Source organism: Spea bombifrons, chromosome 2 (genome assembly GCF_027358695.1).
Source record: "Spea bombifrons isolate aSpeBom1 chromosome 2, aSpeBom1.2.pri, whole genome shotgun sequence".
Taxonomy (NCBI): domain Eukaryota; kingdom Metazoa; phylum Chordata; class Amphibia; order Anura; family Pelobatidae; genus Spea; species Spea bombifrons.
The window spans coordinates 122477570-122549658 of NC_071088.1; the positions used below are offsets into that span (position 1 = coordinate 122477570).

The 72089-nt window shown below is 39.0% G+C and overlaps 4 protein-coding genes across 4 annotated transcripts in view; 3 read left to right on the forward strand and 1 right to left on the reverse strand.

Annotated features, from left to right (window-relative positions):
• Positions 1–2220: 2220 nt before the first annotated feature.
• SUPT20H (SPT20 homolog, SAGA complex component) lies at positions 2221–36710 on the forward strand. Its single transcript, XM_053456341.1, has 24 exons — positions 2221–2330; positions 8846–8937; positions 9046–9081; positions 10014–10072; positions 11624–11690; positions 12591–12717; positions 13116–13219; positions 14850–14966; positions 15406–15459; positions 16268–16407; positions 19271–19430; positions 19530–19586; positions 20024–20095; positions 20792–20949; positions 21188–21220; positions 22550–22667; positions 24174–24279; positions 25872–26027; positions 27463–27775; positions 29623–29777; positions 30708–30763; positions 31798–31935; positions 33841–33946; positions 35785–36710. Exons 2-24 carry the CDS (start codon positions 8935–8937, stop codon positions 35883–35885), a joined length of 2436 nt encoding a protein of 811 aa, XP_053312316.1. The 5' UTR covers positions 2221–2330; positions 8846–8934; the 3' UTR covers positions 35886–36710.
• EXOSC8 (exosome component 8) lies at positions 36155–43476 on the reverse strand. Its single transcript, XM_053456342.1, has 11 exons — positions 43374–43476; positions 42703–42739; positions 41772–41835; positions 40720–40793; positions 40046–40091; positions 39124–39229; positions 39000–39045; positions 38298–38394; positions 38015–38135; positions 36992–37098; positions 36155–36363 (listed from the first exon to the last, which is right to left on the reverse strand). The coding sequence occupies exons 1-11, from the start codon at positions 43388–43390 to the stop codon at positions 36245–36247; spliced, it is 834 nt and encodes a 277-aa protein (XP_053312317.1). The 5' UTR covers positions 43391–43476; the 3' UTR covers positions 36155–36244.
• A 745-nt stretch (positions 43477–44221) lies between these two features.
• Positions 44222–55206, forward strand: ALG5 (ALG5 dolichyl-phosphate beta-glucosyltransferase). Its single transcript, XM_053456343.1, has 10 exons — positions 44222–44427; positions 46144–46315; positions 46825–46871; positions 47295–47363; positions 47664–47756; positions 48230–48343; positions 49135–49194; positions 49514–49665; positions 52747–52832; positions 54976–55206. The coding sequence occupies exons 1-10, from the start codon at positions 44362–44364 to the stop codon at positions 55089–55091; spliced, it is 975 nt and encodes a 324-aa protein (XP_053312318.1). The 5' UTR covers positions 44222–44361; the 3' UTR covers positions 55092–55206.
• Positions 55207–68138: 12932 nt separating this feature from the next.
• The window catches only part of SMAD9 (SMAD family member 9), a 6356-nt gene continuing 2405 nt past the window's right edge, over positions 68139–72089 (forward strand). The window contains exons 1-4 of the mRNA XM_053457777.1: positions 68139–68617; positions 71271–71528; positions 71704–71808; positions 72064–72089. The exon at positions 72064–72089 is cut by the window's right edge and continues 196 nt beyond it. Of these exons, the coding sequence (XP_053313752.1) occupies positions 68206–68617; positions 71271–71528; positions 71704–71808; positions 72064–72089 (801 nt within the window). The 5' untranslated portion in view covers positions 68139–68205. The remainder of the gene's footprint in view (positions 68618–71270; positions 71529–71703; positions 71809–72063) is intronic.

The following is a 72089-nucleotide window of genomic DNA, read 5'->3' on the forward strand; positions in this document are numbered from 1 at the left end:
TCTGTGCAGAAAGCTTCCTGACTTCCTCTACAGTATCAATTAGGAACTTGGTAGATAACTTTCAATTTTTTTCAAAGGCTTTATCTGCATCTTCCTAAATACTCTACCAGCTTCTGGATCGATAGACCCTGTGCTCTGGCTACGGTTGCACCAGCTGACACAGCTTTGTACTGAAACCTGGATGCTTGAAAAATTCTTCTACGGGCCATTTCAGCTCTTTTGTCCATGGCGTCCTTGAGTCCAGCCACTTCTCCTATAGGAAGGGTAGTTCTCTTAGATAGTTGTTCTATTTGCACGTTACCCTTAGGAAGACCTTCCCATTTAACATCATCCTGCAATCTGAATATTTGCTTGAAATGTTTAGAAATAAATGCTCGCTTGCCCGGATATTCCACTCTCGCTGCACCAATTCAGTCACCTTTGGAAGGATAGGAAAACCTTCCTTTTCGGTTCAGGATCCAGTTGCAGCAAGTGGTTAACTTCCCTGATAAACTTGCCGAGTTCTTGAGACGAAACACGGCCTCATCCACTAAATAAGTACTTGAGGAATCGAGCAAGGAATTTTCTTATCCTGCAAAGATGGTTTTGCTGCATCTTTAAAGCCTGAAAGGTCTGAGCAAGGTTATCCTGGAACCAACACAAAAAAGATTGCATGTCTTTTTGTGTTTCTTTTGCCATGTTGTCTGAAATATGTTTGCCATATATATATGAAAGTTTAAAGCCATGAGGGGAGGTGACATAGAAACCTGTCCTGACACTCACTCTTGTGGCCAGACAGGCTTGCACAGCTTAAATAGGCAGTCAAATTCAAATTTGGGTGAAATAAATGATCTGTTCTGTGCATGCGTAATCACGCATCATCAGTGGAACGCATAGCCGCCCGGATGGATGAGTTTGGTGTGAAAGAACTTGACTGGCCACGCAAGTGCCCTGGCCTCAGGCCTTTTCGTCCAACATCAATATCTGACCTCACAAATGCTCTACTGGATGAATGGGCAAAAATTCCCACAAAAACACTCCAAAATGTTGTGGAAAGCCTTCCCAGAATGTGGAAGCTGTTGTAGGGGTGGAAGGGGGCAACTACTTTATTTAGAATGCAATGTCATAACACACAGAGACTAGGTAAAATAAATATATATATATATATTTTTAAATTAGGTCTCATAGGTTGAGTAGTTATGGCACAGCAACAGATATATGAATATTGAAGGTGTACAGTCCTGGAGTACTGTTAATATGAACATACACAGGGTAAGCGGAACGGAGCAGCGTGGTCTACAGGTGTGGGCTCTTACAGCAATGTGTGAAACCAATCTTGACCAGGAAAGAGTTTCAATCATCACTGGGCCAGACGATAAACAGCTTCTACTGACTGCTCAAATTTATTAAAGTCCGTACATGTACCACCAGTGAATTGCTAAAAAGCTAACAATGTTCGGAAAGCAGCAGCTAGATCCAAAATACATTATTACAGGAAGGTTTCCGGAGCAAGTTCTTCCTGGGTTAGGGGGCCTGGTACTTGGCCAGTCTGCAGAGGTTATTCTGTGGATATTCAACCATCATTTCTCGCTTCTGTGGTTGGTGTTCCCTACATAAATCATTGCGCCATGCAAAACACTGCTGGATGAATCCAAAATACAGCCAAAAGCCTATGAAGCAGGGTGTTGCTGCGCTACAGAATACCCAGACTTCACTGGCAGATTATTAAAAATAAAAAAGTATACAAGTGGATGCCTCTGGCAGAACAAAGAAATATATATATATATATATATATATATATATATATATATATATATATATATATATATATATATATATATATAGGACCAATCTACACAGCTCACACACAAAATATTAGTAATAACACTGGTATATGCTTATTAATATTAAGTTTCAAAAATCTATATTAAAAAAAAATCATAATAGGAAAACTCCAGGGACAGCTCTGATATAACAGCTCTGTACTAGAACTTGAAAAATTTGAGGAAAAACATCCGGGAAGTGAAGAGTTCTAACGATGAACAATGTAATTATAGCTATTAAAATATGTTTTATTATTAGGAAGCTCCTGAGTCACAAACTCGCTCTAGCTGTTAAACCGGCAACTCACACAAAGTCCCTAACTTTGTGTTTAAGCCTTCAACCATATTCAACCACGTATTCAACAACCACTAGCGTCACTGAAGCCCGGAGGGAGAGAAGGTGGCGCTCGCGCAGTTTTGTGACGTCACGTCATGCGACAGCGGCGACGCAGGACAACAGCAACCGGAGGTCTGATTTCCTGCAGGAAAACGCCGAATACCGGCGTTTTTAAAGCGGTGAACCGGCGGGTAAGCCTGCTGTGGGGCTGATAGGAGCGCGGGGTCCGCGGCGAGCGCTCCGGTTTACAGTATCCCGTTAATCCTTTTATTAACATGATTACACAAAGGTTTATCATCCGCCGGTATTGTTTTGATTAGCAATCATACTTCAGTCTTTATGTTGGGTCGGACTGTTATAACTTATCCTTCAGAGCTGTGTGATCGTGAGAGCGCAGAAACACTAACCGGATTTTATCTATCCTAATAACGAGAAGGCAAAATTATGTATATCCAATACTGCCATGATATTTACTAATGAAAGACATGGTGTATATCACTGTAAGCCGCGATGATTTGTATCTTAGAAACGTGAGTCTTGTGCTTTATAGTAACTGAACAAAATTTGGGGTTGTTATGGTTTATTGTCACCTGAGGCACTGTCATTATTATTATTGTTATTATAACCTTATTATAACATTAAGCGCCAACAGATTACACAGCGCTGGACAGTTAATGCACGTAAAAAATAGACGTTAATACATACAGACACATCAGGAGATGAGACCCTGTGAGCTGCCATCTAGCCTTATGGTACTTTATACAGAGTTCCTGGCAGGAATGCTGGGCTTATGAAGGCTCGGTGTGTGAGCTTACAATCTAAAGGCGTACTATAGGTCATCAAAACAAAAGGAGACAATAGATGCAGGTTAGTTGTCTCTCAGAGAATCCGATTTGTCTTGGGTATAAGTAACCTACCATTTAAAAACAAAAAAAAAAAGGTTCTGTTTATGATATGATGACACAAACACCCACTAATTGGATTTAAAGGGAAAATATATTAAGCAGTCATCAGTATCAGTTATTTACCCCAATTACTGTTATCAAGACAAGCCCTCTGCTAGAAATAGATATTGTGGATGCTCTCTTTTTCTGTAAAATCAAATAATATTTTTTCTCACTTTGTGGATTTTAGATAGATTTTGGAGACCTGATATATATTATTGTGTTTTTTTGTTGGGAAATTGTAGACTGTTAGCAAACATAAAAAGTGTTTGAGCAAAATTGACGAGCCCTACTCTTTTATGTGTTATTCACAGAGTAACAGAGCCATGTTTCCTTTCTGTCTTTTTTAAAATTATTTTCATTCTGAAACTGCTCCAAAGCTACTTGGATATATTATAGTGTATATAGTGTATTATAAGCATATCCAAACACGGAATATGCAGATAGTTCTCTCAAGAAGTCGGGTCCCCTGTACATTGTTTGTAGGTGGGCTGTATGTTGGACGCGTTTTATGTATCATATAATACATTTATTAGCACACACACAATTATCCAGTATGCTATTTGTTATATTTACACACAAATAAAATCTAGAATAACTCACTCCCTAACTTTATATGTAACAAGGTCCCGTTATTTAGGGATTCTATGGTGGAGGATCACAAACTCTAAATCGCTGAGTACCCGGCGTAATGTGAATTGTTTTTCAGGGAAAATAATTTAAAGTGAGTAACTGCAGGATACTAAATTTTGTCATAATAGGTAAATAAACCTTTATGAATAAAACTGCTATACAGAGATTTCCCACATTTAGGATCTGATATTGATGTAAATAAAACAGTATACATTTGCTGTTGAATATAGTGTTATGCTTTATGTAAATCGTGTAGATAATATATGTGCCATGAAGTCCAGCCCAGTATTGACTGAATATAGTGTAATGCTTTATGCAGATCCAGTAGAGACTGAATTTAGGCTGTTTGTTCATATAAGGTATTTAGCACTTTACAGTATTGTATGTGGATTATCTATTTACTATACACTAGAAGAGACTATGTATTGTTTGGAGCTGGAGCTTCTATTGGTTAATTCATGTGTCAGTGGTTGCTAGGTTTCTGTTCTGCCTCTTGACACACCCACTTTGTAACTAAGGAACACACACTTCCTTCTGTGCAGTTCTTCACTCTACATACATGAAGAGATGCACTTGGAATGATCACATTTTCAGTAGCCATGTTGGTTTGATAAAGGTTTATTTATTTGGACCAATCCCGTTAAACGCTTCCTTTTTTCCTTTATTATATAGTCATTGTAGAACTCTGAATATGAACGTTTGAGTAGAAGGTTGCTAGCGTTCTGGCTTACCTACTATTTGTTCAGCTTTATGGTGATCTCTGTGCATTAATCCTTCCTATCTTAAAATGATTTCTCTTGATTCTAAATTCTGCATACGTTTGTCATGTAGTTGTGAGAATCATCAGGAACGATGCTTTAATATCACACAATAATCTGCCACATTTTCTTAGTTGGCAGTGATGTCTTTGAGTAAACACACATTTGTTTAGGGTATTTTGCCTTGTCCTTTTTCCTTTTCTTGTTTTTTTTTTCCCCCCTGATCTTTTCATTGTGTATAAAAGTCTCTAAAGGGTAGCTCATTCTGCTTTGTCAGTACACAGTTGCATCCTGTGCCTTTAAGAGTTAGGGCTTTATGTAGCTAATGCAACAAACTCTTAGAAAGTGATAAGATTAAAAATAACAATTTAAACTTTGCAATTGTGAGCTTCTGGGGGTAGCCTTCAGAGACAACACAATACAAACACAAGACGTTTCTGTGAAGTTTCCCTTTCACCCCTGTTGGGATCCCTGCATCTGGGACACATGGCTAGAAGGTCCCGTGTAGTGGTTACGTGGCTTATTAATTAGTATCAATGCGTTTTCCAGTTTACAAGAACCAATACTCATTGTAAAATGTATACACATTAAACTAAAATGAAAACGAGTAGTGCGCAAACAAAAAATTATATAAACAATATGAAACAAAATTGTATGAACAAAAAACACGTAAAAAGTAAATGTGAATATGCTGCTGGTGCACCTTAGAACAAAACCCCACTTTGTTAAAGGAAGCAGGGCCGGGCCCTACAATGGAGCAGAGTGGGGCAATTGCCCCAGGCGGCACTTTTGAAGAGGCGGCACTTTGCCACCCCAAGCGCTTTTTTTTTTAGCGGAGGAGAGAGAGGGGCGCCGAGTGGTTTTCGCTTACCAAGTTGTCAGTGCCCGCTCGGCGCCCCTCTAGTCTGACAGTAGTGGTCGCAAACAATACGCGATCAGGCAGCTTTTGTTTATGATACAGCCCCAATGACAGAGCTGTCATGCAGCTACACATATTAATCAGACGGCTCCCCATAGAATTATCTTGATTGCTGTACAGGAGAACCCGATTGGTGATGTCATCGATTACATCACAGGCACGTGCCAATATAGATTCGCTATACAATATCCCAAAGTGGATATCTGTACATTGTGTACTGTTTTCTTATCTGAGCATTGTAAAAGAATAAAAAGTCATATCTATCCCTAATTTTTTTTAAAGAAAAGAAAATCCCCTGCCCATCCTCCTACAGCTTTCCTCGCTTACCCAAAAAGTTTTTAAAAATAAATCAATAAAAACACACTGGACTCTAGACTGTTTTAAAAACAAAATATGGAGATGTGTCGAATTGGGAGGCAGCTACACAAACTTAGGGGATACTGCTGAATGTAAAGTAGGGGTTTTTCTGGGCAAAAAACAAAAAGCAACATTGCAATTTGTAAAAATTGCAAAAACACAATGTTGCCACAAATTATAGGAAATATTAGTGATGCATTGAAAGTGTCAGTTACCCTATATGAATACTTTGGCTTGTCTAGTATTCCTAAACATATAGTTAAGTAGTCGTAATTTGAGTTACCACAAACTGTAGAAGAGATTGGTGATGAAATGACCCTAGTGAAATACCCTGCTTTGTTAACTGTTCAGTAACCTATAGTTTAATGGGATGTTTCGAGGGCTGTGACCACTTAGATTTAGAAGTTGGAGTTTTAAAAAAGTGCTGCAACATAAAGTTGTTATTGCCCTATAATAGACACAATAGAGGCAGATCCTAGGCATATAGAGATGGCTTTCAAATCTGGGCAAGTTAAAGGATATAGTTTGGGTATTTTTCTCCAACTGTCACAAACAATGTCTTGCATATATGAACGCCGGTAGACTACTTGGGGAAGATGAAGAAGTCAAAAACACATAGTAAAAAGAGTGATTTATTAATGTTTTTCATGTATTTTTAGAGACTTACACCATGCAATCTGCTGAGACTCTATAAATAAAACGTAATAAGAAAGGTAGTTAAAGAGGTCTTTATAGTTTAAAAATGATGGGAACCTCAGCCCTTGAAATCTGGTGTTGTGCCTCAGCAGGAACACATAGTCCAAAGAAACATAGTGAAACCATCAAAATAATGATCCAAAATAGCTCTTTCGCCTGTTGATGCATCGTGACCTTAGGATACATCTCAAATTTCCTCAGAGGTTGTAAAGTTGAACTAAATTATTAGTAAAATTGATGTTATAACCTGGAATTATGCTTGGTGTACTGAGTTCTACTAATGTAAGTGATGCGAAAATAAATGTGTAAACATACCAGGAAAATAATACTTTAAAAACAAATCAATGCTCCTTACTTGTATTACATGACATCCCTGAGTTGACTTCTAAATGCCCTTTAAATATTCCCTTCCAAGAAAAATCTACATTTAAAATAAATAACATTTAACAGGTTGGTAGATAAAGGTGATTACTTAAGACAGGGGTGTCCAAGTTTTTTCTGCAGTGGGCCACTTCATCAGAATTGTATACATGCGCGGGTATACGTTTCACTGTGACAAAAAATATGGCCTTTAATAAAATATGCAGATTAAAATAAAGTAAAATGACACAAAACCTTTACTCTTCCTCTCACTGATTTCTGGGCCTAGAAAGTTTTGCGACTACAAATTCAGGATTCCCTAGATTTATTCTAGGGATGAACTAAAATTAAAATTCTGGACCAAAACATTCAGGGTTCACTTAGCCAAAACCGAAAATGACCCCCACCTTTAAAAATAATAATAAAAACTCACATTTTTAATAAAAGTAGGTAACACACAATTGGACAAAATTAGCAATATGACTTGGCATGATAGGGGTGTGATTGCTAACAGCAATCACACTCCTATCATACCCAGGCAACCAGTAAATGCTGGTACCTAGGCATGATGGGACTGTGCTCGCTGTGATTGCTGTTAGCAATCACACTCCTATCATGCCAAGTCAGCCAGTACATGCTGGTACAGGGTGGCTGTAAGTGATGTGCAGACCCCATACTGCTGGCAGCATCACTACACAAGGGGGGCAGCTAGCTAGGTTTCAGCATGTACTGGCTGACTTGGCATGATAGGAGTGTGATTGCTAACAGCAATCACAGTCCCATAATGCCTAGGTTCCAGCATTTACTGGATGGATGTGTAAGTGCTGGAACCTAGGCACGAAGGGACTGTGATTGCTGTTAGCAATCACACTCCTATCATGCCAAGTCAGCCAATACACACTGGTACAGGGTGGCTGTAAGTGATGTGCAGACCCCATACTGCTGGCAGCCTCAATACACAAGGGGGGCAGCTAGCCAGGTTTCAGCATGTACTGGCTGACTTGGCATGATAGGAGTGTGATTGCTAACAGCAATCACAGTCCCATCATGCCTAGGTTCCAGCACTTACACATCCATCCAGTAAATGCTGGAACCTAGGCATTATGGGACTGTGATTGCTGTTAGCAATCACACTCCTATCATGCCAAGTCAGCCAGTACATGCTGGTACAGGGTGGCTGTAAGTGCGGACCCCATACTGCTGGCAGCATCAATACACAAGGGGGGCAGCTGGCCAGGTTTCAGCATGTACTGGCTGACTTGGCATGATAGGAGTGTGATTGCTAACAGCAATCACAGTCCCATCATGCCTAGGTTCCAGCACTTACACATCCATGCTATCACACACACACACTCATTTATTCATATAATCATTCATTCACAGATTCATTCCCTCAATCACACACACTCATTCAAACACCCTCCCCACCCCCTTACCTGCACTGCAGCTCCTCGATGCCGCTCACAGACTTCAGCAGGGGGCGCGGCCTCCCTCTGCCTTCTCTGCTAAAGCACAGAGGAAGTAGGATGTCACGTGAACTCCGCTTCCTCTGTGCAGTCCAGAAGACCCTCCCACAAGTAAGTAGCAGGGCTTGAGGTGCGGCTCGCGTAAGATCGGTTGCCCTGGCTGCCGATCTTACGCAGGCCGCACCTCGAGGTCTCGCGGGCCGCATTTGGCCCGCGGGCCGCATGTTGGACGCCCCTGACTTAAGAGATAACGGAAAGGCAATTCTGGAATTGTGTCAAAAGAAAAAGCTAAATTTATTCCAGAATAATACGGTAGTAGCTTCAACTGCATCATTTGACTATTTTGTCAGAGAAGACTTTGAGGGGGACAACTGGTTTAACTATGCATTATACAGGGCCAGCCAAGCTCTTGCAACAGAAGCTTGCCGATGTGTTTATACCAGTCTAAAACCAATAAAAGCAAAAGTTTTAATAAAGAAATATATTAATGCTAAAAGCTCTGAATGTTGCAGCCATGCTTTATGATGGACCAATCTTTTTTTTATGTCTAATGTTCTCTTGTTCTACTTCCAGCTCATTAAGCCTTACCAAACAATCATGGCCGCTAGTCAGCTATAATCAACTTCTGGCTTACTGCCTTTAAGAGATCAGCTGCTGCAACGATGGTAAGACGTTTGATGCAGCGGTTGCTTTTATTTATTTTTTTTTATGTTTTTTTTTAAAAAAGCTGTATCCTCAGCTTCTTTGAAACTGTATTCTTTTTTTCTTTACAGCAACAAACTTTAGAATTGGCGTTGGACCGAGCAGAGGTAAGATTTGCGATAGCAAAAACACCTACGCTTTGCTGCGTTGAAACTGTCAGGGTTACCCTTATAGGCCTGTGTCCTTATTCCGTCCAATTTACAGCAAGAACGTATACCTAAATTGAGTGAATGCCTAGCCATTCTAGTCTGCCACAAACTTTACCAGTCTGGAGAAAGTCTTACTAGTCCGCAGAGTGTAAGATGTATGCAACATGCTGTTGGAACCAGCTTTGCTGAGAGTAAAACAGTCCTTTTTAGAACACCTCTCTAAAACCATCAAAACCAGATTGAGAGAGAATACAAGCTAAAAGTAGTTCTAATAGAATAATTTAATATTGCTGTAATGTATAGTTAATGTTAAGCCAGAGGATGCCTCTGTTGCCCTCTTTGTTTTGGAACGAAGTATGTTAGAGCGCAACCTGATATGCGCTACTACCCCGGCAGCCCCGACGGCTTGTTCGTAAAAAGGAAGGCGATTTCCGGTTTTGTGTGGATATCACAGCTGCTGGATCTCTGACGTTTTCGACGCGGAATGGTTCTGTATCTCATTCTCAGAAAAACAGCTGTGTGAAAGTCTGAATTCCAGAGGCTGATTGTTGCACACGCACAAAAACATTATTAAAATGCATTATTATTATTTAAAGCTTATAGCTTTTTTATTCACTAAAAATCCCCTTTGACAGAGTCTCTTGTTAAATTCTGTGAAATGTTCAGTAATTTCAGGATCTGTAGATTTTCAGTGTATACACATCATGTCGAGAATTTTTTTTTTGTATTTAGACCAGCCGAGCGATCTATAGGAGAGAAGAAAAAAAAGTTTTTTTTATTACTGCTTTACATACATTCTGCATACAGCTGTTTATATTCACATAGTAACCGCAGGAAATACCCTAATACTACAAGCTTTGCCCTAGAATTCTTTTGGTTTTTTTTTCCAGTATGTCATTGAGAGCGCCAGGCAGAGGCCTCCAAAACGCAAACACTCGTCTGGAGGAAGGTAAACAATCTCTTTCTTCACCCATAGGTCCGATTCAAAATGTTGTATTCTAGAAAAGTTTTTTTTTTCCACGACACAACATTTATATCTTAGAAAATAAGTTAAGATTGCTTTATATTGCATTATTTTTATTTAAGTAGCATATGTTCCAAATAATTTGCTATAGATGCCCTACATCTGATTTAGGGCTGAAACAACGAATCGATAAAATCGATAATAATCGATAACGGAAATCGTTGTCGACGATTTCCGTTATCGATTAATCGAGTGATCGATTCGTTGTTGGAGCACTCGGCTCCTTTTACTTACCTCCGCGAGCGTTTCCCGCTTCTGCTACACGCTCTGCAGTCTCCGCCTTCTTTTAGCTACGTGACGGATGTGACGCGTTCCGGAGGTAAGTATTCTTCATGTCTATGTGCACAGATCGCACAGAGCGGTTCGCTCTGTGCGAGTGGCTCCATTCGCACAGAGCGGTTCGCTCTGTGCGAGTGGCTCCATTCGCACAGAGCGGTTCGCTCTGTGCGAGTGGCTCCATTCGCACAGAGCGGTTCGCTCTGTGCGAGTGGCTCCATTCGCACAGAGCGGTTCGCGGGGGTGGGGGTCCACGGCGGGGTGGAGGTGGGGTTTCAGGGGATGCAGGGTGTGAGTGTGGGTGCAGGGCAGAGTGGGGGTGGGGGGTGCAGGGCAGGAGACTGGGTGCAGGGCAGAGTGGGGGTGGGGATGCAGGGTGTGAGTGTGGGTGCAGGGCAGAGTGGGAGACTGGGTGCAGGGCAGAGTGGGGGTGGGGATGCAGGGCAGGGTGTGAGTGTGGGTGCAGGGCAGAGTGGGTGCAGGGCAGAGTGGGTGCAGGGCAGAGTGGGTGCAGGGCAGAGTGTGAGTGTGGGGGCAGGGCAGAGTGTGGGGGCAGGGCAGAATGTGGGGGCAGGGCAGAATGTGGGGGCAGGGCTGGGTGCAGGGCAGAGTTGGAGACTGGGTGCAGGGACACAGTGCAAAGTGCTGGGTGCAAAGTGCCAGTGCTGGGTGCAAAGTGCCAGGGCTGGTGCAAAGTGCCAGGGCTGGGGCAAAGTGCTGGGTGCAAAGTGCTGAGTGCTGGGTACAAAGTGCTGGGTGCAAAGTGCCAGGGCTGGGTGCAAAGTGCTGGTGCAAAGTGCTGGGTGCAAAGTGCCAGTGCTGGGTGCAAAGTGCTGGGGCAAAGTGCTGGGTGCAAAGTGCCAGGGCTGGGGCAAAGTTTCTTGAACAGTAATAGTCCACCTCTTTTCAGAATGTTTGGGGTTATTTTGTTTCATAAATATTGTGTTTGGGTTCTTGTACTTTGAAAATATTGTTTTTTATTACATCATAACAAAATAAGAATGTTAATGTAAATTTTAAGTTGTTTTTTAACATCCAGTTCATTAAATTATTTTAAATAAACGAAAAATTTGCATATTGTTTTTTTTTATCCGATTAATCGATTAATCGAAAAAATAATCGGCCAACTAATCGATTATTAAAATAATCGTTAGTTGCAGCCCTAATCTGATTATAAAAAGTTATTTTTTCCCCCCAAAGGAAATCTGTATTTCATAAGCTGTACGACCTGTATATAGAAGAATGTGAAAAAGAACCAGAGATAAAGGTGAGTTAAAATACTGTTGTGAGTTTAAGGGCCTTCCAGCTCTTGCCCACTCCCTGGTGTTTGAATACGAATAAAAGTGAATGGTATTGTGGATGTGGTTGGGTTCAGATCTCACCATACATTCATGTCCACGCTTTTATATCCTTTCCGCATTGTTACTGACCATCTTGGTTTTTGATTAAACCTCTGTTTATGTAGCTGAGAGATTTTATAATCTGTTTTTTTTTTTTTCTTCTCTTTTTTTTCCTTGAACTCTGAAATGGAAACTGTTGCCGTATAATATCACTCTTCCATCAAATATGATTTCACCACTTTACAATGTCTGCATTAACCTTCAAAATCATACATATACATTCCCCATGCATGGAAACTATTACCCCCGCTGCTTTCCCGTATTTATTTAGTATTTTATGCACATGTTATATTTGCTTCCAGGTATTGCTGGTGTGTTCAGTCTCACATTCATATGGAACAGTTTAATGGCACATGTAGACATTGTGTGACATCATGGCTCTAGGTAGCTACGGGTGGGCATTCCCTGTATTTTTATGATTACTCATTTCTGCCTATATAGGTAGTGAAATCTTCAGTAAAGCTCAACTGCACACATTTCTCTTCATTTGGAGCTGTGATTGAACACTCTTACAGCTTCTCGATCAAGTCAGCGCCAGGATTACCGGAATACATTTATTTTACAGTTTAAATATTTTAAAATGTGTTGGTTTTTTTTAAATATACTCGGGGTATAGAAATGATGATATCAGATGATATATGACATAATCATACTAAGTACAAAAAAGCCTTTTAAAATCTGCGTTTCTTGAATTGTAAGTACGGTTATGTAAATAAAATTGTTACTCGCTTTGTAGACATTTTATACTTAGTTTGTTTTATTTTCAGATGTTAAGGAGAAATGTGAATTTGCTGGAGAAGTTAGTGATGCAGGAGACTCTCTCCTGTTTGGTGGTGAACCTGTATCCTGGAAATGAAGGCTACTCCCTCATGCTGCGGGGCAAAAATGGGTCAGGTATTGATGAATCATTCATCTTAAAAACAATAAACATCCAAAAAAAAGTCAAGTCAACAATTTCAAAAAAAGCAATAAGCCTTCTTCTCAAAATCTATAGTTGGGTTTATCACAAAACCATGGGTTAGGGACATCAATGTCTCCACACGGTATAGAGTAATGCCTCCTCATAGTGAAGTTGCAGAGGTCAAATTTGTCACCTAACCAAAATATATAACAATATTCCGGTTGTTTTCTAAGTACCACAAGACTATATGTATGGTTACCCTTTTCCACGCGGTATTATAGCCTTTCAAATGCTTTTAAGCTAAAGTGGGATATTAATGTTTACTTATCTTTGTTTGGACCTCATATTATGTGGCCAATTTATAATTAATGATTCTCCTTCTTCCTCTCAGATTCTGAAACCATCAGGCTTCCCTATGAAGAGGGGGAGCTTTTGGATTATCTGGATGCAGAAGAGCTTCCACCAATTTTAGTTGATCTTCTTGAAAAATCTCAGGTTTGAAATGTTTTAAATGCGTTCTTTCATAATTTTCTTTCACTTTTTCTAGCACACTGACAAAAGATTATGGTTACAACTACTTTATTAACCTAACTATAAGTTGCCACATCCTTAAATTTTGAAGTGCTTGGAAAGGAAAATACGAGTTACAGGTTTGGCATGTTTCTATTATAGGCAGCTGGGGTGGTTTTATGAAGCTTAGAGGAGACGAGAGAAACATTTAAATCCATAATGGGATTTCATTATTTCAGTGGAAGAGAATTGTTAGAACAGGAGATCATAGTTTTACTTTGCAGCGGATGCCACAGTAAGGGAATATAAACAAGCATGGAATGTGCCTATGGCAGTCCTGAATCTAAACAGCAGGCAAAGGACTGATTAAGGTTTGGGTTTTTAAAACAGATAACAGACTAGATGGGCCAAACGGTTCTTATCTGCCGTCAAATATGTGATTCTGTGGACCATTGGTTTAGGAAAAGCAAGTCTTGCGTATCAACCAATACAGTATTAAACCAGGGGGTCCCCAATTTTGTTTGGATCTAGGAGCCAGCCAGGAAAGGAACCAGCTTTTTTCTTTCCCAATCATGTTTTTATTTTTCTGGCACCCTTGGTTTGTCCAGCCTTGCCATACACCAACATACATTTACACACTCTAACACCATACAGTAACAGAACCAGGCTAACATTTTATGCTCACAAACACTCATACCTTACAGTAACACACACACACGCTAATATTCTACGCTCACGTATACACATGCTAACACCAAACGCTAATACACACACTCTAAAACTCTCTTTTGACATACACACTCATGCTACTCACATGTTGTGTGACCCCGCTGGGAGCCTCACATTGCCCCCTACAGCTCACCCCCCGCAGGATTCGTGATGGCAGCCCTGCAAAACCCTAAGTGGTTTCTAGTTGCCATGGTGACCTATTATGTATTAAACAGATTCTAGTATTAAACACTTGAACTTCGGTTAAATCACATTATTTGATTTTTGTGGCTCTTGGCAGTGTTTTTTATAGTGAAATGTGAATGCAAAATTGTACTGTGTCTTAAATATTTATGCGAGAGATCCTGTCCAATAGCAAAAGTGCTATTCCCAGGGTTTAAACAGATTTACCTACACAGCTGAAAGGAGTACTGGTCTAGAATCATATGGAGGTCATGGATATTCTGCCCTGATGTAGACATAATTTTGTAAATCAATTTAATACATTGGGACTGCAATGTATCTAAAGTAGTACAAGCTTTTTTTGAGTGAAAGGTTGCCAAATGCAAATGTAAGCAACATTTTCTAAGTGCATCCATCAAGAAGATAATCTGATAGCACTTTATTCAGTCCATTTGCTAGCCACTTTCAGCTGTTTCTCTGTGTTGGCCTGCATTTATGGTATGGATATAAAAAGTACAAATATAGCCAACAGGTTTTCAGCTCTCACCTACCATCCTCAAAAGCCCAATACTCTTCCAGTAATAATTTATGGTATCTAATTTATAAGCTGGTGATTAGGAACAGTAGAATAATCATACTAATTTATGGCTATTTCTGACTTTCCATCAGTTATCAAGCTTACGCTTTGTTCTCTTCTCTCCTTTTGTTCGTTGCCCTCGTACAGGTCAATATTTTCCATTGTGGGTGCGTTATAACTGAAATCCGTGATTACAGACAGTCTGGAAATATGAAATCACCAACATACCAAACAAGGCATGTTCTTTTACGACCTACAATGCAGGCAAGTATTTAAGCCCATTACAATTGCAGATATCCATGAAGGATCCATTTTTTATTTTAAAAAAAAACAAAAACAAAAAAAACAGTTCTACTGAATTATGAGTATTCTGTCCGCTGCCTTTGAATGTAAGCATGTACATTGCATTTCATTTACAGAGATAAAAGGTGGTGGACGTACCTGCTATATGATAAGACAACTGGTTTAAAAGATACTTTTTTAATGTGTTTCAAGTTAGTTGATGTCAGTGACAATGGTTATTTTGCAACTGCATCTTAATAATTAGATGGTTTTGTTTAATTCACAAATTCAAAATAAAGTCCACGTGAATGTAATATAATTTCTAAGTTATCCATATACATGGATTTTCCAGTGGAACATATATATATGTAATTTAAAATAAAAGAACAACCAAATTAATTATGTTTATATTACTTTTCAGACTTTGGTGTCAGACATACATGCCATAACCAGTGACAACCATAAGTGGACACAGGTAAACATTACTTTATATACATGTTACATCTGCATGCTTGCCTGATTCATTCATTATTCTAAAAAAGATCATGCAGACGGGATAAATTATTAAACGAAGGAATATTCTGTGGAGAATATAAAACCGCTGTACCTTCGTAAGAAATCTCGCAGCAACATATTTCGTGAGCATCCATCATAATTGGATTTCCTAGGCTGGATCATTTATTAAAGCTATTGTATGGTATTATTTCCTAGCTGACCCCCCTTTGGCATACACAACTATAAAGGGTAGACACACATCCGGGTTTGCCTAGGATCATGATGGGGAGGTTGAATGCCATAGACTGTATGGGGATTCCGCTTGCTTATAGCCATGCCAAGCACTTTTATGTTTGTTAATCAGTAGCATTCAATGTTAAGCACAGTAAGTATCTTGCTGCCATGTGTCAAATATCCAAGGCTCCTTTGGATCCTTTTCCACAGCCATAGAAAATAAACATAGGCCGTATATAGGCTCCGTGAGACCTACTTTTGTGAAAAATATACACAACACACTATTTAATGCTAGTGAACTCTGTCACCCAAATGCGAGACTGGTTTGTGTGCCATCCATCTTGATCGTGATACTTTCAGTGAAATACGCAAACGATTGGAATGCCAGATCTGCCTGGTAAATGGCTGCTTACACATTGGAAGGAGTATCAAGTTATAGACCAAGATAAGGAATTTATTGGAATAACATTTTCTTTGCACTTCAGTGTGTTTATATACTAAATGCACTCTGAACAGTAAATGTGTTTATGTTTTCCATCCATCTTTATCTTTAGGAAGATAAGCTTTTGCTAGAGAGCCAGTTAATCTTAGCGACAACAGAACCTTTATGTCTGGATCCCTCTATATCTGTTACCTGCACTGCAAACCGTCTGTTGTTCAACAAGCAGAAGATGAATACGTGTCCCATGAGGAGGTGAGAATACGGTCAATTTTATATCGACACATGTAATCAGTTTCTTCTTTGTGAAAAGATAACTGGCTCCAGGAAAATGTGCAGGCCATCTGATGGGATAAAAAGTGGCATAACTGTTCTTGAAAACAATGATCTTTATGTGCCCTGTATAGTATGGGGACTTTTGGACATACAGTCCAGCTGTCCCGGTGCCTGTGGTCATGCTGAACTTAAGACAGTATAGAGGGGGAAATCAAAGTGCTTGACTTGGCTTTTTAGGGTGTTGTGCATGCCCCAAACTCTACCAGGAGGATGCCCTCACAGCACACAGAATAGTTGCAAAGTGTGGACATTAAACAGTATTTTGCTGTCTTGCAGTGCTGCATATGGCTGTAGGGGTACACAGTGAGAAATCACTGTCATCCATAATAGGTTTCCCAGAGCAACTTTAAATTTCCAGAGTGCTTGTGACTTTCATTACATTACATAATTTTGTTCGGTTTCTTTAAAAAGTCACTTTAGATTTACTTGTTTAGTTATCAGCTAAGCCCTTGGGAATTTCTCCTGTAATTGCCTTAGCCAAGACTTTTCTTTTGCGTAAGCCTCAATAAAACATACGTAATAGATTGCATGCTGTCAGAATGGATGCGTTCTTGGATGAAAGCCACTGACCTATCTGATTACGCTATTGAGCAGTTGCAATATCCATGTCCACAAGTAATGCTGTCCATGCGTAGGTTGATGAATAGATAATGTTGACGAGATGCAGTTGGCTTGTATTACGTTATCAGGGTTTGCAGGGGTTTTCTCCTCTCTCACTGTCATCCTGAAGCTCGTGCCAAGCACCCATCTCCTATATTTGTCGTGTGAAAGTGGCAGGCCGCATACTGTATCTGGTTAGTGTGAATTGGGTTATCTGTAACTTTAATTCATTATCTGCTGCCGAAGATGAATCCTGGCTTTTTCTTTGCTTGCTGGCTTCTTTGCAATGCCGTTTGAAAGGGGTGCTCCCACTTTATGTGTGTATCCTTTTTTTTTTTATTATCCTGTCGTTGTAAGGAATGTGTATGTAATATTTGCGACAAAAACTCACAGGGTGCAACGTAATCACGTAAATGCACCTTTATTCGTAGAAACATAGAATTTGACTGCAAGCCTCTTATCCTCTTTTTAGATTATGACCCCTTGTTTTATGACATCCCTTCTTGCTTTTCTCTCCTCTAAGCTATTCATATTGAGATACCTTGGTCTATTTTCAAATGCAGTGCTTCCGACATAGTACTGGCCCATAGTGTCCCGGCTAGGAAAGGCAATACACAACTGAGGCACACATTGCTAGGCACCTTCACCGACAATAAAAATATACTACAAAGAAAAAAAGAAAACTTTGGGAGCTCCGGGGGCCGCACTCTAACCTTAACTTGGAAATCTGACACTACCCTAGACGTGTTTGTTTGATATTCTCAGTGAAGTGTATAGGGAACTGTTAAGAGAATTCGCAGTATTGTACCTTTTCACATTGTTTATGTACATCAGGACGTACCGTTACGTCCATAGGGGACTGAAGGGGTTAAACGCTGCGTAAATTGTTTGCGCTATATAAATAAAAGATAATAATAACAGAAAGATAACACAAATTTGATATCTGATTTTGGAACTGAGAGTGTTTATTTTTATTTTTTTATTGTGATGCGAAAGAATGTATACCTCTGTCCTGTCACTTTCCTACAGAACTGTTTTTCTATATTTCAATTGTATTATATATGTAACACGGCACATAAATGAGGTGTCGGACAGAGAGAGAAAATTATGGTGTTGGAAAAAGGGACTCTTAGCAAAGTCTTGCTTTTACTTTTTATTATTGGTGTTGTCTGCTCATTCATCAGCATCGCCTGTTTTAATTACAAAAGTCAGCATTTTTATCATCCAGATTAGATCTTGTGCTACCCTGACACGGAGGGTTTCATAAAGTGATTGTATTTTCTTTGGTGATTTAAAAAAAGGAGTGTTATGCTCACAAACCGTGCTCTTCAATAATGTTTCTCTTTCGCTTTTCTGGTACACTGATAAAGAAAAATCCCACAATGTCGTTCCCTAGAATGTTTAATGCAGTGAGCTGGGAGCTCCCCCTTATGGTCCACAAATATCATTTTGTACTTTTATGTTGAAATGATCATCAACTAGGAAAACAAATCACGAATATATGTATGAAAGGGAAAATGAAGCTTGGCTGGATACAGGGATGTAGAATACAGCTGTGATCGGAGAAACTGAATTGGGGGCTCAGACACAAAATGTTTGTAAAATAATCAGCTGTTACAAGACTTAAATAAGATCTGGTAGCAGCAATCTACGTGATATGAGTGTTTACCTCTGTAACTATGGTTCATAGACTGGAGAAAAAGGTATGCAGTAATTTATTTTAAAGTCTGGTTAAGCTTCTCGGAGAAGTTTTCTGTGTAATGTAATTATAGATAAAGTTGAGATATAGAACCTGCAGGCTCCCAATAATAATGAGCAATAAATAGAGTTATATAATGAACTGATAACACAACCCTAAACTGTTTATGGTTATCAGTGTGTGGCATTGCATTCTTTCCTGTGCCATTTTATACTTACTAAGTTTATTGGGTTGTCAAACTGTCAGCTGCAATTTCACATAATTCTTCATTTTCGTAACCTTACACGCATAATATTTCCACCAGTCTTAAGAACTTCTGGTTTACAAATCCCGATGGATTCTTGTGGTCTGTGTCATCAAGCAAACTTGCAAAGACGGAAAAAGGCCTAACAAGATCTGGTGTCTCTTGAATTTTGATACTAGAGAATAGGAAAATGTTTGCTGGACAAATCATTTGTATGGTGTGTTTTTGTAATACTCTAGGTGTCTGAAGAGGTACTCAAGACCATCACTAAACAGACAGCAGGAGTTATCAAGCTGTCCTACTCCACCACAGCTCAAGCTTCTAGATTACCTACAGAAGAGAAAGGAACGGAAACCCACAATGCCTCAATATGACCTTAAAATATCCAAGAGTGGAAATGTGAGTTTTATCATCTCAAACATTCATACATGTTGTTATGCAGGAGATGTGGACATTTGCTCATAGCTCATGTTCTGTTTATTTTTTGTCTTTCTGCAGTGCATTGACACATGGAAACAAAATCCTTGCTTGTTAACAGCGCCATCAGAAGTTGATGTAAGTCTATGGTTTTTAAATGTATTTATGTATTCATTTATATTTGTTAATGCGTTTTTTGTTTTTTTTTTAACATTGTGTAGAGAGCCACACATCCCTGCTATATCTGCATGCAAAGTTGTGGCGGCTCTGGTCCATCATATGCAAGGTTGGACAAACTCAAAACAAGATTATGAGTGTAAGGTTGAAGAATAACAAATTGGGCATAGTGCCTCAGAGCTGTGCTATAACAGGAAATTTGTGCAAGCATGTAGAATTTGTAGAGTTTACCTGGGGTGCAGTCTGTATTTTTGGATTTTTAAATAATGGCCTTTTTATGGTATAACTTTTTTCTTGTACAAAAAAGAAGTGATTGGCTTTGTTTATTGACAATTGACATTTCAGAAGTTGCAGTGTTATTTCTATTAACTAGTAAATTTTTTTTTCTGCTCTTTCAGGTTGAAAAATATGCAAAAGTTGAAAAATCTATTAAACTTGATGACTCGCAACCTACTGTCTGGCCAGCAGACGTGAGTAATTAAATCCCTTTTTTTGGACTCCTTTAAAATGCATGTATATCCTTTGGGTCGAGAATAAAAGCCAAACCACTGCGGCAACAATTGGATAACTGGTGTCGCGTTTTCAAATTGCATTGTAAAGAAAACCACAACCTAGTTGCAAGATACGGTAAAAGTATTTTCATTAATGTATCACGTCTGTCTTTTTTATATTTACTGGGTTTCTTGTAGAGTAGGTAATGCTTTATTATACCAAAGGTTGCCATCAGAAACTTTGGGGCCCCTTACAGAACAAATGGATGTGCCTTACCCTCCTGAAATGACCCCCTCCACACCGCCAGCATTGTATCTTCTACTTAGTTATTTTTTTGGTGGCAAAGATGGCACAGGCAGTCTGTTTGAGGGCAATGATGGCACAGGCAGTCTGAGGGCAATGACAAGCTTTATGGGGACAATCATCGCACAGACAAGCTGTTTGGGGACAAAGATGGCACTAAAGCTGTTGGGGCACAGGTGGCACAAACAAGCTGTTTGGGGCAAAAATGTGAGGTTGATGCTGCAAAATATAAAGCTGGCTAATATTTAAAGAACCTATCTAATATTGATATTTAGTGCTTGATTCAACCATATAATTGTATCTCAGCTGGGTTTATGAGTCACAGTGAAAACAGTTGCATTTAAGTAATGGTTTTTGTTTGCAAATTGCAGGAGATGAAAGAAGATTATCTCTTTGAATTGGAAAGTGGCAGTCCGTTCCAGAAAGCAAAATTGACTGTTTTCCAAAACGTGGGAAATCCTCTATACTATGGGAGAATGCAGACTTACAAGAGCGATGAAGAGAATGACAACCGCTTATCACCATCTCAGTGAGTTGCACAGCCAGTATTTAAAGTGGTCAGAATACTGTGAAAACATTATGATTACAGGTTTTAAAGGCCTAGAGATTCTTGCATGATAACTGATTATTTGTGAAGCTATATGGGCAGAGAACTAGCAAGTTATTGCTTAAATAGTTGAATGAAAAAATATATATATTTAAATCTGATTTAGCAAGCTAAATGCAATTTAATTCATTCTTTTTGTTTTCCCTTTTTTCCCCCTAAGATTTCTGATCGGATCCAAGATTGACATAGACAGGTAAACACAGTTTACTTTGGAGATACACTATATTCATATTAGTATTAAATACAAACAACAATTGTTAAAAGGTCAAAATACATTTTGAAATTAACAAGCCCCTGTAGTGTTTCTATGGCCTGTAAGTGGAACACACAGGGCTCTGCTGCATTAATTACTTCCTAATTTCCTAATGTATGCGTACGTGATCTACCCTGATCATAAACTTTGTATGACTGTATCTGTGAACTGTAAAGCGCTATGTATGTATGCTAATGCTACTTAAATAAAAATGTACATACATGCAACCCACCCTCAATGGGGATATGCATTGGGAATGTATAAATGCTGGCTCCCAATTCATATGTATGTGATTAAATATCTGCCTTTCTTTCTTAGTAAATTGCTACTGTTTTCTCTCCGATGTGAAGTCATGAATAAGCTAGGTTTAACTACCCCTTAAAAAAAACCTCACGGGGAGTTTCCCTCAAATTGCCACAAAAAAGGCTGCAAAAATCGTCACCAATAGACTGGACACATCAGGGCAAGATAACATTGTGAAGCTGGATACAGTAGACAGAACCAGAGCCTTTTTTGGAAAAAAAACAGTGTTCCCGTTAGGGAAATGTTGGGTAGAAAACCAAGACAAAACGGCCTCTAATAATAATAATAAAATCGCCCACTATGAATGATAAGGTTTTATCAGTTAATAACTGTAGTGTTTCTATGGCCTGTAAGTGGAACACACAGGGCTCTGCTGCATTAATTACTTCCTAATTTCCTAATGTATGCGTACGTGATCTACCCTGATCATAAACTTTGTATGACTGTATCTGTGAACTGTAAAGCGCTATGTATGTATGCTAATGCTACTTAAATAAAAATGTACATACATGCAACCCACCCTCAATGGGGATATGCATTGGGAATGTATAAATGCTGGCTCCCAATTCATATGTATGTGATTAAATATCTGCCTTTCTTTCTTAGTAAATTGCTACTGTTTTCTCTCCGATGTGAAGTCATGAATAAGCTAGGTTTAACTACCCCTTAAAAAAAACCTCACGGGGAGTTTCCCTCAAATTGCCACAAAAAAGGCTGCAAAAATCGTCACCAATAGACTGGACACATCAGGGCAAGATAACATTGTGAAGCTGGATACAGTAGACAGAACCAGAGCCTTTTTTGGAAAAAAAACAGTGTTCCCGTTAGGGAAATGTTGGGTAGAAAACCAAGACAAAACGGCCTCTAATAATAATAATAAAATCGCCCACTATGAATGATAAGGTTTTATCAGTTAATAACGTTTCCCCGTTGGCTTACATATGTGTATTTTTGTTATCCTGACAGGGTGGTCAGTCAGTACCATGATGTGTTTGAGAATGAAGCCAAAACTTTTGTAAAGATGACTCACAATGTAGGAGGCACGGTCAGTCATAGCCAGCTTTCTCCAGGAAGTGAAATAGAGGTAAGTGGGGTCATTTCTAGCATTGTTTATATTCTACTTTTTTGCAAGGCTAACAAAAACCATTTGACAAGTTCATAAGAAGCCAACCACTATTTTTGTTACTTTTATTAATATAACTTCTAACATAGATGCATGTGCATGGCTGCATGTTTCATGTAGTTTCAAATCCATACCACCATCTTTGTATTTTCAGCTGCTGTCTACTTTTATTTTACTTTAGCATTTTTATGATATTTGCATATGTTGTTCATGAGCTCTCCATTCGCAAGAAGCGTCCTAGCAGATTTGCAAATGTTTCATTCTGAAACGCAGTAACAGGGCCAGACTGGGAATGAAAAGCAGCCCTGGAATTATTTGGACACCAGCCCCATGTATTGTATTGCGTGGTTGAGCTCTTCTGCCCACACGCCACACCCCTTACACACGCCTATCTGAGCCACGCTATTTACCATCCAAATAGCTATAAATCATTCTTATTAAAAACTATATTAAATTGTTCCTTTACGATAACAGAATACCACATTGTTATTAAATTCCCAGGAACCAAAAGTGTTAAAAGGCCCAAGTAAGTTCCTGGGAATGGACAGAAACGTAACTCCTCGGCATCCATGTGTACTGCATAAAGATGACATCAGAGCTCAGCAGATGTATGAAGCAGAATCTTATGTGATAGGATGTGAGGGAGTACATCAATACACTAAAAAAGATACACCTGAAGCCACAATTTAGTGCCACTAATCCTTTTTTAATAAAATGCAGATTGAAATAGAGTAAATAACACAATACCTTTACTTTTCCTCTTGCTGATTTCTGGGCCTAGAAAGTTTTGTCCACCGATACCCAAACACACACACCAGGACGGGCTGTGACACACACACAAAAACACACACACACAAAAACACACACACACGCTGTGCCACACTGATACACACACACACACGGACAGGCTGTGCCACACTGATACCCAAACACACACACCAGGACGGGCTGTGACACACACACACGCTGTGCCACACTGACACACACACACACACACACGGACAGGCTGTGCCACACTGATACCCAAACACACACACCAGGACATGCTGTGCCACACTTGAACGTCACGTCTTAAAAGGGGCGGGATGAAGAGCTGAGGCACTGCTGCCACTGGGCGGCATGGTGTGTACACGCCGGCCGCTTTAACTTCATAAGGTGGCCGGTGGAGGAGGTCTTACAGCCGCACGATGGCTGCTTTGAAGTTTGCGGCCGTTTTGAATGTTGGTCCGCCGGCCCACCAGGAAATTTCCCAGATTCCTGGTGGGCAAGTTCGGCCCTGCTCAGTAAAGGAAGTTGATGGTGACTTTGTTAAATAATGTATCAATGCATGTAAAATTAAATGTTATATACAATATTAGGCGTTTGTACATTTTTTTTTTTTTTTTGCATCGTTGTGGGTTTTTTATTGGGTCATTGGATTACTGATGTGTAAGTATTTTTTTTTTTTCTTCTTTCTTTCCCCTAAAGTCTGACAGTATCTCGGGGTCAATACAATCTTCTGTACTGGGCAAAGGTGTCAAGCACCGACCACCACCCATTAAACTTCCTGCAACCTCTGGAAACAGTTCAACAGGTAACCTCATACTGAAGTTTATAAACCGTAATATGGTACAGAAATCTGTCTTCTGTTGCTTTATTAAAACCATTAAGGAACATGTCCTCCCAGAGTTAAGTAAAATGCACGTTGTAATCAGTTGTCCATTTTATCGCATTCAGAGGAACTCGAAGTATACTGCCCGTTTTTTCCAACACCTGTGAAAAGCAGCAAATTCTCTGATTTACTTGTGATAAAATGGACTGGAGCCCATGCAAAATGTAATCAAATCTACCTTAAGAAAAAAGTGTGTGTATGTGTATATATTATACACAGCTTTATATATTTTTCACCATTTCAACTAAAATATATATATATGCGCACACATATAGGTACTATACACTGATCAGCTGTAACATTATGACCACTGACAAGTGAAGAGAATTAAGCCGGTAATCTTGTTATCATGGCACCTCTCAGACGGTGGGAATATATTGGGCAGCAAGTGAACATTTCATCCTTAAAGGTGATGTGTTAGAAGCAGGAAAACTGGGCCAAATTGTAACGGCTAAAGGACTGGGTCAGAGCATCTCCACAATTGCAGCTCTTGTGAGGTGTTCCTGGTCTGCAGTGGTCAGTAGCTATGAAAAGTGGTCCAAGGAAGGAAAAGCAATGAACCTTCAACAGGGTCGTGGGCGGCCAAGGCTCATTGATGCACATGGGGGTTGAAGACTGGCCCATGTGGTCAATCCAACAGATGAGCGACTGTAGCTCAAATTGCTGAAAGAGTTTATGCTGGTTCTGATAAAAAGCTGTCAGCACATGCAGTCCATCGCACCGCTTTCCACTGCTGAAAGAGACTACAATGGGCTTGTGAGCATAAGAACTGGACCACAGAGCAATAGAAGAAGGTGGCCTGGTCTGATGAATCAGGTTTTCTTTTACATCACGTGGATGGTCGGGTGCATGTGTTTCTCTTACCTGGAGAACACATGGCTCCAGGGTGCGCTATGGGAAGAAGGCAAGCCAACGTAGGCAGTGTGATTCATTGGGCAATATTCTGCTGGGAAACCTTGGGTCCTGCCAGTCATGTGGCTGTTACTTTGGCACATACCACCTACCTAAGCATTTTTGCAGACCATGTAAACCCTTTCATGGAGGCAGTATTCCCTGATGCCATTGGCCTCATTCGGCATGACAATGCGCCCTGCCACAAAGCAGAAATGGTTCAGGAATGGTATGAGGGACACAACAACGAGTTCAAGGTGTTGACTTGGCCTCCAAATTCTCCACATCTCAATCCACTCGAGCATCTGTGTGATGTGCTGAATAAACAAGTCCAATCCATGGAGGCCCCACCTCGCAACTTACAGGACTTACAGACCAGGTCTAGTAGAGTCTATGCCGCGATTGGTCAGAGCTGTTTTGGCGGCAAAAGGGGGACCTACACAATATTAGGCAGGTGGTCAGAATGTTATAGTTTTTCAGTGTATATTTACATAGGGGTATTTGTAATGCCTGTATTGCTTATTGGTGCCCTGTTAGCAATGCACTAAAGCATTACGACTTAAAAAAACATATTTGGCGCACTTTAGTATGCTCACAGCGGTTTTTCCATTTTCCCTTTTCAGGTAATATTTTTAGTCCACAGCAAGCAAGTGGCCACCTCAAATCTACAACACCCCCGCCTTCTAAGCCACCCGGTATCTCTCGGAAACAATCTGCAGAGCATAATCAAATCAGCATGGTTTCCCCTGTTGCAATGTCACCTGCCGGCTCGTCACAAAGTGAGTCACGACCTAAATACTCCATTAAATCTCCATAGCCCTTTCGTGTAGCGGTCCTCAAGATTAATACCACCTTTCTAATGGAGCCAACCTGTACCCTTGTGCGCACCCCAGTGCGTGTATAGTTCTTGCACATTTTTAGAAAGGTCTTCTGTTAACTGTATGTATTTTATGTTTAATGTAATTTGTGTTGTTTTTTTTCTGTATATTTATGTATATGCAACCTTTGTGTGTACATATTAAAGTGGACCTGTCAGAAATAAACCTTAGGTCACTATCATAGGATATTATGATATCTGTATTGTATAATCTGTATGTAGCATATACCACTATCATTAGAACATAATCTATAGTATATAATCTATATGTAGCATATCTGAAGTTTTATGGATTATCATCCACAGAATTAATTGTAGAAATGCTGCTTTGGGAATACCAGCATAATGCAACATAATAATACTTATGCAAAATTGTTATTAAAAAATAAATTAAAATAATAATTCAGGGCTTAAACAGTTTTTATTGCATTCTGATGATTACTTGGTTCAGGTGACAGGTCTGCTTTAATTGTGTTTAACACTAGTGCAATGATTAGAATTTATATTTAAAAAAGAAACCATATAAATGTTGACAAACTGTGAAATAGACTTGGTTCCTCACATGTTTCAGAATGTATGCAGCAAGGATTTAATTTGTGAATGCATAATTTACTAGCTACCCAACAGGTGCAATATATTATCCGACAACGTTTCAACCACATTATAATATGTTTTTATAGTTTATCATGGCCCCATGGGCATTATTATGTGTGAGTGCATGATGGATTCAGGATATACAAAATGTCCAAAAGTCGTTGCAGTTTTAAACACTTCTTTTTGCGTTGAAGCCTGCCAAGCATTGTGCTGCTGTGCGTTGTGGGCAACTGTGGCTTTAAGCAGGTTAGGAGTGAATATTTGTGGCTGCGTACATGGCTTTTGTTTTGTGGATTTTTTTTTAATATTTTTTTTGGAGTTGCATGCAGTGTGAAATGATTTGGTAAAAACATGTATTAAAAAATGAATGCAAATGACTAATCTTGGGTTTTAAAGAAAAAGTTAAAAAAAAAGTTTGCTTCAGCTTCCAGCTTATGGCTCAATACAGACGTAACATTATATTTATCTGATTTGTTTTTGCCATTAAATGGGTTTGAAGCATCTGCGAACTGTTAATAAGTGGTTTTCTTTTCGTCTTTTCGTTCTGGTTTGGTTGTTTACACTCGCAAGTTCATATCTGTGCTCCTTCTGTTAAGTCCAATACAAAATAGCACCTTCGCCATAGAGCTTCAGTGTTTTTATATTAGTATTATTTTTGTTTTTATATTAAGATGGTGGGTATTTTTTAAAATAGTTTTTAACGGTTTTTGTACTAGCACTTTTTTATTTTTCTCAATGAGCAGGATCTGGAACTCCCAAACCATCTACTCCTACACCAACCAACACCCCATCATCGACACCGCACCCACCTGATGCTCTGAATTCAACTCCTCTCACCCCTTCTGCCACCCCCACACCCCAAGACCCAAGTTATAATTCCCAACCTGCTTTGTTAACACAGTTTGCTCAGCAGCAAATGTCTTTGGGTCAGGGATTACCTGTTATGACCATTCCACTGTCCACCATGGTCACCACTATCACCACAGGAACCTCCTCCACTCAAGTCATGACTAACCCTGCTGGACTTAACTTCATCAATGTAGTGGGCTCTGTGTGGTAAGTTCTCTGCCTTCTGGTAGCTGTAGTTTAGTCTCTGATTACTATTTTACCAAAAATTTTATACATTGCCTTATTATCTAGAGTTTTTAAAGTGGAAATTTCTAAACAGCCAGTTTGAGCTGATGTGAATTTTTAACATTATCACGCACTTTTGAAGAGTATCAGAACGTACAGTGAAAAAGCCATCATCCTTCATGAACACTTTTTGCAGGGCTGACCACTTTATTTCACAGAGGTACCTCCCAAGTTTGTGTAAGCATACTTTTTATATGGTATTAGCTTAAATACTAAAGTGTCTAGTTAGAAAATACAATGATAATTTCAAGGATAGAGGTAATCTCATAGTATTTTGATGAGTGTTTTTTTTTTTTTTTGGTCAGGGGACCCGGAGAAGAGACAAAGAATGTCTATAAGAGACAGTAGGGTAATTTGATTGGATAATCTCCCTGCAGTTTAGTATTCCTTGGCTCAGTTCCCCATGAACACAGCTAGGCCGGGCTTTAGGGGTATCCTGGTAGAGTGGAGAGTAAGCCATGACAGATCCTGCGGAGGTCAAGCCATAAACAAGTTAGGGATTTCTTAGGACAGGATTTAATATGATTGGTCTAAACCTGAACAACATGCTTCCTAATTAAAAATGTGGAAAAAAAAACCTATATTAATCACACTTTTCAGAATTTAAATGTTTTAAGGCACATAATGACACAATTTGTGTAGTGTTAAATAACTCTCCCTGTCAAATATTCACCAATAAACATCTCCTCGCCTGTCTCTTCTTGTCTTATTTCTCTGGTGTCACTCCTCTGGCTTTGTATAACCTTTTTGCAGTTTGACAAATCTCTCCTGTTTGCAACTTGCGTCTTTTCTTTATCCAATTCTGATGTTTCATATTCCTTGTACTACTGCTCTGTACCGTTAATTTATGTCTTCCCTTTCCTCTGTATAATCTTCTGAAGTTGGATCCCTTAGCTAATGTAATAAAGTTTTCAAGACACCTTCTGCTTCCCATTTAAAGAATTTGAGAAATACAATATAATGCAATATTTCACTTGTGCAGGGGTGATTTGATATTATGTTTTTCATGATTCATTTTGCTTCTAGTGTCTGGAGGTACTTTTATACATTCAGACATTACTTAACATATCTTAAAATAGTTTGCCCTGGACAGTAATACAGAGTAATCCAGTAACCGTACGTAATTTTATATGGAGATGTCTACGTAGTTTCATAAAAATACCCAACAGTGTGTTTTTGAAGCTTTAAGATGGATATTGCTATATATTGGTCCCAGAAGAAGTAGTTTTCTGGTTACCTCTGAGGCCTTGAAAGCCAGTGCTCTCTGGGCTTTGATCCACTGAAACATATCAGAACCTTATGGGAAGTAGAATTGGGGGGAAAAAATCTGTGTATTCACAAAATCTGTGTGCCATTCTACACCAGACAGCATTTATTGTTCAAAGTGTGTTTTGTTCCTGATTGTAAATTGTTAATGGCTGTGCCTGGGTTTAATGAATTGTAAGACAGGTTACTTTTTTTGGTAGTTTTGCAGCAATCTTCCATGGCTCTAATCTGACTTAAATCCATTTACTGAGCTCTGAGTTATAACTTTATAATCGGCTACAATGTGCTTCATTTAAATCTTTTTTTATTCTGTACAAATTCAAAATAAAGATGTACTGCAGTGGATGCTGGCAAACAAGGACCAAGTTCAAATAGCATCTCGTATAGCTTTGCCTCTTGCGCACTTTTCTGTTAGAGAGCAATGCACTACTGCACACCTCCCATTCTACCAAGTTGGTTACATGTTCCTGCAGCTATTAATGTATTCTCTTTCCTGTCCACAGTGGCCCACAGACATTGATGAGTGGCTCAAATACCATGCTGGGGTGTAATACTGGTGCCATAACCCCCACAGGCATTAATCTGAGTGGCATTTTACCATCAGGAGGCCTGGTGCCGGGTTCACTGCCGGCTGCCATGCAGTCTGCCTCTCAGGCAGGTTAGTACGACTCATTTGCTGATGGGGCTTTACTTTAAAAATATATAAAAATAAGAAAAAAAGCTGACAAATTGTGGATGCGATACTTGGTAAAACTTTTAAATTACTGCATTCAAAAATCATTTTTTTCAATGCTCTTTATGACATATTTATAAAGAAGAACCTGCAGAAATATATCCCCAAAGTTATTCCTTATAAATATGTGCAAAGACAAATGGGAGACTAGCTCAGTCAAGAATGGACCTTAATATGGCTGCTTACACTTTTAAGTAGCTTCCTCTGCGGTGAGTCCTCACTCTGGATTGTCTGAATTAGGTCACTTGAGGTATCGCAGGGGAAGAATCTCTAGAGGAGACACCGTATACCCAAAGGGATACCAACCACATCTCTCTGACGATGCTCAGGAGAAGCCGTAACGTATGTCTGACGGTTCCCCTGGGCAAAGGAAATTTTCTTTACGTTTTTGTTCTATGCTGTGGGTTTGTCTGATTTCCTGATAGAGATTCTTCCTCTGTAATGGCACAAGTGACCTGAAATCTGAGGTTTACCTACATTAGGACAGGCTATTTTATCTTTGTCCATTCTCAGCCGAGCTAGTCCCAGCATAGGTGGAAGATCAACTTCTGATCAACTTTTTCCTCTTTGGGTATTTATTATACCTGTGTGTTTATTAGTTTCCTTATTATATTTGTTACTGTCACAAATATTTAAGCTGTACACATGGTACAGACACAATTGCAAAAAAAAACAATGCGATAAATCCTTGATTTCTTTTTTTTTTTTTATCATACATAACTCAAATGGTAATATTCTATATAATAGATATAATTTGTAGTCCTTGGTTTTTAATGGTCAGTCCTATAGGTTTCCCTCATTCTTGTAAGAAATATATAACAGTTTTGGGTTTTAAAATAGAATTCTCTTCAACAGGTGGCCCATTTGGTTTAAAAAATACACCAGGGTTGAGGCCATTAAATCTGCTACAGGTAATTATCACTTAACCGGATTTTTTTTTTTAACAAAATAAACAATATGGATCCATTTGAAAGACTGTGTAGTACATTACTATTCATGGGTTTTAAATAAAAACATTGAGAAGGTCAAATGTATGTTTTGTCACCAAAATGAGCCCTGCAACAGAAGAGTGGCGGCACAAGGAAAAAAAATGTTTGAAATCAAAAAATCAAAGCTGGAGTTTGTTTGGATTGATGTTTTTAGCCATTTAGAAGATGGGTAGAACTTCACCGACAATGGGATTTACCCATTTGAGTAAACTACCAACCCATGTTCTCTATTATGATCATTATTATCTTTTATTTATATAGCGCCAACAATTTACGCAGCGCTTTCTATAAAACAGAGCAATCAAACTAAAAGTTTCAGGTTCCTTTATTGTTTCCAAATACATTTGAACTTCTCTAAACGAGAGCTTTCATATAAGCTTCAACCTAAACAATGCTGCAAGCTACTGTTGAGTTAGAACCTATTTCCGTAGATAATGTTCAATTTAAAACACATGGCTCATTCTATTTCAGACACTTCTGTTATCTGATGGGTGAAAGTGATGTCCTGATGTAACAATTATTGTTTCCATTTTTGTTTTTCTAAATATATAGTTTTTATCACATGTACGTTTTAGGTCCCAAACACTTGTTTGGGTTTAGCTGGATTCCAAAGTAGTCTTCGTAAAGGGATGATAGGAGGTGACCTTAAAAGATGCATTTAATGTGTAGGCTATGCTGGTTTTTGGATATCAAAGCTAAAATAAAATGATGAATAATTAAAAAAATAAAATAAATAATAAAAAAAAAAGAAAACATTAAGATAAGACAAAAACACAATCGTTGGATTTAATTGTGGGTTTAATTTAAGGTGTGACAGTTGAATGCTCTCATGGGTTGGAGTTCATTCTTGACAGTCTGGTTAAGTAAAGAGAATAAGATGTTCTGCACAATGTTAATCTGATGGCAGACTCAGCCGCATTGCACGTTTCTGAAACTGAGTGTCCTCTTTAAAACAGCTTCCCGGGGCTTCGCTCATATTCAACCCAATGCATCAACAACAGCCACAACTGTCTCACTTTTCACCTCAACAGTCTCAGCAAGCAGCATCTTCTAGTCCTCAGCAGCAGGGTGATCAGTTGAGCCTCATACCAGCGGTAAGAGATTCACAGGGGAAGCCTGACACATTCACCGCTTTTTTATGAAAATGAACCTAATCTTTACATTCTTTGTTACTGACCATTGTATGGTTGCACACAGCCCAAAGAAACGCATTTCCACTGAAAACCGAATCATTATGACAGCTAAATTAAAAGCAGAATTCTGTCATTGGGGTATGTTTGACAAATGAATTCTAATTAATTTCAGTAGAACTGAATGCACTTCTGGTATGTGTTATATAAGCAACCATTCCAGGGCGTGTGCGTACCCACCAGGGAATAATCCATTTTTGAAATATCTAATTAAGGTGAATTGGAGGTTAATTGCTAACACATGGACTGTAGATTAATCAGTATTATTATTGAGCTACATGTCCTGATACTTGTAGAAATGTATTTAACTAATCTGCCTTTTCCTATCTGTTTTTATTTTTAATAATCTTGAGATTGCACTTTTTCTTTCATGTTTCTGCATACGTTCATCCAAATCTTTGATTTTTTTCTACTTGTATAAACAAAGACAGATTGTTGCTAAATGTGGAAACAATTAACAAAGATGGGCAGACCATGACACCTACTTTTTCTATATGTGGACATATAATGAATGTGCAAGAAAGCCATATTAAGGTCAAAGCCTTAAAAATAAATAAACTTTAAAATGCTCATCTTAAAGGGAAGCTCCAGCTATAATATGCACTGGAATGCACATGAAAGCTGAGCGTCCCCATTAAAATATAGTTTTCTCTGTCTCTGCTAATGCATAGCGGGACTCTGCAGAATCCTCCTCTCCATTTGTCGGTTTCCCTGCCCCCAGGATCCTATGTCTGTAGAAAATGTGTTTAACTGAACACAAAAAGCACATGCACACCATACTGTCTGCCAGCCAGGGGAGTCAGCGAGACTTTCCTGCCACTGATTGGCTGCTTCGGGTATGAAAACAGGACCTCAGAGGGAGCAGTGTGCTGCAGCTCTGGATCTGTAGCTTCTCTAGAAGGTTCGGACTTGTTTCTCCTAATATTCCCTTTTCTAAAACAAAAACAAAGCAGCCAATCAGTGGCAGTGATGTGCTTCCAATGGGAGCACTTTCCATGCATGCACATGGGCGTCATAATAGACCCCTGCCTGCAGCATTTACTAAACCAGCACTTTAGCTTACTGCATGTAAGTATGTCAGGTGCTTGGACAAAAAAACTCCTGGAAAAGGTGGAGATATTATGCAGAATCCTCCCATGCATTTAGAGGGGGAGCAACATGAGATTTTAAAGGGACCACCGAGCTATTATATGCATTACAGTGCATATGATCTCTGAAATATATATTTAAATAATGTATATTAAAGTACTTTAATATCTATTGTTTATTTGTGGGACTGTATAGGACACCTTTTAACGTGCCTATATATAACGTGGTTCTTGAATATATAGTCATATTTTTAGCATGCTATGTACAAAGCACGTGTATTTTACACATAGCTTTACATAGTATCACAAACCACAACATAACATACAGAGGTATTACACGGATACTCTACAGGGATAGGGGTAGAAGACGTGCAAACGTGTCAGCTAGGTATCAGTGGAACATAGGATGGATCGAGTTTTATTTTTTCACCTAAACAGCTTGCCTTTCATGAATTACAGGAAGACTAGATGGGCTGATGGGTTCTTATCTGCTGCTAAGTTCTGTTACTACATTTTTATTATTACACTGGGCAAACTTTAAGCTGCCAAGTGATCTCAGTGAGATAACCCGAAGTATAATCTGAATTGTACTCGCCAATTAACAATCTATGACTTGTGAATAAAAGGCAAGTGCTGATAATACAACATGCATGAACATAGGAACTCACTACACACCATTGTACCTTAATAAAGTTCTTTCTTTCATTTCCCCACTTGCCAGGGAATGGACCAAGGTGCTAGCAGCCAAGATCAGACGTTATCTGCACAACAAGCAGCTGTTATTAACCTTACAGGAGTAGGGAGCTTTGTGCCACCGCAAGCAGCTGGTATGTGTCTGCCTCCTATGTGTTTTCTTTCAGGTCATCTACTTCATGTATGAATCTTGACTGTCCCTGTGACTATAGGTTGTGCAGCAAAAATTAACCACCTGGGGAGCAGTGGTGTATTTTAAAACAATTGGTTTGTCACCCACCTCTTTCTACTCCCTATCACTAACGTATAATCTCCAGAAGGAACCTTACATACTTATGGCTAAAAACAAAGAATGTTGAAAAAATTCCAAAAGACATAGATGCCCCCTCTGCTTGCCACAGAATGAGAACCACACGTTGTCACCTCCATCCCAGAGAGGTCAAAGATACACTTTAAGGATATGGGAAAGTGAGCCGGGATAAGTAATTCTTCCTGTCCGCAATACGGAAATTACAAGGGCTGTAATTTTATTACTGGCTTCCAAAGGTCTAAACAAGTTGGTGTCACGCTTTGACATCAAATTAAGTATATAGAGCTTTGCAGCATTTAATAAAAGGTTTGTATTTTGAGATTTTGCTTTGTCCACTCTCCCTATATTAAAAATATTAATGTTGAATGTCCAGATCCTGGCTAGATAATTTAGTCGATCGTGGTTTTCTAGCAGTCTAGTTTTAGGTCATGCGGTGAACATTTTGTGGTGCCATAGCAGCAGAAAAGGTCTCTTGAGGATTTGTGTTTATCCTTTTTGAGAAAGGAATCAAATGGCTATTGGATCCCAGTTCTAGACCCTTCGTCTTTCCTTTCACAACTTCCATTTTCCCCTTCTCCTCTCTGTAGTTCTATCAAAGCTCGGCTCTGCTGTGAACAGACCCGGGCCAAATGTTCCTCTGCAGAAACAGCTGCTCTCTTCTGTCTCACAACAGCAACACCAGGCCTTACAGCAGGAACAGAGACAAGTAATCCAGCAACTTCCCAAAGACTCGCTCTAGCCGAAGCCAGAAACAAAATAACTAGGATTTACATTCTAGATGTAAAATAGTTTTTGTTTCAAAGTTCCATTGCTTGTTATACTTGTTCAAAGAAAAGTAAAGCCTATGAGCTAAGTATAATTAAGCAATCAGAACAAAGTGCTATTCAGGAAGTTGTTGAGTAATTTTACAATGCATGCGCTGACATCTGAGTGAAATATTATTAGAGGTTTGCAATTTTTTCCTGGACTGGGAGTTGATAATCTGTAGTCGTAAGGCTGCCAATCTCTTAAAACCATTGTAAGAGGTCAAGAATTGCCTAAAGGCCTGTAAAATGACCCCCCTCTTGACCCAAATTGTAGTTTATAAATACTGCATGTTTAAAAGGGAAGCTTTTCTATTTGAAGTTGCTGATTTACTGTGGTTACTAGGCTGTGCTTTAATATCCTAGGCCTGTAATAACTTGGCATGCTTTGGCCCTACTGATGCTGCATGGCGCCCATGAGCAGGCTGGACTTATGCCCCCCTTAGAAGAGTCAAGAACGTGATTAGAAATAAACATAACACTTAAAAATGGATGGGACTGAAAGCATGGCTGGCTGATCGTTGCCTTCTTGCTAAGGAGCCAAGTTTTAATCTTTTTTTACAAGTTGCATTCCAGCAGCAGTTGTAAGCAGCAGTGTGTGGTCTAACTTATAGCCTGCACTGAAAATATAAAAAATAAATAAATCTGGCTTCTATCAGTGGAACCAAAGTTCTTGTAAAACATTAATGGCTGTTTAAGCACCTCTCCTTTTGCCGCGTGTGGCACCCACACAAACTGATGCTCTATACTTGTAGCTAGGACCGGATTCTCCGCAAGTCTCTGCTTTAGCCGGTAGCCCGTTAAAACCGATTTGACACATGCTAAATAATTGTCCTGTTTCTCTATCTTTCTTTGGCAGTTGCGATTCTTGCGACATCAAATGCAGCAAATGGCTATGGCACCAGCCCAAGCGGTACCACCACTCCCCCGGGCTCATTCAGACAGTCTGTCAAGAAGTAGAAGGGGTGGTGCGTCATCTGATCCGCAAGTCTGATGCCTGCTCTTCATTCAACCAGCAACGTCATCAGACAACCAGCAACCGCCTTCTAATTATGTATATTAAAGGGCATAACTTATTACAGTCGTGAGGGAGGGCTTCTAACAAAGCTTTAGAACTGGACGAGAAAAACAAGGTATTAGGAGTCAAATGGGTGAATATGTTAAGAAGTCTCTTCCTTTATAATATGGAATGTCCAATGGGGTGGAAAAAGAATGACACTAGGGATAACTTTGTAAAGTGAATTGTTTTATTGAGTACAAAAATGTTCAGCCACTGTAACAAATACAACTTTTTACACGTTATTTTAAAATAATTAAGTCTATTTTCCTGACTTAACGCTTTCTAGAACTTCATTCAGCAACGTTTGCACCTCTTTGTGTCTTGTGATGGATCGACTGACACAGTCCTGAAGCTTTTCTGCTGTGAGTGCACTTCCACCTAATTAAAAGAAAGCACAAGTCAGGCATAAGAGGTTTTTAGCAAAGGTTGGAAAAGCTGTCTTATTACTATAGCAACCAAACGATCCAATCAGCAAGGACATCCCAATGATTACTATAGTGATAAGACCACTTTTCATACCAGAAGCCCTTTAGATATACAGTATATATATATAGTATTTTTGAATTTATTACATCATCAACGGAAGAAGATCAAAAGGTAACAGCGTGGCTTTAACATGTTCTCCAAAAATAAATGTTAGAACCTGCTGCACCTACAGAGTTACTAAATGCCAGAGATCTACTTTTTTTAGTGAGACAATAAATGGCTACATATTTTAGACCTTTCCTTTGATTTTTGATTTTTTTTTTTTTTTATCCGTGCCCTATTTGTCTGGGAGTTGACTAGCCTGATAACAGGGTATTCACTTATAGAGAGGATTTCAGAGCACGTTTTATTTCTACAGTATTATATAACATGACCAGTACAATCTAGACTTGGTTTTAGTGACCTCGGTAACAGTCATCTGAATTTTCTCTGGAAAATATAAAAAAGCAGCATTGTGGGAATGTATGGAACGTGTCTGCATATGGTTATGCAGTCTGGTTTTTATATAATCATAAACTACCTGGTTTACGAATAGTGCACAGTCTCTCATCTTCATCTGTCACAACAGTTAACAGTCCGGTGGCCAAGTTCTCCTCGTCCCCGGTGGGATCCACTAGAAGAAATGTGCTACAACAGAAAAACATTCATTTAATTTAACATTGTCCTTTGATCTCTGAAAAGCGATACATTTTCCCCCCAACCAACACAACCAACTTTCATTTCTACATCATAAAATCTTATTCCTTTCATTTATATTGTGCTGTGCAAAGAACTTAACAGGAACTCTTCCATCAGAGGAACAGGACGCAACAACGACCTGTAGACTAACTTTCAGCTTTGTGTTGGTGCCATCTATGTAGCCGAGCTTGCATTTATAATTGGACATTCACCAACATGAAGGTGCTCCAGGTAAGTCTGCGCTCTTTTTAAGCAGTCATACCCTATTTTCTTACGATAACATATCACTGTTTTGAAGACATGACGCAGACCTTGCAAATCCGCCGATTGGGATCACAAAGCTGGAAATATGTTAAAAGAATGAACTACACCAGGGTTTCTTGCCATATGGTAGGTCTGCTGCTAATGGGCACACGACACAAGGGTTCTTCAGTATCTTGCTGTATGTGGACGTAGCAACAGAGGGCATTAGTAGTGCTACTTTTATCATTTTATTTTTTAAGAAAAACAGATTGAGAAACACAGGACTCCACAACACACAAAAAGCATCAAGGACCTGCGGAACTCAAAGATGCCGGAGCGTGCATTTGTGGTTTTAATACCTGCGTTAATTTCAAAACAAAATAACTTTTTTTTGTATTTGCCAATCTACCTAGATGCATTATCAATACAGAAAACAAAAACTACAGCCATGCTTCTTCCCAGAATATATTTCTCGTACCCTTGGAATATAATATTATATAAATACACATGCCTGTGTCAGACAGCTATGTATATTTTAAGCAGTACATCACATTTTGCAAAAAAAATTAAATAAATAAATTGCTGGATACATTTGAGAGGCATCCTTTATCATAATACTTACTCATCAAATACGGCAAATGACGTAGCAATTGGATGCTTTAGGATTTTTAATGCACTTTTTGTATTAAAATCAACTTCTGGTAAATCAGTTTCTTCATTAAATTTAACAGATGGCAAACGTACTGTGAAGAGAAATCAGCAATAGTTTACCTGCAGAAATGGACTGTGAACGATCAATGATAAAATGAGGGTGGTCAAGGGTTCTAGGAAATTGATAATTCCTGAGAAGGTGATAATTTGTGTCTTGTGTGTAAAATGCAGCTTGTTTTGAAAGGGAAACTTACCATTTTTTAAAGCTGCCACCAATGCACAAGTGCAGGCATCAAGAAGATTTCCATCATAATCCAGACACATCAGGTCACAGTACAAAACCCACACAAACTAGGAAAAGATCATTTTTGGGTTAATATCAGAAGCATTTTATTATTGTGATTGTTTTCTGTATTACCAAAACAGAAAACAAACAAGCTTAACTATTACATCTTAAGGATATATACACAAGAAATGTGTTACATATTTAGATGACCACTCTAGGCAGTTACTTTTTGACTCCTACCCTACTGTATACAGGGCTCTCATTTTCCTGCTACTTTATACACAACTATAAACACACGCCTCCCAACTGTCCCAGTTTTCACCGCACAGTCCCAGGTAGCTGACCCACTGTGACAGATTTGCGGGCAGTAGAGAGATCCCTCTTGAGGGGTCCTGGGAGGTGAAAGTCGCTGTATCCACTTCAGCTCTGAATTTGCCTCCTTGTGACACTAGCATCATGAAGTGACTGTTTGGTTAAGGTGGGCAGGTGGTCTCGCCAACTTCCAATTTGGTTACTCTGGGGTTACGCAGAGACGTTGGGGATATGTATACAAAGCTTTATATGCAATGGTCGTGTTACACTTCCATTCGGTTATTTTAATACTGAAATACAGATTGCTATAAATAAATCACCCAAACTACCTAAAACTACTCAAAGATCTCATCCATACCTTTCCATTTGCGATGCATAAGTCTTCTTTCTGTATCATCTGTGAACTGAAGAAAAACACCCACTGCGTCAGAAAGCCGACGTCAAGCTGCAGGACAAGTTATAAAGGAGGTTTTTCATCTTACTTGTCAATAACGTCAGCGATGAACTGACTGGCCACTTGGGCTTCTTCTCCAGGAGGTCCAGGGCGGAAACGCGGAGAACACAAAGGTGAAAGGTCCACGTTGGGAACTGATACGGAATAAACAAGTTTTATCCTACATGAGGATTATTACATAGACCGAGAGGCAGACAGTGACAGCTAAATACACAGGTCAGCATTTGTCAAAACTAAATTCCCTTAAGAATGTCATGTTCTACAAAAAAATCTGAGGTTCAGTCATGGCTTCGGTCGGTTACGTTTTCAAATACCACAATAGCGTTTTATGTCTACCACTCCTGGCTGTTTGACGTGACTGCTCCTTTAACGTACAATAGGCAATGTGCCACATGCCAATTAATTTTATTACTTTATATTAGGAAATGCTTATTTCCGTACATCAAAAAGAAAGAAAAGTAAAAATACATAAAAATGCACTGACCAGCAATGATCACCGTTCTTTGAGCTGGTTAATCTTAATTTGTTATTGAAACGTTTCATCTAAAATCCAGAGCTAAGCTTGCCTTTCAAAAGAGCATTATTATTATTTGAAGGATAAACCAGATTATGCCTGCACTGCCTTTATGGTCAGGACTAGATGAAAGTACTACTGGAACGGAATAGAATGTTCTGCTCGTTCTGGATGAAAAAGAACTCAGCGTCTCAGGTGACGAAACCGACGAAAATGCCAACTTTGCCTCTACACCATGGATTCCACCATCAATGGATGATAGATGCACAGAACATCCAACATTTTAGGAGGATATTTAAAAATACCAATGCTTCCAAACCATTTGGCAAATCACATATCGTATCCCATTTCAGTATTTGGTTGTGAATGCAATGCTGGAAGAAAATAATTGCGTGGCTACATCTACAAGGAAAGAGCACAAAAACTATAAACTCACCGATATAGCCCTTATTAGGAGCATCCGTCGTGGGAGCAGCAAATTCCTGCAATATGAACGAAAGAACAAAACAATCGGCTGAAATACCAATAATTCTACATTGGGGAGAATTTTATACACTGGCAAAAAATACTGCAAATATAATATCAGCTTTAATTTAATAAATCCATATTAGAGTGGGATCTTCATGTCAGAGATGGAATCATAAATGAATCAAGCAGTGAACACCATCCATCATTTGCATTAATAGTGCCATTTATTTACTATATATATATATATATCTTAATGCAATTCTAATATAACTACAGCTAATAATACATAATATTCTAACACAACATTTTCCTAGTTTTTCCCATGATCCCTAGGTTTTATCTTTTTTCTAACTTGTCAATGCATTTAGATGCCCTTTTTGGAATAAAAGCCACCTTTATATAGTTGATATAACAGAAACTCCTGTCTACCCCTAAAGGATTAGCACAGAGGTACAGACACTGCTGATTAATACGAAGTCACTTTAATGCTTAGAACATCTCTTTTTTTGACCAAGCTTGTATAATAGCCAAGCACAAAATTCTTGAAAACCGTCTCCAAAAACACAAGCAGCCCAAAACTCCTTAATTTAAGAGTTTCCCTAATTCCCAGTTTGGAAACGAATAAAAACAGCTACTACTTACTGCTTTAATGCCACAAATCACAGTGCAGTTCCCAATCTTCACTAAAGCAGAACCATCTGCCGTGGTGATGGAACCTATAATAAAAGATTTAATAAAACATCAAAATACGCGAGTCGCAGAGGACAGTAATGTTAAAAACCCAGATCTGGAATGATCAAAGCATATTCGCACAACCACAAGCGTTTCAACTTTTCATGGAAGTTATCTGGAACAAAATACCCACCTGGAGGCAAAGACAGAGATCAAAAGTATAAATATATATATATTTTTTTTTTTTTCTGCGGTGGAAATGTCACTCGCTAGGTTCTAGGAATAAATACATTTAACACATACCATACTGGCCCAGCTTTTATCAATCATATGGCTTATATTTGGAGAAATACAAAACATCCTGTAATTTTAACCAATTATAGTTAAGCAGAAGAGCTCAGTCTTTAAAGGAATTTGTCACTTTTTAATATTTTTATTAAAATACTGAAGCCCCTCACCAAACACACAAACAGCGAATAAGACCTATCCCTATTATTTGACAGAAGCATTTAAGAACCTTTTTTGTGCCACATGACAATTCAGCTCATTTTGGCAACAATTGGAATGAGGAAAAACAATACATATTGATAAAAGAATTATTCCTGGGGAAGGGTTTGGATATTTATTTCTCATCAGCCATTGGCTGTTTGTGCTCATGTGCAGAAAGCTCTCCAATTGATTGTAACGGGAGTGCTTTCTTGGCAGTGATTGGCTGCTTCAAATGAGGCTCTTTAATCCCCCATTATACCCGCTGCAACGGAGCGGCAATGAAACATAGAATTTGATGGCAGATAAGAACCAGTCCTTGGTCTCATCTTAGATTCAGGATAGCTTTATGTCTAACCCATGAGTGAGAGATGGCAGACTACCTGGGGGCGATACAGGCAGGAGGTGGGGGTTAATTTGGTGCTATAACTTCATGCCCACGCCCTCCACACCATCACTTGGCAAGTAGTCAGTCAGAGCTGAATATTTACTGTAAATACAGTATTTAACAGAATGTGTTAGAAATACACGCTTACCAATATTTATTGTAGTTGTCCTGAATTCACTCAGACCTCGTCCATCTGGGCGGCAGTTCTCCTTCTGTAAGGACCCCACAATAAACAATTACCCTCTTAAAAAGCACAATTTGGTCTAAATGTATTTTATTTTGTAGCATCTGCATTTATCATTGCAGTTTCCATGGGAACCTTTCGGATGCAGATGTCTGTGTGACACAAGGACTTCACCAGTGAACCATATTTAAAGATGCTGTCCCACTTACTATGGTGAATTTGACACTTTCTATAATACATGCAGCATTAGAAACACCATTCTGATATCACTGAACGTTGGTCATAAATTTTTTGCCAGATTTACACTTGTTAAGCCGTTGTTAAATGGCCTATCAGGCACTGATAGGCCGTTGCCATGGAAACTAAAGATGCCAATTCTGTGTCGTGTGTTAATTTCTCTGCTGTAGGACCCTTACCTGTGGTAACTGGCTAAAGGAACAGGCCTATTTAAAGGAGTCAAGGACTGAAATGTTCTTTTAATATTATCTCGGCTGGCGTTAAATAGAATATTTTTGTTTGTTTTGTTTTTAATGTCCAAATGACATAGGCGACATTATTAAAATAAGTCTAAAACACTATGAAGCCCCAGTGTGTGTGTTGTTTGCTCAGCATCATTATTGATGGCCAATAATGATAATAATAATCTCAAGATCTACCTGTATACATACACTTTAGATTGTAAACTCTTGAGCTTAGCCCTCCAAAGCCCACCATTCCTGCCAGAAACTCTGTATAAAGTACCATAAGGCTAGATGGCAGCTCACGGGCCGGTTTCTTATCTCCTGATGTGTCTGTATGTATTAATGTATATTTTTTATGTGTGTTAACTTCCCCATTTAAATTGTACAGCGCTATGTAATCTGTTGGCGCTTAATATGTAAATAACCAAACTCACCAGAAATTTTCGGTAAAATTCCAAAGGTTCTACCGTCCTAGAAAGAAAAGAGACAGCTCTTCAAACTTGCGCTCTGCTGAGTATCTTTAATATTAAAAAATAGGCACACCCCAAATGAAGTGTTCAATATTATTAATACACAATATATATATATATATATATATATATATATACATACACACACACACACACACACACAAACAAACACACACACACACACAGGTATATATAAATACCTCGTCCAATCAGGAGTGCCCCATGCAGAACACATCAATAAAAGTTATGCTGTAACATAAGGGATGGAAGAGCAGTGCTATAAATTATTTATTTCAGCTTTAGGATAGCTGACCCCAATGGAACATCGCTTGATAAGAACCATTCAGACCATAATCAGTCCTGTGCTAGTGTCTACCACCTTTGCTGAGAGACTGCTCCATGTACCTACAACCCCCTCAATAAAGTAAAACTTCCTTACATTAATCAGCCATGTTGCAAATAAATGCTATTTACAGACAGCACGCACAAATAAGGAAAGCAGGAAATGAAGAGAGCACACAGATCACTGATCCACCAACTACTTTTCAGCTCCTCGTTACCCGATGCTGGACTGTAGAAACGATTAGTATAGAACACTAATGGATGGACCGGGATCATAGACATGATGCACTCACTTGAACCCAGCAGCCATGCTCTACCTCCAACGTGTGGTTGGGGTAAACCCCAAAGAAACGTCAACGGAATCGGTAAATGCTGGAGTGCGGTAAGTGCTGATCACAGAGACCGATGTGTCGGTCTATAGGGGAAGATCCCGGCCTGATGCACACGTGCTGCCTGGAAACATGCCGCAAACATCCTATGCAAAAGCAGACAGATCGTGGCCGTTCTCGCCAGGCTCCCCCTGCTGGTCAGCTGCGTGAAGCACACCATAGCGATCAGACAGCAGTAGTGCAGAACGGGGCTATGAACTCCTGCGGTCACATTGCTGTTAAGAATAATCCATTAAATAAGCAGCCACTTCGGACACAGTTGGCTACCAATTCTCAGAACTTCCATACAAATGTCTATATCAGGTCCTTGGAGAGCTGTAGCAGGATGAATGAATCGAATGCCTATTTAAGATCTGGGACGGTGAAATCTGATCGCTGTGCTATTCTTACTCTTTTTTTCACCAATCCAGCGTTTATTAATTAAAAAAATACAATAAAGAAGTGTCTGAACATCAACAGTGCAAAGCAATATAAACCAGCTTGCATTCACCCCTAATTATTCTGGTATCCAGAGTGCTTGAAAGGTAAGGAAGTGATCTCAATGTGTAATTATAAATCTGATTCGAATAAGGTTGTCCTGGCATTCGTTATGTCATTGTACAGGATTCTTCATCCAGCGATGCCTGTATTACATGTTCCCCTCCCGCCACGCGGTGGCGCTGTCGCCTGTTGCTGAGGCGCGGAGATCAGTGAGCGGCCCCTCTTTGCCTGGAACGCCACTGACTGGATACATCAACTTACTTCCGCATAGGTGTTTGAGTGCAATAGGTTCCGGCGAATGCTGTTAGTCAGTGTTCCCATACCGGAAGGGCTCTGTATCCAGCGCAGTTAGCGCTGTGCATTGTATTGCGAGTCCGTATTATCTGTGGCGGATGACAGGTATGCTGCGGCCATGCCCCTGTGTCTGTGTGAAGTTATCCAGCTCCTGGCTGCGGCGGCAGCGCTGCTGTTAATTCTGGTGAGTGGTCTGTGACATGAGCTGTCACTCTTCTCTGGCTTCATGTTAATGATGAAGTTCCATTAAAATGTATGTTTAACCGTTTACTCTCTGTATTTGTTGTTCTGTTGGATTAAATGAAAGCAGGGTATTTTGGCAGCTGTAAGTAACATTGTATTTTTTAAGAAGATTATGCCAGTTGTCTGAGAATTTTGTTTTGCTGTATCTTGTGACTCTGTAATATTTTATGTTAGCCCCCCCCCCCACATTTCTGTATATGTCTTTAACATGGTGACATGTTGCAATGTTAGATTAAATAAATATTTTGTACATCATGGGTGACCGCCAGGTAGTGCACAAGTTGCCTTGATGCTGAGTTAGCCGTAGACGTGTTTCTTTTCCTTTTAGGATGAGCCGCTGAGGTTCTATATGTCGGCTGATGCTGATCTACTAAAGTTTCATTTACCTGAGTCTCAGTCTGTCTGTATGGTTGAAAGTTGAGGTTTCAACTCCTTGACTTTACTATACTTTATGAAGGCAACCCCAATAGGCTTCTGCATTAGGAAGAGCTTGGCTGGCCCTGTAAAAAAAAAAAAAAAAAAAAAAAATTGTATTTTGTACAAGAAAAGATTCCAAACGGTCCAGGTTTCTTTACCCCAGCGTAACACAGCCGTAATCCATCAGTACTAGTCAGAACCAAACCTAATGAGCAGATAAGCATCACGCTATCCAAGTCAAAGATACAAAATACATGCGAGTCGTCAAATGCAGTCAAACTTTATTCATCTTCAGATACACAAGGAAATCGGCAACTTACCCATTTATCCCCAACAGGCTTCATTCATTTAACAGACTTTGTTTTTTTGGCTTGGAACGTGCGCTTCTTATCTTCTCAACAATAGGTTTGTTTGGACTCTCATCCAACATTTGGAAAATTATATGTCGCCCAGAACTGGGTGATGTTTTAAGATTTGCTGGGATATGCATCATACAGCACATTCACTTCAAGAAACCCAGGAAATCTCACTTTTTTAGTATTTTTTTTTTTTTTATCGCAGTTGTCTGGATAAGGCCTTGCAGACGGGGACGTGCAGGACTCCATGATGACTGCCTTGTTTTACCTCTGTAAAAGATGGCATAACACAGCTCTCCACGCATATTTTAGGGCATGGTCTAGACATTAAATAATTAATAATATTGTTCGTTGTAACATGTTTTGGCATGAAATATTACTTCAGTATGAATGGAAGAAATGGTTATAAGTAATATTGTGAAATCAACCTTCTTTGAGATGCTGCTCTGCACAGAGCCCTATCTACAGAGAGATTCGTTCCCTAAAGGTGAAAGTTGACCGAGTTGTGGTTGCAACTCCTTTCATTCACTATACATTATGAAGCTTCTGCTGCAGGAAGAGCTTGGCTCGCCTTGTATAATGTATAGTTTAAATTAATAAGGTCTTTTCTGTCTCTTCACCCATTAAATTCTACACTATCCAGGGCCAGCCCAGCCCGTCTGTCTAATGAACTCTTGCCAATTTTTCCTTTGGTAAATTGACATACAAAAAGAAATTCTGGAAAAAGTATTTTGCTATCACCGTGAAAAGCAAAGAAGCTTTCTTACTGACTGATCCACAGAATAGTTTGCTCTTAAACTGCTCTTCATGAGTTTAACCCAAAGTCTGCTATTATGTTCAAGTTGTAACCTTGTAAACCCAATGTATTTGCTATTTTGTTGTAGCTAATTGTTGTAGCCCATGTAACTGCCGAGAGAATGCCAAATCTGCATCGGTTTGAGGAAGAGAAGTATTTTATCGCCAGTAACGGTGCAAAGGAGCCCTTCCCTAGTATTCATGACCCCCATACAAAGGACCTCTCTGTTGTAGTTCCCTCTTACAACGAGGAAGTACGATGTAAGTATTACATATATCGTTATTTTTGCATGTTTTTATGGTATATAATATAGAATTTTTGTGTAAAAGTTAGTGGCTTACTCTATGTAACCTTCTAAGATACCATCGCAGTCCCCAATAATGTCTCGTCTTGCTGGAACTTGCATGTGGGGAAATCCAGGAAGAGGCTCTTCGTAACAAATTAGTCTCTGATCAGCCATTATTTCATTAGAAATCAATGCACCCCCATGAATGCCCTTACTTGCCAAAATGAACCTAATCAAGTTTTTAAGCAAACAAAGCTAACCTCCCCAAGAAGTGGATTTCAGTGTATGGTGTAAAAGGGGCCCTCTAGATGGAAGCTTGTTCTTTAGACTGCAGTGGCCTCTTTACCTTTTGTTTGGGTTTTTTGTTAGATGTATGTCATCAACAGCGTGTTCTTTGTGCGTGCACATTGCACAACACTCTATAGTCTGTTGCTATTATATAATATATTTATAATTTTGTTCTGTTCATATTTTTGCTTTCAGTACCCGTCATGATGGACGAAGCCATGGCATATCTTGAAAAACGTCAGGTTTGTAGAAATGTGGGATTATACCGTTAAAAACACATACTGTACAAAATGTTATATTAAACTAAAGTTATTTTTTAAGTAGTTTTCAAATTGGGTGCATATAATGCACACATGGAAACGTGTATTTAAAGTGTAGCATATATATTATACCCTATATTATTGGGTGATCAAGCATGAAAAAATATTGTAGCTCATCATCTGTCGTCGTATGCAGAGCGTATTGAACGTTACTGTTGTATATGTCAGCTGATATAGTTGGGGAGAGAAAACCAGACAAGCCTAAAAAGAAATGTTGGATTGTTTTCTAATCCTTTGAGTTGTATTAAATGACATCCGTCGGTGAATAACATTTTATTTTCTTTAGTAATTGATTGGCGCACTCACCTTCCAGCCTTCTAATAGAATACTTTATTTTTAATACAGAAAGCGAGACCTTCATTCAGCTATGAAGTTATTATTGTGGATGATGGCAGCAAGGATAAAACAACAGAGGTAAGAAAGTGTCAAATTACTGAGTGAAATATATACATTTTTATTAATAAACAATTTAGAACTTAAAGATATGATAAATTAGATATCTTTAAGGGACATGTATGGATGCATTAAGTTAAATCCAGTGCATATAATAGCTGGCGTTCCCTTTAAGGATATTCCGTGTTTGTTTGTATTCCATGGTTTTTGTATGTGTTTTTTAAGAATTTAGCTGTAAAGGGGAATGTAAAATTGGAAGGAGAATAGTTTTTATGGAGCTGCTATTCCCAACTTTAATGTTCCTTTATTTTTTCTTCATAGGTTGCTTTGAGCTATTCGAAGCGTTATGGAAGTGATAAAGTGCGAGTTCTGAAATTAAAAAAGAATCGTGGCAAGGGTGGAGCAGTCAGGATGGTATTATATGTTTTTCCATAGAATTCAGCTGTCTTTATTAACTCCATTGGCAGAGCTATTAAAGTCTCAAGGGCTGGTCTGTATTCTGTGTGATCTGCTTGGTGCTTTAGGCATGAGCAAGAACGTTTGAGTTTCTAGTGGTCCATATTGCTTACTGCTCTTGCCCATTGCTAATGACTCAAGCCACTAGGTTGTGAAAGTTTCATTAACAAGAGGCCGGTCATAGAGCCCAGTGTCTGTCAGAACACCACTGCTCCAACCTAAACATCTGTGAACTCTGCAAAAGAACCCTTACAAAGATGGAAGTTATTAGGAGAGGATAAACAGCCGTGCTTGACCCAACAGTTTTGTGTGCCGTTGACCATGCCTTATGTACACAGCAATCTTTGCTTTTATATATGTGCTAAATACAATGAATGTAATTAATTTAGTTTAGTTTTTTTTAATAATCCTTACATTTTCTTTCATTGTAGGGAGTTCTTGTGTCTCGTGGTAAAACCATTTTAATGGCTGATGCCGACGGAGCTACAAAATTTGAAGATGTTGAAAATGTAGAAGCTGGACTTCTAAATCTCAAACCATGGCCAGTAAGTATAGAAGGGTCATGCAACTCCATTAATGAACTGTAATATGTTTTGCCTTACGTAACATTAATGTTAGCATACAGTATTTAAATGTGGGAAAAAATGAATAACTTTTGTTTCAGCTCTCAACTTGATCTGGTCATTGAGTCTTAAGTCAAACATAACATTTTTTGGGAAAGATATTTAGGAGTCAAATCTTTTTTGATGTTTCTGTGTACATTTGTTTTTATCCCTTAAAGGTAATAATAAAAGGCTGTGTATACATATAATTGCACCACTTATTAGAGCCAGTAGTGTATTATTTACATGCAATACCTTATATATATATATATATATATATATATATATATATATATATTAAGGAATTCTAGAAAAAAAAGTCTAAAATATCACGCCATTAGAATTTAGTAATGAGTGAGATGCATATCGAGCTTGGGTTCTATTTTTGTCTATTTTCCTATTTTGGTATTGTTTTAATTGCAAAACCTGAGGCTATCTGAAACAATTGCCACAGGCTCTTAGGGCTGGATTGGCTTTAACTAGAAGCCACCTGTGACAAACTGCAAGCTTTTGTTTTCTCACTTCCATTGCATTTTATTTTTACTAAAAAAAAAATAAAACCTCAAATAGGTGGAGGCAGGAACAAATATCTTTTAAAAGAAACCATTGAACCTTATGCTGTTGGAGAGTGAAGAAAGTGGCTCAGCACTATCTTCATTTGCACTCTAATGCTGTGCTTATGTTGCCCGATACATTATTGCCAATAATATGTTTGTTTGTTTGTTATCTTTTAGGATAATATGGCCATATCATGTGGGTCCAGAGCTCATCTGGAGCAAGATTCAATAGCAAAGGTATTTAAAAATAACAGAAAACACCTTTTTATACACATTTTGGTCATATGGATAATGTAACTATATAACTGTATAAAAACAGTCAGTCAGTAATTTAAGATAGTAGGATTATTTTCTTTTAATGTGTGTTTTCACTTTGGCTTTTCAACCAATTAATATTTTTTGGAGGGTACAAACACTTGTTCATTTTTACACAAGTTTGGCTATTTTTATATAAAGCATTTTAGTGCCCTTAGGCCACCTTTTATAGTAGAAGAACCAATATTAAACAGTAGCATCTGTAAGGTAATAATAATTTTACATTTTCATTTTTTCTTAGCGTTCTGTGTTCAGAACATTCCTCATGTATGGATTCCACTTCCTTGTGTGGTTCTTGTGTGTCCGTGGAGTGAAAGACACTCAGTGTGGGTTCAAGCTTTTCACAAGAGAAGCTGCATTACGCACGTTTACAGCTCTTCATGTTGATCGCTGGTGAGTCTCCATATGATTAATACCACCTTACACACATAAATTAGGCTTTTTGAGGAATTGAGACATTGTGAATGTACTTTGTTTACATTGTAATGTATTATAGTAAATTGATATTTGTGATATCTTTTACAGTTTTATTTGCTAAACCATGATTTCAGTTAAACGTCATTGTTATTTTCTAATTGCATATTAAGCTGTAGGTCAATGATGTATTACAGAAACCGGAAATGTAAAGTTAAAGCTGCCATAATGTTTTTACCTTTTTGATAACTACCTGCCGCGAGTACAGAGAGGACAGTTTACGGTACTGATCTCCCCGCCACTGCTCTGCTCAATGGACCTGTTACAAGGGGGGGGGTGCCCATTTACACAATGGAGGACTGTGCCTCCTCTAGCATGCTCCAGCATTTGCATGTTCTCAGTAGGCAGAGTTCCAGGATATGGCAGGCTGGAGATGGGGTGTCTGGGGGTACTGATTGAGTCGGGTCTAAGGCGATTAAAGGGTAGTGAAAATACCTCTCTGTGAATTAAAACGAGATCGAACTATCTCTGCCTAAAAACGGACATTGCACACTCCTAGCCAGTTTCTCCGATGTACAATTTATTTTTATCCTTAACAGCAGATTGTTAACATTCTTCTTCTCAGGGATTAGTATGTGTGGGCATTTTCTAAATATTATCCTAGATTCTGTCTCCACCGTTTCATTTTGGATTTTTTAACTAAACATTGCTGTCTGGGTGATATGCGTGTTTCATTCATATTTACACACTTAATTATCCCAGATTCCAAACCTGTTTATAGTTAAATAAGGAGATGTGTAAAAGAAAATGGATATAAAACCTCTAAGAAGTTTATTTTGGGTTGTAAGCTTGCGAGGAGGGCTCTCTACACCTAATGTATTGGTTTTCCTTAGTCTGTCAATTCTAGTCTTGTCAGACCCCTTGAATATATTTATTTAGGGCTGCAACCAACGGTCATTTGCTCTGAAAAAAACATCCTTTTTATAATCGATAACGATTCGACTAATCGATAATGAAAACCGTTGACAACGATTTGTTTGCGTTGTTTCAGCCCTATATGTATTGTATTAAGCGCTGCGTAAACTGTTGGCGCTATATAAATAAAAGATAATGATATGTATGCTATTTTCAGAGTTATCTATCATCCCGTTCCCTTGATTTGTAGTTGTGTGGAAGTCCAAGTGAGCTTCAGAAACGCCCTCAATCAGGACCTGTTGCTAATCCTGTCACGTCCAATGCCCAGGGCCATCTTATATATGTTACTTATATTATCGTGGAATTGTCTTTATTCCCCAAGCAGAAAGGAGCCAACCAGCCCCCCAGAGCTGTACAGTATCATTGTGCTTCAAAATAAATGATTAGAATTAGAAAGGGTATTTATTGATGAAACATCTGCATCCCTTCTGTTTGATAGCTGCAGGTCTGAGCTGGAAATTGCTGTATACATCCTGCATCTGTATCGGCGTTCTCTTCCGGAGCGCTGATTAAGATTTTATATCAGGAACTCTTAATCAATATTTTATTAAAAAAAAAAAAAAACCTTTTATAAATATGAAATTGACCTTCATTGCATTTGAACAGATGAGCAAGAATTTAACCTTATGAGCAACAAATAATTGAGTACAAATTTGGAATACAGGGTAACAATGAGGTTTTTCCCATTGTTCTGCCGTTATTATCTTGTCAACTTCTCTGGCAAGACATCATCACCCCTTCCACTTTCGGTTGGTGTCCCCCAAGGTTCAGTCCTTGGCCCTCTGCTGTTCTCTCTTTATACTTCCTCTCTTGGCAAACTAATCAACTCATTTGGCCTCCAGTATCCCCTATATGCAGATGATACCCAAATCTACCTGTCTTCTCCTGATCTCTCTCCATCTCTCCTGTCCCGTATTACCAATTGCTTGTCTGCTATTTCTTCATGGATGTCACAACACTACCTGAAACTTCATCTTTCTAAAACTGAACTCATTATCTTCCCTCCCTCCATCTCCACTCCACTACCTGAATTCTCTATCACCATTAACAACACGACTATCTCTCCTACTAACCAGGCCCGATGCCTTGGGGTCATCCTTGACTCAAACCTCTCCTTCATCCCTCACATTCAGTCCCTCGCCAGATCCTGCCGCTTGCACCTAAAAAACATCTCTCATATCCGCCCATTCCTCACCCAAGAATCCACAAAAACCCTGGTTCATTCCCTTATCATTTCCCGTCTTGACTACTGCAACACTCTTCTGGTTGGCACTCCACTGTCTCGACTCTCTCCTCTACAGTCTATCCTAAATGCCGCTGCTAGGCTCATCTTCCTTGCACATCGCTCCTCTTCTGCTTCCCTCCACTGGCTCCCAATTACCTTTAGAATTAAATTTAAGATCCTGGTACTGACATATAAGGCCATCCACAATACTGCTCCTCCGTACATTTCTGACCTCATTAGCAAATACTCTCCTACTCGATCCCTACGTTCCTCCCATGGTCTAAGGCTCTCCTCCTCACTCATCACCTCTTCCTTTTCCCGTCTACAAGATTTCACTCGAGCTGCCCCATATCTCTGGAATCTACTCCCAAGGAACCTTCAGCATTCACCCTCCCTCCCGACATTCAAGAAACATCTAAAAACCCACTTCTTCAGAGAAGCCGCACCATCTTAGCTGCTAGAACATCCTTGTCATCGATACAACCACCACAATACCTCTCACCCTTTCTCTGTGCCTTATGTTTATCACCCCATTTTCCCTCTAGATTGTAAGCTTGCGAGCAGGGCTCTCTCCACCAAATGTATCGGTTTGTCTTAGTCTGTCAATTCTTGTCATATCCCTTGAATTTATGTATTGTGTTAAGCGCTGCGTAAACTGTTGGCGCTATATAAATAAAGGATAATAATAATAATTATGAGGTTGCTGTTCACAACCGGCTAGGGTGGTACAAATGGGCTATCTGGGCGCTAGAATATAACATGTGCTTTCATACCAGGGCTGAAATCATTGCTGTATTGACTTTTCTTGAAAGACGCTAATGCCTTGAATGCCTTTTGATATTTATTTCCTGTGTCCGCAGGGCGTTTGATGTGGAACTTTTATACATTGCTCAGTGCCTGAAAATTAAAGTGGCAGAAGTCGCAGTAAACTGGACAGAAATTGAGGGTACGTTTTTGGGCGGTTCACAAAACAAAACGTATAGCTTTTTCAATCGATTCGTGCTCACGCATTTTTTATTCTGACAATTTTAGGAACCCATGTAACACAATAGTGGAGAGTAATTCTAAAATAGAAACATGCTTTATTTTTTTGTGTGCATTTTTGTATCATGATAAATAGCATTTATGCATGGGTACACTTATTTTATTCTAAAACTAGAGATCATTTTATTAACTCAGTGATGTCATTAGTTTCAAAAGTAGAGAAAATTAAATGTTTAGTACCAAAACTATTCTTGACATGAATCAGTAGGCCATACAGTTCCTGCTCATAGCTTTAACACACACTATAGCGCTAAACCAGCAGTGTTTTACTTGGGTTTATTCATTAAGGGGAGGGTTGGTAGAAGAGTTTGCAGGTATGTTGTGGTTGCATCTCCCCCATTTCACTATTCATTATGAAGGACCACCACAGTCAGTTTCCTGCAGCAAGAACATCTGAGCTGGCCCTTTACTGCATAATTTAAGTTAGTGCGGAGATGAGTTAACTATACATTATACAGGGCCAGGTAACATCTTCCTGCAACAGAAGCTCCCTGGAGTTGGCCCTTCATGATGATTAGTGAAAACAAGCAGCAGTCCCTTTAGTGAGAAAATGGCTCCGAAACACCACTCCTTTTTGTTCACCAGCAGTCGCGGCCTGTTTGCACAGCACCTCCGGGACGACTTTCCTTTAATGTACTACAGGGTTTTAAGCAAAGTTTTAAAAAGCTATTAAATGAGCAGACAATCAAGAAGCAGGAGGGCTGATGCATCGTGTTCTCTAATTTACTAATATAACATGTTGCTGTTAATACGTTTGAGGCTGCCGCGTGGTGCATTAAAAATTCAGTTTTTATACTCCAGTGAATAGCATTGTTTGTCACTTTAAGTACACCGAGCCTGTAAAAGGGTCAAAACATTTTGCAATGTGTAAGTGTCAGACATGAGCAACACAAGCATTCCCAACAGCATCAACTTATTGTGTATCATAGTAATTCACGTACCCCAATGCTCAGCGACACCCAAATGATCATTGTGTAGTAGTGTATATGACTTGTGTATTTTTTTTACAGTGTATAACACAATCTCCGTTGCACACAAATGTGATCTCTGCAAACTTTCACACAATTACTATTTACTGAATTTAATAGAAGAAAAAGTGACGCCTAAAAACGTTTGGGCATCGTTTCCAAAGGGGGGTCTTGCCAAACTTCGCAGATCTCTGGTCAGACCTCACCTAGGGCCAGATTCAATAATCATTAATTGGTGTTAATGCTGGTTTGCACATTATATTATGACTGATGTGCTAAGAAAAGGCTACATAGAGATAAATAGGGAAACATCCGCTAAACAATTCAATGAGGGTGCAGAAAAAGTCTGCAAATACACAGAGGGGTCGGAAGACAGATTATTGACACTTCTGCTGCAAGATAAACTGGTATAAAAGATACCAGCATTGCAACATCACACATATAACTAGTATACTTTATGAACCACAGAAGTAGTCTGGATTTAATTTATGTGAGTGTCTTAATAGATTTCCGGAATTCATACACAAGCAACAGTAACATGAATGAATGTAGACTACAAGGCTAAGATCCAGATCCCCCGCAGCACTGCAGGGCCCCCGGATCCTTCTCTCTAGGAGCCTCTGCTGCTGCCGGCACTTCCTCTGGGGGCTTCTATGACGGAGCGCCGATGTCACATGACCTTCCGGTGCTCCATCATAGAAGCCCTGCTGAAGTGCCGTTGACAACCTCCGCTGCTGCCGGCACTTTCACCAGGACTTCTATGACGGAGCACCGGCGTTACATGACCTTCCAGTGCTTAGTCATAGGTGGGGGCAGGATGGCAAATAAAAGGAAATAAAAACAAACAAACAAATCATAGTTTTTATTAAATATGAAAAATAGTTTACATGTGAATTAATATTTACTAGTAAAACTTTTTTCCTATAGGGTAGTCTTATATTCAGGCTTTTTCTTTTTTTTCCCTAAATTAATATTAAAATTTTGGAGGGTCGTCTAATAATCAAGCAAATACGGTATATACTAGCCTTATGTTGATGTGTTTAATATGACCGCTGCTCGTTTATATCATTTACCCAGGTTCGAAGCTGGTGCCTTTCTGGAGCTGGTTGCAAATGGGACGAGATCTCCTTTTTATACGGTCACGGTATCTAACTGGTGTCTGGAAGCTGAATACACCTGAAAAAGTCAATTAGATTATTGAATACTGTTTTATTAATGTACATATTAGAGACTGAAAGGTGCACATTGGCCTTCTAAAAACATGTTTATTGCCATCATTAAAAAATAAAAAACATTTTTATGTTTCAACTTCTCCCATTCATTTCACAGTTTGTGTTCGTCTTTGAAATACACAAAGGTTATTTGTAAAATGTAAATAAACGGAAAGGGTGGCCTTTTCTAAAACTGTGCATCCAGCATCACATTCTGGGTTTTCTGCCATATGTAGTATCGAGATATACCGACGCAAAGGAGCAAAAACTCAATATTGCAGGAACTTTTAATCTCATCTTTAGTGATAAAGAAGGCTTGGTGGGAATCCCTCCTTCAGTATGATTTATAAAGGACCATCCAAGATGCTATTGTGACAGAAGTGTGACCGATGTAAAGTGAACTCAGGAGATGAAACTCCCTAGCATGTGAAAATTGCTTCGAAGTAATTCACCAAATTGCACAGAAATCATACATTTTAAAGTAATCTTTAATGCATTTGTAGGCTAACGTTATCAGTAAAGCATAATTAATACAAGTTGTATGTTTTTTAACACATTTGAAGATGTTATAATATTTGTAATAAATTCTATCAGCCCGATGTGAACTTCTCACTTTGGGCACCATCTGAATATCCTGGTGTTTCCTGTTTTCTACACAAGTCATAAAAATAAGTGTACAATAGGAGGTAGTTGGTACACGCCTCCTCATCTCGGCAGATGCAAAAATATACATGCAATTGTAAAGCTCTTATAGTGTGTGGCTGCTTTTTTGGGAGTGCGAAGTAATGTTTTGCAAGGCATTGCACGAGAAGCTGTAGTAAAAGGATGAAAGCTGCCGTTTCAATATTTATTCTTTTCATTTTGTTCAGTCAGGGCAGTAGTAACATCTTGTAAATACTATTGGCGATCGGGTATTTGCATAAATCACTCAGAAATCCAAACATGGGTAAAGGTTTATCAACACACAAACCAGATACAATGTTCTTCGCTTTTCAGATGCCTTCCATATATATACCTTTCAAATATACACACAAAAGTAAATCTCCACTGGTCTGGCGTGTGTCTGCACAGATCAATGAATACAACTTTGTGCAGCCCTCTGGGTGTGGATGGATATTTACACCTAGTTGGTAATGCGAAATAATGTCCATGAGGAACCTACTATTAAAGAAATACTTCAATAGTAAACTGCTCTATACCATTCATATACGTTTTGTAAAAATAATGCACCTTGTCAATACTTGCTGTATTAAACCCTACCATCAATAAGATTTTAATTACATCTATCAATGAGGTTTTAAGTATTAAACCATACAATCTATTACCATCTATTACTAATATTTTAAGTATTAAACCCTACAATCTATCAATAAGATTTCAATTACCATCTATCAATAATATTTTAAATATTAAACCCTACAATCTATCGATAAGATTAGACAGACTTGCCATTGGAAAAACTTGTAGCGAAAAGTTACGGGTGTATGTAATGAGAAAGATAAACCAGAAAAAATGTAAACAAGTCTGAAAGTAATGGAAGAGAAAAACTGGTTGAAATAAAGTTTCAGATCCTGTTTTTGGGTAAATCTGGATGATAAAAAAGCATTCATTCTGCAGGGGCTCGGAATGATGCTACTCCTTGTCTGTCTTAATAGCAAATAATGAGTAAGCTTTCTATAATGTTTGCTCCATGCAAAGTCAACATTACAACTCCGGTGTATTACTAAAGAATAGGTGTTAAATGATAGGCAGGAGTGAAATGCAATAAATTATGTTACACGCAATGCAGACATAACACAGCTGAACATGCCCTGGATGAGCGTGAAATATTAATATACACACACCGTGTTTCAAAGTGCCTCTGGTTTTTGCAGTGGCAGGTAGAAATACAGGATTTTCTGGATATATTCAATGAATCTTTTATATGTCACTTGTGCTAGTAAACAATAGTCTGTGTTAACGTATGGCGGTAAAACAATAAGTGACATTTAAAAAATCCAGCGCATGTACACGTGTCTGGAAGTGTATTGAACTAGCCTTCTACATTTTGGGCTTCTTTACCTTCCTCGTTTTCAGAGGCACCTCTGTGTTTTTTTCATCTTTCCGTGCCCTGCACTTTACCCGTCACAAAAAGGTAACATTCTTTTTATATTAAAGCAATTTTTCAGTTTTCCAAAACTTTACAGCTTGTGTTAAATAAATCTATGTAATTATGCTTAGACTTTTTTTTAAAAAAAAAAGCAATATACAGTACTGTGCAAAAATTTTAGGCAGGTGTGAAGAAATGCTATGAAGCCAGAATGCTTTCTCATTCTTAGACATGCTTACACGTGTTAATAGTTCATTTCTATTATTTAACAAAATGCAAAAACAAATCTAAATCAAATCAATATTTGTTTTTTAACTTTAACCTGGCCACAGGTCTTCCACGAAGAGCACTTCTGACCAGACAGTAGATGGGCCTACCAATGTTTTCTGCCAATGCTGAGCTGATGGTACTGCTGAACACAGGGGCATAACTAGAAACCACAGGGCCTGTGCAATTATAGCCCCCAACCTACTTGTCTGAGGCTTCTTTGCCCTTGCCCCCCCTTACAACATACACTCTGCAGCACATACATGAAAGCACAAGTTACACACATTTACTCATACTCACTAACACACATATGCATTCATTCTAACACACACACCATCTCACCCTACTTACACATGCATGCCACACACACAATTACACATCCATGCTCACATACATACAAACAAACAACCCCCCAGCCCCCTGTGAGGTCAGGTACTGATGTTGGACAAGAAGGCCTGGCTCGCAATCAGCATACTAATTCAACCCTAAAAGTGTTCAGTGGGGGTTATGGTCAAGTTTCTGAGCTGTCCACTCGAGCTCCTCCACACCAGACTCGACAAACCATGTCTTTATGGACATTGCTTTGAACACAGGGGTAGAATCGTGCTTGAACAGCAAATGGTCCTCCCCGTGAAGTTGAAATCATTCAATCGTCTAAAATGTCTTTGAATGCTGCAGCATTAACATTACTGTAACTGGAACCAAGGAGGATAGCCCAAACCCCAAAAATCAACCCCAAACCGTTATCCCTCCTCCACCAAACTTTGCAGTACCCGCTATGCATTCTCTTAGTTAACATTGTCCCGGCATTCTCCAAACCCAGATTTGTCCATCAGACTTCCATATAGTGAAGCGTGATTTATCACTCCAGTGAACGTTTCCACCACTACTTCCTGTGATGTCCTCTCCCTGATCCTCCAATCGGGGCAGAGGACGTCAGCAAAAGTGCTGCCACGTGGCGGAAGTTCCCACCCGGTTATCGCCGTGGAGATGCAAACGAAGATAGAAGATTGAAAATAGCAGGTTGAAGATAGAAGAGAGACGAGAAGGGAGAAAATAAAAGATAGAAGGAGAAGATGCGGAAGTGGTCAGTGGAAGTGGTCAGCAGAGAGGCTTGGGAAACATCTAGAGAGCGTGAATGAGTATGAGTGGATACGGGCCCACGTATTTAGGACGCATGGGGGGTCTGGCCTCTATTTCATTGCTTCGTATGAATCGCTGAATTTACCAAAATTCTGTAAATTTGCAATCCGTACGGATCAGATTGCACAAGTCTAGTTAAAACACCTAAACTCAAAATTAGGAGGGGTGTTCACATACTTTTGGCATACAGTGTATCTGGAGTCTTTAGGAACTCGGCTCCACCGTGGCATTTCCAGTGAGTGCAAAAACCCTGGGTCTTTAAACAAAATGCTAAATCATTCAGATAGAAGTGCAAACTATCTGGCAACACAAATACTTATTAAACACAACACAAAAAAACTATGAGGGAAGGAAAAAAAAGGGACACTACAGCCCCAACCCAGCATCATAAGATTGGATCCACCTGCCAGCCAGGCGGGCCATTCTCGGGGAGGACTAAAAGCATCTCGGGGTTGAAAGCATCCTCGTCCTTTAGCTCTGAGGACCGAGTGTTTGCCTTTCTCACAGGTTTTTGGGAAGCCTGGTGTATCGTGCTTTGGTGTCTTCAGTGAAGATATAGTTGAGGTGATCATGTGCACAGATACAAAAAAAGTGCATTTGGCCCCATTTGTAGTGCTTGTTAGAATGTGTGTATTTTATTTATTGAGCAGTAACAGGTATACTTATCATTGAGAGTTTGGGGTATCGTAACGTATATATTATTATTGTTACGTGATTTACAGAAACATACGGTAGATAAGAGCCGTTCCGTCCATCTGATCTGCATGTTCCTTCCTGCTTTGGGCTTATCTTAGATTCAGGATGTCTTTGTGCCTATCCCACGTGTGCTCACATTCCCTCAATGTGTTAATCTTTACCCCTTATGGGGGGCTGTTCCACTTATCTGATGTGTGCCTGCCAATAAATATATGTCCCTATTAGTGTGTATGTGTATATGTATGTATATGCGTGTGTGTGTGAGTGTGTGTATGTATACATGTGTGTATGTGTAGATATGAGTATGTTGATGTGTGTGTATGTGTATATATAAATATATGTGTGTAGGTCAATGTGTGTATATGTATATGTGTGTGTATGTGTATATATGTGTGTGTATGTTGATGTGTATGTTGATGTGTGTGAATGTGTATATGTATATGTATATATGTGTGTATGTTGATGTTTGTATATATGTGTGTGTATGTATATGTGTGTGTATGTTGATGTGTGTATGTGTATATATATATATATATATATATATATATATGTGTATGTTAATGTGTGTGCATATATGTGTATGTGTGTGTGTATATGTGTTGGTGTGTATGTTGATGTGTGTATATATGTGTATGTGTGTGTGTATATGTGTTGGTGTGTATGTTGATGTGTATGTAGGTGTGTGTATATGTGTATGTTGATGTGTATGTGTGTGTATATATATGTGTGTATATATGTGTGTCTATATATGTGTGTGTTAGTGTGTATGTTGATGTGTATGTGTGTGTATATATGTGTGTTAGTGTGTATGTTGATGTGTATATATATGTGTGTGTGTCAGTGTGTATGTTGATGTGTATGTGTGTATATATATGTGTGTGTATATATATATGTGTATGTGTGTGTATATATGTGTGTGTTAGTGTGTATGTGTGTCAGTGTGGCAGACGTGTGCTGGTCCGGTTCCAGCTCTGCGCAGTAACAGTGAGTGGCAGAGCAGGCAGTGGCTCCAGTCTGGCTGCCGCCTGGCTCCGTGTTGCTGCTCCTCCTTCTGCAGCCTCCTCACTGCTTCTCCGGCACACGGCGAGCGGGGAGCAGCGAGCGGCCAGACGCAGGTAAGATAAGGGGCGCCTGCTCGTAGCGCACACTGCTGGGTGATCCCGGGCTGCCCCGCAGGAGTGCGCGGTGCTGTACCAGCACGATGACCTCATCTGAGGCTGGACACGGAGATAAGGGAGGTCCCGGCACCGGCTCTGTTATGTCTGCGGTCCCCGCACGGTCTTCCTTACGGAACGCGATGATCCTTTCAGTGTTTATTAGATCGCTGCCCGCGGGTTATTGGAAGGAGCGCAGTAACCCTGTGTGTGCCAGACGCAGACCAGGCTCGGTTAACCCTAAACATACTGCTTAGAAAAACACTTTATGATTTAGCGGAACTTTTTGCTTCTTAAAAAACAAGTTGATTGCTGCGGATACTTTAAAGTGACACATTGAGTGACAGGGGGCCGAGCATCTCACTGCAGCACCCAGGCACTCCAATAGTTAACCCCTTACAAGTGATGACCTTGTTTGTTTGTTTTTGTCCTTTAGCTGTAAATGCAGCTCGAGCAGCTGCAACCCCAACTCCCATCACGCTCACACAGTCTGATGGATGTGTAGGAGGAAGTTTTCGTTGGCAGCAGCTCCAGGGGTGATATAAATTCCCTGTTGGTACATAGTGATGTTTGTGGTTGTTATTCCTGGTAGAGCATAGTGATTCATTCTATATTCTTTATATAACATATATATATATATATAGTGATGAGTGGAGTTAAAGCGGCAGTGCCAGTAGAGCTCCTTTTTTATGGGGTGATAGATATTTGCATTAGAGAGGGAGGGAGGGACAGGCTGGAGGAGACTCACTGACGCCAGTATTGTGATCAGGAGAGAGGCGAAGGAGGAGCTGTCCAGGAACCAAGGATCTCTCTTAATGTGACAAAAGCCTCCATCACAACTCTATACACATAACTCCATGTGACTTTATTGTGGTCTGGCAACCAGAGGAATTATAGTCCCTTTCAAGTTAACCCTTTGACTCTCTTCCAAATCCAATGTCTATCTATCTATCTATCTATCTATCTATCTATCTATCTATCTATCTATCTATCTATCTATTTATCTATCTATCTATCTATCTATATAGATATATATATTGCTTTAAACACCACTGCTGCAGTGGAAGAGTTAATTCAAAGACACCGGTTCCATTGATCATTAGAAGTGATGTACAAACGATCGAGTTTTGAGAATATGTACCATGTTGCATACGTTGTATGTTATTATATATATATATATATATATATATATATATATATATATATATGTGTGTTATTACATGTGTCTGATAAGCTCCCACCCATCAGGTGTCATACAACTTGTGCTTCACTTGAGATTCTTAGAGTTATTGTAAACCTTCTGAATAACTGTATTTTGCTCAAAGAGCTAGCAATCTTTTGTTTTATGCTTCTTAATGTCCACATTATATATCTTAAGGCAGGTGGGCAGCTGCACTGGAACTTCAACTCCCACCATGCTAATGAGCATCATGGGAGTTGAAGTTTCACAAGTGCTAAGGAGAAGTGTCCCTGGATAACACCATAGCTACACCTATATAGATTGTAAACTTGCGAGCACCTAATGTATCGGTTTGTCTTAGTCTGTCAATTCTAGTCTTGTCATACCCCTCGAATATACGTATTGTAAGAAGCGCTGTGTAGATGGTTGGCGCTATATAAATAAAAGATAATAATAATAATAATAATGATATATTATATCTGATGGCCAAACCAATTCTAAGCTATTTAAACTTTCTCTCCTAGGTATGGGAGACTTTGGGTATTTACTGCATTGAGATCTGACATTTTGAGTCCCTCTCTTCAGTTTGTATCACTTTGCAGTATGTGTGAAAATTGTTTGAATTATTCTTTTTAACAAAATACTGAGGCCCCTCTAGCCTTCCGTGTATCAGGGCCTGGTGCTCCAAAACCTGTCTCCCTCGCTAATGCAGGTACCCCAACCTTTCTAACAGGTGTCTGCGTCTCAGACGGTTATTATTAAGGGGTTTGTGTGCTTTCTTTGTGCTGTGTATTATTATTTATTGTTTGATATAGCGCCATCATATTCCGTAGCGCTGTACAATGGGTAGACAGTACATAACAAGTAGTATATAACATAACAATTTGACTTCCAGAAAGAGCAGGTGAGGAGGGCCCTGCTCAAAGAGCTTACAATCTACCTTTTGTCCATGACAGACAGGTGGCAATTTCAAGATAAGTAAGTAGACTTTCTGAAATACAGTTTGTGTAACAGAAAGACACATATCCCAGAAAAAACACAACTTTGGATGATACATACAGATGAATGACAATAGTAAACTTTTCTGAGAGGGTAGTAGATAAGTGGAACAGCCTCCTGTTGGAGTGGTAGAGGTTAAAACTGTAAGAGGATTCAAACATATATGAGACTTTCCTCTAGATTGTATGCTCATTTGAGCCGGGCCCCCCTAACCTGTCAAATTGCTATGTTATATGGTAATTGTTATGTCTGTTTACCCATTGTACAGCGCTATGGAATATGATGGTGCTATATAAAACAATAAATAATAATAATTCTGAATCTAGATAGGCAGAATTGGGTTTTTCATCAAATTCTGCGTTTCTAAACAAAGTCTTTCAGATCAGAGACAGAGATGACAGCAATTGCAATGAGAATCTATATTATTCTTCACCCTCCAGACAGAGTATTACATTTAAACGCTAAATGAGCTCCTGAGCTTTTATGGTGATTGCTGTGGTGTATATATATATATATATATATATATATATATATATATATATATATATATATATATATATATGTATATATATATAGTATCCACTACAGCCTCCTCCATCACTATGAGAAAGGTCCATTCAGTTATCATTTATTCATGAAATGCTGGCGTATTCCAAAAGACTGTAAAACGGGGAAGCATCCAATGTGTGCTCTGAGTGCAAGAAATGAATACTCGCCACAGAGCTTACTCTCTATTATGGTCATTTAGAGCTTCAGCGACATGGTTGTCTACAAAGGGTTATTGTAAGCGTTGTAGGTCTGTGGAATCACGTTGGAGGCTAAGGATCTTCCAGAAGTAGTCCAAGTTAATGAATTCTCGGTAATAGATGTAATATTCGGTGTGATGCGGTTGGCTTGGCGTTGCGGTGATAGACGTTGTATATTGTGCTTTACAGAGTAAGCATGCATCTCCATATATCTGTGACGTATTGTCGTACTCTGAAGCAAGGTCTGAAGCACAGGATGATAGATGGAAGGCTGAGCCACGGATCTTATGTCATGTGTCTTAAGTAAAATGTCATGACTTTACCACCAAACTGATGGAAGTCAAATTACCACCGTTTGGAGAAACCTTTGCAAAAGCGCATCGATACATTTCAAGTGTTTTGTGTCATTGGAAGGCTTTCTAAACAATTCAGTTACAAGAAACAAAAATGATTGCTGTCGTGCTGTTTCTATGGAAATGGCTTTTTTTGTGGTGTAACATTGGCTGTTTCATACAAGTGTCCTTCTATAACACTAAATGTTTAGAAGAATCCTTGTGATTGCTCTGTTCCTAATAACGTTCTTCTCCAGCTCATCTAACAACATTTTAGTGTTGTTGATATGTGGTTCAGACAATGCCAGTATTGTAGTTTTAGGGTGATGCCAGACTTGCCAGCACTGCTATTTTTTGCCGATCCAAGCCCAGGAGTTTTTGGTGACCATACCATAAAGACTTTTAGCTTGCCTTTGGCACAGCTGAGCTTGACATAGTGTCCCCTGTTGCCTGGTGCCCTAGATGGGCTTCCTTTTAAATACGCTTGGACCAGCTCTGATGACTACAACCCAGGAATCCATGACATCACGGCGGCCAGGGTTAGAAGCGCTTATAAAAAAAATTAAGGGCAAGCATTTTAAGAGGACATCTTATATGGCAACTAATCTTTTAATATATTTTTTCCATTTACTACTGAAATGTTTGGATTTCACCTAATGACCTCTAAAGGTATCACCATATAGTGCATTAAAGGAAAAGTCGTGATTATTGTTATGCAATTAACATAGTAGCATTTAGGTTGAAAGAAGACATGAGTTCAACCCCACTGTTGGTGCAGAAGAAGGCCACAATCCCACATTGAGGAGATTTCTAATTGTGCCTCAAAAAGGGGTAGAAATAATTCTTGACTCCAAAATGGATCACTGGATCAACACGCTACAGATAATCCTGTCCTTTATAAGCCATTTTATCCCTGTATAAAACCATCCAGCCCATACTTAAAGTCATCAAATGAAATTGGTGGCACAGCCTCGGGCACGGAGTTTCACATGTTTAGTGTTCTTACTGTAAAGGACCACTTTTGAGGACTTCAAGTCTGAAGAAAAGTTATTTAACAACATATGCAAACCTTCTTCCCTTCTCAATAGCGTAACGTAATCTTGGTGTCCTATCCAGGCCAGCATAATAACACTGAATAGTGACGTGGCCACCAAAATCTTCCATTATATTGCATCTGTTTGTCCATGGGCTGTGAGCCAGTGTGTTATTGCTTATGTTAGTGTCATTGTAAATATACGCATTATATGGCGGTTTGCAGTAAAATAATTGGTTTTACGCATCCTGTCTCTTTGGAGACGTGTATCCCTAGATAATTTCATCTCCTCATCCTGATTGACTTCTCATTTAACAGCTTTCCGACGTGTTTCAGAACTGGTGTAGGAAACAAGAAATGTAACAATCATGTCCAAAGGAAACTTTAAATCAATGGAAGGATAACTGGTTGAAATAATAACTAAAAGTGTTTTTAGAGTAAGATTTTATATTGTAATATTGTTGTCATGGTGAACGTATAAAATACAAAGAAAGCCCACTCCTCACCCTATTATACCTTTATTTACTGTTTATTTACTGTTATACGTATGTTGTCATCACAAGCCCAATCACACCATAAATCCATACCATTTTTTTATGAAGGCTGTTGCTTACACAATAAGCTAAACTCGTTCTGCCAGACGTTAGATTACATTTGCAGAAATCGCTTTGTACTGATTGACGGTAAACATTGTTATATGACGGTTGTTTGAAGCTGCATATCTTTGTCCACAAATTGCTGTTTTGGTTGTAGATGGGATGGGCATTAAGTAAATCGTATATTGAGTAATGTTTATATGAAGTGATTAAAAGGACGCTTTATATGCACTTTAATGCATTCGATACCCAAGAGGTCCCCTTCAATTTCCATAGTGTCCTCTTGCTTCAACAGCAAAGGCCTCAACTACCTTTTCATGTCCATGGCCTGGTCAGGCCCATGTGCCGTACTGATTGCTAAAGTAGTAGTGGAGCTACCCAGAGCAGTCCTGATTTTCAGGCGCTGTCCTGCAAAAGCCAGGCATGTTGGAAGGCATATCACCCACCAAATCCACCCTACCCCCCCAAATAAATAATAATGAAGCCATAATAATAATTATAACCCATGTAATCCATAATGATTATAGTCTGGGCAGGTACACATTTTAGGGAACATGTATATGCCTATATGTACATGTGTATGCCTGGCCACAAACGACTTGAGTATATTAACGTAGCGTGCGGCCAGCCATATCCAGCCATCGGCTGTACCTTCATCATCAGGTGCATCAGGACTTAAAGTGCCAGGGCTACCTTTACATCGCCAGTCAGGCCATGTGTGATAAAGTCAGCCCCAGCTCTGGCTTGACAATCTCTCCGGGAGGAGGTCGAAGAGATCCGTGTGAATGCAGAAAAGGAATGACAAAATAAAATATGTTTCCAATTTATGTAATATATTTTGCAATGATTTACGCCACTTTGATTTGCTGCCGAGTATATTTATCATGTTTTTATAAGACACGTACTTGGCGGAGAGAAAAACTGCATAGTGGTTTTATCTCTTTTCATATTGCAGAATGTGCCTGTGGTTGCATTATCCCTAATTTACACCCTTGGATTTATTCCCGTTGACAACAATGGAGTTTGGGTTCCTGCTGATGTCACTGGCGAGCTATTTCTTTTGACTGAAAGAGATAAATAGACTTTTGCGAGTCCCTGCTACGGCAGAAACACTATTTTATCCTGCCAGAAATATATCCTGACCTGCTGTCACATAGTGTATTTATCATGTGTAACATATATTTGGAAAGCTTGCTTTGCTTGGCGATTTGAACAATTTATTAGTTTAATTAGTTTAATTATGTATGTAGATGGGGGAGATTTGGGACCAGTGACTGGAATATTTGTGTTTTTACGTGTAATTCCGCATAAAGCCACTAGGGTTTCTAGGGTAAATATTATAGTAGACTGTGGCTCCATTATTCATTTTCTACACAGTTTTTGTACTGGGATGTGTTGAACAGGGCAGTATAATGTTGGGCTTTGTAGTGGGATTTGCTCTCCCCTCCGCTGACTATTGCCAGTTGTCACCTATACGTAGATCTCCCGTATTACTAACTTTTGCACATGGCCACCTCAAATTTAGGTAGCCCTGTAACTGATATGTAGCCAGGATTATTTCATGTCCAAACTGGACAATGCTGAGAGCTAAATGTGAATAAGTTACAAAAAAAGGTTTTGACCAGGCCAATTAACGTAACTCATTTTTATATTATCGTGATATTTTCTGTGGAAGAATTATGTTTCCTCCATGCTATGGAATACATTAACTTGTCCTTTTAGGTTTGACTACTTAGCAGCAAAGCGTTACTGGGGGCCTTTATGTTTTTTTTTTTTAAAAGATTATGTTCTCAAAATCTACATATTATCCTGTACTCAAGGCTTTCCTTCAAGCCGTCACCAAGTTGGTAATAAGCATACACTTGTAATACACATGTTGAATAATGAATATCCACCTTGCATAGCAGAATCCTCCTATATAATATACAAGATGACATGTCTGGGTATGCTAAATAATAGAAATAGCAAACCAAACTTATGACTAAGGCTAATGAATATAATTTTTGTGGTTTTCCCAACAAAATGATGTGAAATGCTAGACACTGGCCAAGTATACTTGTCTATCCTCAATCCCAACCAAGCTTCCAACTAATCTTTTCAATAATCATCTGCAACCATTTTTATTATTATAAATTATGGAAAATATTGCCTTGAAACAGTTTTTATTTAATATTATGTTTTCAGACAACTTTATATTAGTCATTTATGTTGCTGGTATTTTCGCTCAGTCTACTCAAACATCCTGACACCCTATCATACTGCTTTGTGGTAAAAGATAGAATGACTCAGTCTCAATTACCCAGCTGGTCACTCTGATTAATGAACATTTATGGAAATAGGAAATTAATTGGAAACAGAGATACTTTAAGAAAGTGATGGAATGTATTTCTTCACCGCTCGCATCACATGTTGCCAGTTTTGGGTGGAGCGTTTTGCGTGAGAAGCCTAATTTTTTTTTAAATCTGTCATCGAGTGGAATAGGATATTACGACAAGTTGTTGGTATTTTATTTTACGACGCAATTTTATCATTAGAAAGAGATATACCATCTAAATTCTTAAAAATATTATCAACTAAATTTCACTGTAAAATTTGTGAAAGGCAAATCTTTTATCTTAAAATGAAAGACAAAGGTAAAAAATGAATGTTGGAGATATGACTGCAAAGTAACATTTTTAACTTATTATCTTTTCTAGGATTTGAAGTGTTATTGTGCTCCAGAAAACAACATTGCTTGCTTATGTTGAAAACTAATAGGTTTAAATTATAGAGGAAGACTTTTTGCTGTGGGCGGACTTTCTCAATATCCTAAAAAAAGGTACACTATCTTGTAACCTTCTGGGACAACATCCACAAATCCTATGCACTCCAGCACCCCTATAAGTTCTTTGTTCTCCTTTACCAGCCCAGCAGTGAAAAGGCTGCTTGGGTGGAAACAGGGAGACGAAGAAGAAAAATGGGCAGAAAAGGCAGTAGACTCTCTTGTGAAGAAGTTAAAGAAGAAGAAAGGTGCCATGGAAGAGCTGGAGAGGGCTTTAAGTACCCCTGGGCAGCCCAGTAAATGCGTTACAATCCCACGCTCACTCGATGGAAGGCTCCAAGTGTCACATCGTAAGGGTCTTCCCCATGTCATCTACTGCAGGGTTTGGCGTTGGCCTGATCTACAATCACATCATGAGTTAAAACCACTGGAATGTTGTGAGTTCCCATTTGGATCAAAACAAAAGGATGTATGCATAAATCCGTATCATTACCGGCGGGTGGAAACTCCAGGTAAAAAATATATAATTCTTGAACTTTTTAACCATTATTTTTTTTATCTAAAGTTATTTATTTGTGAAAGTAGCACTCCTGTCAACTGATCTTTTTGATAGGACTCCTTCTCTGCAGAGGATCTTTATGCAGAATTTTTGGAATGATACATTTTTATCTGAGTAGAAAGAATGACTTATTCATGTGGAAGAGCACTTAAAGTGATTATCTGTGCATGCTGGTGTATTTTATTAGTCATTAGTTACAGTCACATAGTAAATAGATGATAAATATTCAATCACTAATAGCGTGCATGGGGCGAGGCTGGAGAGGTGTTTATATTAGTGTCTGGAGGTCATACTGCAGACAGCAGACTGGCTTCCAGCCCTCTTAGTCACGTGAATCCCACTCATGAGCATGAGTGCCAGGGAGACATTTTTACTGGGTTCATGCCAGTCTCCAGAGTGACTGGGCTGAAATAACACTGCCGATTTGTATACTACCTGACACTGACATATTAACCGTTCAACTACTTACTATTCAAAAATATTAAAGGTTAACCCTCTGGTGGGGTGAACAATACATTGTTTTTTATGTATGGCCCATGCCACCCAACAGAGGTTGATAGTTTAAGGACAGGAGGTGTACACAAAAAATTACTTTCTCATACTGTTTTTAACACTTTTTAAAAAAAGCATATCCTTAGAAAGTCAAAGTTTTTTTAAGTAACATAAAAAATATGTAAAAAATTAACAGTTTAACAAAATATTCATTCTGCAACTGTGTTAGATAAAAATGAAGTCCCCAGGCAGCCTGGATAAACCTTAACAACTTTTAAAACGTTTCAGTAATGCATCCATTTTTTATGCTGTGACAGAAATGCAAGCATCGTTAGGCCATTGTTGTAGAAACTGAAACAAGTTTCTTAAAAGTTCCCATGCTCTACATTACTAAAGTTTCAGTGGAAATAATAAAATGACACAGAAGCTAATGTTAATTTGCTTAGTGTGCTCACATGTTGTGTAAGGGAACAGCTTCTTTAATATATATATTTTTTTGGAGACCAACTTGCACATCATCGTCCTTCATGTGAAACTCTGCTGGTCTAAAGATACCTGCCTCAGTAGTACCCACCTCCAAAGACACGTCACCTATGGAAAGTGCAGCATGACTTTCCATGGCCCCCAGGTTGTTTTTGTTGGTCACCCTGTTGACAGTAGATTTATTTGGAACAGATAGTGCATTAATAGATCCTCAAAAGGTTAGATGCAATATACTGGTAAGAACTTTTTTTTTTTACTGAGATGGTTGATGGGTAAGTGATGTAGCCACTAGTATTGGAGTGAAGGACACATGGGATATGATATCTGCTTGCAAATTCAGTTTTTCCAAAATAAAAAGACTGAATCTTTATAATATTATTTAGCTTCTGCCTTCCTGTCTCCTCTCCCACAGCTACTCTTCTTCTCTTGCCTCTTCTTGCTCTTCTTTCTTTGTCAGCTTCTCCCTGGGTCTTCTTTCGTCAACTGCTTCACTGTGAATCAGGCCTCCTGAAGCACTTCCACAACACTGTTGCGCCCTCGGGCAGATCCTCTACCCAGATTGGAGAGGCTGTCCCCATGGCTCCTACCCTTTGTTGAAGTACTCCAAGAGGCCAGAATAATTAAGATGGCTTTGGGGAAAAAGAGAAGCATTTTTGCACCTCTCTGTATTTTTCTGGCCTCTTGGAGTACATCCTCAGAATCCTCTTTCTCTTCCTCCAGTCATGGGAGAGGGTACACCTGGAAGCTCTGGAATTTTGCTGAAGTGCTCTGGGAGTCCTTGTTCACGAGAAGCGGACAAAAAAAAGGCACAGAGAGAAACGGATGAAAAAAGTAGACTAAAGGATAAGGAGAGGCTAGAAAAGAAGCAGACCTGTGGGAAAAGGAGAAAGAGACATGGAAGTGTTTGGCAGAGAATGTAGGGAGATGTTGAAAGAGAGAGAGAGAGAGAACAAGAGCGAGTAAGAGTTAGAGAGTGCGAGGGAGTGTAACTAAGGGAGAATGAGATTAAAAACTGAACAATATGCAAACAAGAATGATGATAGGAAATTGGAGTTACGCTGTACCACAGTCAATGTCTGGCTCGATATAGAGGGATGGCAGTTATGCTGTACCACTGTCAATGTCTGACTCAGTATGTAGTGATGGGAGTTATGCTGCACTACTGTCTGTGTCTGGCTCACTATGTAATGATAGGAGCCAAGCTGTACCATTGTCTGGATCACTAGTATATGCATTTTTGAAAACTAAAAAAAACAAATACTTACCTGACCTAGTTAGAAGATGAAGCTGCCCTCCGCTATCCGAGTAACAGGAAAGCACTACCACTGAATTTGTGGACATGAACAAAGGTCTGAACAGACCCATGCCCAGCACAGGCTTTGCTTAGCTTGCACTGGAGCTGACTGGCTGACTGGTGGTGAGAATGCAGGGATATGTGTTCAGCCGACAGAATGTAGCTGCATTTGCAAAAGGGATACCATGAAAATAGAATGGGACCATACAGCTATCATATGCTATCAAGTGCATATGATGGCTGGAGTGTCCTTTTGCTTGCATTCTTTGGTTTCTGGTAATTACATTCAATATTTACTTTGTAAGCTGACAGAATTGTGTTTGTTTTATTGTTATAGTGTTGCCGCCAGTACTTGTGCCAAGACACAGTGAGTTTAACCCCCAGCTCAGCCTGCTAGCTAAATTTCGGAATACTTCCCTTAACAATGAACCCCTGATGCCACACAATGCAACATTTCCAGAATCTTTCCAGCAACCAACATGCACTCAATTTTCATCTTCACCAAGTAACATCTTTCCTCAATCTCCGAGTACCATCGGCTATCCGGATTCCCCAAGAAGTTCTTCTGACCCAGGAAGTCCATACCAGATCACAGGTCAGTTTGACAATAATTAGACACATATAGAACATATATTCAGGCAATTAGCATCTTAAAATTTAACATTTTCTACATGCAGTTCAATACAGTGTAAAATCCATGGAAACAATAGCAACAAGTGTTTATTGTTAGGTACCCTATTTCTAAAGCGATAAATCTTCTCTGTCAACAGATACACCCCCACCTCCATATAATGCTCCAGAGGTTCATGGAAACCAAAACAGACACTCTACAGATTCTACCGACTGCCAGCTTGTCATACCAGCTCTAAATAGAGGTATGCATGGTCTGTATACAAGACTTCAATGGATATGAAACTTAGTTTTAAACTAACAGCAAAGGAAAGAACATTTTCTTTAAATATATGCTCAGTTCAACCATTAAAGAAGAAACCATCTGAAAATCTAGAATATAATGCATATATATAATTCATTTTCAAGTGTACGGGATAATTTTCTAATTTGTTATTTTATATATCTTGATAATTATCTTAATAATTCCACTAAAATGTATGTGCTGTGGATATTTACAGAATTCCGTCCGGTTTGCTATGAAGAA

Excerpts from the sequence above, each read along its gene's own strand:
- SUPT20H (XM_053456341.1), top strand. Across the intron at positions 16,408-19,270 it reads AATACGTGTCCCATGAGGAG|GTGTCTGAAGAGGTACTCAA; the intron begins GTGAGAATACGG and ends GTAATACTCTAG. Across the intron at positions 31,936-33,840 it reads AGTTGAGCCTCATACCAGCG|GGAATGGACCAAGGTGCTAG; the intron begins GTAAGAGATTCA and ends CCCACTTGCCAG.
- EXOSC8 (XM_053456342.1), bottom strand. Across the intron at positions 41,836-42,702 it reads AATTTTACCGAAAATTTCTG|AAGGAGAACTGCCGCCCAGA; the intron begins GTGAGTTTGGTT and ends GGGTCCTTACAG. Across the intron at positions 39,230-40,045 it reads TCCTAATAAGGGCTATATCG|TTCCCAACGTGGACCTTTCA; the intron begins GTGAGTTTATAG and ends ATTCCGTATCAG.
- ALG5 (XM_053456343.1), top strand. The coding sequence starts at position 44,362 with ATGCCCCTGTGTCTGTGTGAAGTTATCCAGCTCCTGGCTGCGGCGGCA. Across the intron at positions 46,872-47,294 it reads CATATCTTGAAAAACGTCAG|AAAGCGAGACCTTCATTCAG; the intron begins GTTTGTAGAAAT and ends TTTTTAATACAG. Across the intron at positions 47,364-47,663 it reads GCAAGGATAAAACAACAGAG|GTTGCTTTGAGCTATTCGAA; the intron begins GTAAGAAAGTGT and ends TTTTCTTCATAG.